Source organism: Prionailurus viverrinus, chromosome B1, assembly GCF_022837055.1.
Source record: "Prionailurus viverrinus isolate Anna chromosome B1, UM_Priviv_1.0, whole genome shotgun sequence".
Taxonomy (NCBI): domain Eukaryota; kingdom Metazoa; phylum Chordata; class Mammalia; order Carnivora; family Felidae; genus Prionailurus; species Prionailurus viverrinus.
In genome coordinates, this window is record NC_062564.1 from 91361145 (window position 1) to 91433233 (window position 72089).

The 72089-nt window shown below is 34.4% G+C and overlaps 1 pseudogene; it reads right to left on the minus strand.

The window, feature by feature from the left end:
• Positions 1-17049: 17049 nt before the first annotated feature.
• On the minus strand, positions 17050-48989 carry LOC125164810 (exportin-4-like; annotated as a pseudogene).
• Positions 48990-72089: the final 23100 nt, after the last annotated feature.

Sequence of the window (72089 nt, forward strand, 5' to 3'; positions counted from 1 at the left end):
GTTATACCAACAAAATGCATATTGAGTCATAGCATGATAGGGCAAGCTGGTTTCATTGATTTCCCTACCTAGCAGGGTTGTTTGTTTGTTTGTTTGTTTCTGATTGGAACTGGGTCAGTAACTTCACTTTCATCTTGAAAGCAACTAGTGTCTTTTAAATTAAGCATTTGTTAAATTTTAACTCATTTAAAAATGAAAAAGAATGTTTTCATTTCCCTTTTGTGCTTCAAAACCGTCTGTGAGATTTGTAGACTACTAAATATACACTTAAATGCCAAATTTTACTGATAGAAGTTTGAAGATAAAAAAAATTATGTTAAGAAGAATTGAAGAAAGGATTTTTCTTCATTAAAATTGTAATTTGGATTCTCAGGAGGACAGAAAAAAATTCAGTAGTTTCCTCTACTTGCTCAGTGCAGTGATATTATGAAAATGATAAAAGAGCACATTTTCCGACTTCCATCTATTTAAAGTAAAATATAATCAACAACTCACAACTTTTGCTACCTACTAGGATGACATGAAATCTGATATGCTAATTTTATGCAAATACCGGTAATTTGAATAACATCAATACAATTAATTATTATATTCTATTCCTAATACACATATTAAAAGGAAGTCCAATATATTATTAGGAAACAAGTACAGATCAATTTTGCGTTAAGAATAAATTATCTTCAAGATAATTTCCATAAAAATACAATATCTTTAGATGTATTAAATTATTACTTTGCAATACATTTTACCATCTACATTAATCATAGGAATCAACATAAATTAAAAAAAATAAGAAACAAGGACAATTTTATCACTATGTAGAAATCAAGTTCCAATTAAGTTTGAATGGATACATTTGTAGGAGTGATAGTACATAGCAAGGAGATTAAAATTCCTTTCTTTACATTAATTAAGGCGATTTTAGTGTAGATAAATAAGTAGCAAAAATAAAGGGCATACTGACGGCAGCACTCTTGATTCTGGTTTGAATCTAAATCTAGCCCTAAGATGTTTAATTTATGCTGGTGATTGGTATAACCAGATGTCAATAACTGGAGGTAGAACTGCCTATGTAGATCAATAAAATATTTGAAGAGCCACCAATTTCTAATTTTCCTCATTGGAAACAAAAACACAAATTTTTTGAGAAATGTGTATCAGTTTTTCTTTAAATTATTCTATATAGAATATATTTAGTGACAGAGTTCCTACTCTGGTATTGTTTTATTGTTTGTAATGTGGCCCAAGTCCCTTGTGGTAAACATGATTGTGACTAGCTACACAATGTATGTTACTTTCCATTTATTAGACTGGAATCTCTTGGTCCCAGAATCTTTGGATAAAACCATTTCTTAATATTGTACAATTTCAATGTTTAGTATATGGAATAAACCACTGTTCTACTGGCATTTCCCAAGGGAAATAATATAACATAACATAATATAATATAATATAATATAATATAATATAATTCCCACCTATGTAATTTAAAATTTTCTAGTAGCCATATTAAAAACAATACAAAGAACAAGTTAAATTAATAATATATTTGATTTCACCCAACATATCCAAAGTATTTTTATTACTATTTACAATCAATATGCTAATTTCTCAAAATCAGGTATGTATATTATACTCACAGTGCATCTTACACAAGATGTGACATTTGCAACAATTCAAGTATTCAGTAGGCACGTGTGTCTAGTGACTACCCTAGTGAGTATCTCAGCTCTATATAATAATGTGGCAATAGAATATGGAAGAAAATGTAAAAACACACACCTGAAGAGATAATATATACCCATACATATTTACAGGTGTTTTTTTTTCTCAGATGAACACGAGTTAAATGTTATTCAATTACTTCATGAAAGCCAATGTATAATCTCTACAGAGTCACACTATGATCTGGATTGCTTTACTCTCAAAGTTTTTGAATTTTTTTTGTTGTATATATTTTAATTAAATTTTGGTGATAGAATGCTACCATTTTGTGTACCTAACTTTATTAATCAAAAGTTAAATCATGGTCTCTTTCTTCTTCATAAGGCTTGACACCTAATTACAAAGAACACTAAGCAATAACTTTATTTAAATTGAGAACTCAGTAATATTTAACAATACAATTGCAGTTTTTCATTGGATTGACCACAAATATGATAATAAATTAACCATTTAAACTGCTTTTCATATGTAAGTAAATGTCAACATCTACTAATATTACACTTAAATAAAAGAAACATTGTAAGGGTTTAGGAGTTAAGAACAGGATCAATGTTGTATACGTGCATAAGACCTAGTAGCAATATTGGGTAACTAAATAGAGTTGCTTTTACAGAAAAATGTGTATTTTTAATTACCTTGCCGAGGATACATTCTGTGATTTTAGTTGTTATCAGTTGCTGTGAGTGATGACATGAAGTCCCATTGACTCCTCCAGTCACAATAGGCACCAACTGCCACGCTGTAATTCTACCATAAATTACATTCTCATAGTCTCCTGAAACTGCTCCATTTTCTCTGTGAGCTACATTCTTTCAGGGAGTGTAGTTCAGATACTACATCTGGCTCCTTGCCCTGGATGCTGACCAGTTTGCCTCTGTGACATTAACCTGGTGCCTGAGAGTCTGAGTGTCAAGAAGGTTGACTCATTTACAGTTTTCCATTATGTAGCTCTAACATTTTATGTTGTTTCCTAAATAATAGATGCAGTAGAGCTGGCCTAGCCCTGGTAAAAATGCAGCTATTCTCAGTGGCTTTGTAACAATGTTCTTCACTGTGACAATCAGGTATATGAATATGTTTTCTTTATTTCCTTATTTTTTGTTTAACTGTAGCCTTAAAAGAAGACTGAAACGTGAACAATTAGAAAGGGTTCCCCTTTTTCCCCCAATCTATCACGCTTTGAGCAAGTGAACAGGAAGTTATTCTACTTTGATATATTATCATATATGGTATTTTATATAAATTAAGTCTAGTATACAAGTTTATTGCATACCAAACAGAAAGCTATAAAAAGATCAAGGATTCTACAAACATACTGATAGTTTTTTCTATAGCGTATTAGTAAAAAAATGGTTATGAAATATGACAAAGGTTTTAGCTAAACATATATCAGAAATTTGGATCTATAAACTTATATATTTATGTATGTTTTTCTCTATATTAAATAAGTTTTAATTAGTCAAAAGGAAAAACAAAATCAATACAACAAAATAATAGCAAAACAGAAATACAGTGTAAAAAAGCAAATAGTGCTTTTGTTTGTTTTCATTTTAACCATGAAAATAACGATGTTTGGATAACTGAGCTAAGCATGTCTCTGTGTATATTCTCTAACTTGAACTGTGTTTTTTGAATTAATTCTGAAAACAGGCATGTAAATATTAAGAAAATCCTGATATGACAACAGAATGTATAGAATTGTTGCCATGTTAGAAAAAAAATATTAAGAATTCATGGAATATCATTTTTGAAGACTAACTTTTAAAAATATCAATACAGGGGCACCTGGGTGGCACAGTCGGTTAAGCGTCCGACTTCAGCCAGGTCACGATCTCGCGGTCCGTGAGTTCGAGCCCCGCGTCAGGCTCTGGGCTGATGGCTCGGAGCCTGGAGCCTGTTTCCGATTCTGTGTCTCCCTCTCTCTCTGCCCCTCCCCCGTTCATGCTCTGTCTCTCTCTGTCCCCCCAAAAAATAAATAAACGTTAAAAATATCAATACATATTCTGTTGTCCAATCAGGATGAGTATATATGAGAAATATGACACTTTCTTTGGCAGAAATATAATAGTGCTGTGTTAATGATGATTTTTAAAATTTTGGTAAATAATGTGGCATAGGTGGACAGAATGTTAAAGTATTTCAGTAATTCAACTAGAAGTTGACATATCTCTATGTGTGCTCCCCTTTAGTCATTACTTCCTGTCACTATTGGAAAATGTGCTTGAATACAAGAAGCTATTTTTCAATAAGACATCCAGCTATCAACACTTACTCTATTGTAATTCAAAGTTCCTTTGTCTTTTAAGGAAATTGCTCTTAAATTATAGTCCTAGAACATCTCTAATAGCACAGTTACTAAAACTGATTTTTCATGCATATTCATAACTAAAACCATAAAGACCATTGCAGATTTCAAAATGATGCATCAATCAATGTCATAGATATCTGCTTAGCAACTCAAAAAAGAGAAAGCATAGCCTAATATTTTCTTTGTAAAACACTTACTGTGCACTTTTATGCAAAACATCAAAAACCAATTTGTCTTATGCATATATATATATATATATATATATATATAAAACTCAATATCACAAATATATACAAGGGTGATAAATAAAATGCTAAAAGAAAAAAAAACGCTTCATGAAACTCTCTGCCCTTCAAAGTTAACACTCTTTGAGGCAAGTAATAGAGTTCTGAAGAGAAAACTAATATGGCCCTGAGCTAGGGACTGTCGAACTTGATTTGTCCCAAAGTAGTAAGTGGTATTCTCTATCTTCTCATGATCCCTCAGTAACACATTTTTCTCACCTAAGAACCCCCAAACCGGAACCTAATGTAGGATGTTTTAGATTAAAGAGTCTTCTATTGAGGCCTTATGGAAGAAATTGCTTAATATAAAATTGTTTACTTTTCTTTTCCAAGTAGAAAAAAAATAAAATGAAAATCCAGCATAATAGCACAAATAAGCAGTATGAAAGGAAAAGAGATACAGGTGTTTGACAAATAAACTTTAATCTTATCAATAACACTATTAAAATATCAAGTGAAGTAACCTGATCATCTTATTAAATGACACTTTGAAAGTTCTTATTTTTGATTTTTATATCTATCATATTATATATTCAAGCATTGAAAAACTCAAAAGCTACTTTAATAATGTAAAAAAAAATATTAATACAAAAATCACTTCAAACCTTTATGAGCTATTTTCAGTAACTTTCTTCTTCTATCATAAACTGTACATAAGTTTTCATTATGGTAGACATAAATAATAATTAAGAATTCAAGAAATACATCATTTTAGAGCTAGCTGAATAATTTCAAAAGTTTAATAATTCGTACTCATTGTGTCAAGGCATATGGGAATGCATGTAATGTGCCTTGCTGGACATCTAAATTCCTTCAACTTTGCTCTATCCAAATATTTTCATTTTATTTACCTTACTTTTCCCTAACGGTTATAGATTTCCTTCCTTGCTCAACTAAGTTTCCAAGGCTAACTTTTCCAGCTTGTGTTTTCTTGTGTGTGTGTGTGTGTGTGTGTGTGTGTGTGTGTGTTTTAGTTCATTTATTTATTTTGAGAGAGAGAGAGAGAGGAGAAAGAGAGCACAGGTAGGTCTAGGGAGAGAGAGAGATCCCAAGCAGGCTCCACACTATCAGTGCAGAGCCTGACGCGGGACGTAAATCCATGAACTGCGAGATCGTGACCTGAGCAGAAATCAAGAGTTGGCTGCTTAACTGACTGAGCCACCCAGGTGCCCCACTAGCTTGTGTTTTTTTTTTTTTTAACATATTCTTCTTTTTCAGCTGATTTGCTAACCTTCAAACCCCCCATAGTTTAAAACCAAAAATCAATGAATACTATCACCACCACCACCATCTTTGTCATCAATAATAAATCTACACTCCCATTTTCCTTGTCATCTAAGGACGGTGATCTTGAAACCAGTTCCTTATTTAGGATATATTTCTACCTGGAATGTCTTCCATCCTTTCATTCTTCAACCCTCATCCTAAGTATAACTTTCTCTCTTATGTGGTCATATATTCTTTCATAAAGGATGCTCACACTAATAGTGACCTACAAATGCATGTCTAGCTTTTTTTTTTATATTGCTAATGTCTCAAACATATTCGCAAGGTCTTCTACACAAATCAATAAACATAGGAGGTGGTAAGAGTTTTAGAAATTAGCTGACATTCATTTTACAGAAAAGAAAATCCAGAGTCTGAAAAATGAAGTAAATTTCCTCAAATCATGCAACTAATCAGGTTGAGTGAAAATTCGAACTCATATTTTCTGACATGTGCAGGATTTTTTTTTCATAATACCACTTTATTTTTTTTCCATGTGTTAAATGACGTATCTTAGATCACAGCACAAATTACACCGTAATATGCATTTGTTATAATATCTTATAGACTTAAATGGTAGTCAAAAAAATATATAAAAGAGGATTTTCCATGGAGGTAGAGATATCCTTTCCATGACTTTGCAGACCCTTTACCTTAACCTCAATTTGGAAACTCTATCAATGAGACACACAGTCAATTTGTCAATTTATCAATTTTAAGTTTCTCAATTTCAATCACAAATGAGATTTTCTCCTATCAGAATGTACCACAGCTTAGTATTCAATACCTCTAAAAATGTAAAATAGTGTGATCAGTAAAAGCTATACCATCATTTTGCCTATAATATTTTCACTTGTTCATTCAAAATTGTTCTGAAAATTGTTAATATGATTTTCCATATTAAAGTGGCATTTGACTCACTGTTGGAAAAAAATTATTATGGTAGAACTATGATACAAAGTTTTTCTTTCATATTATAGTTATTAATTTTCCAAAGACATCTGGACAATTAGAATAAGAACCCAGACACTAGTACATATGAACTTTGCTCATAATGTTAGGCAATGTATGATGATTAAAAAGAGAACTATAGTATTTCTGATGTAAAATCCTATGTATTCAGCAGTGTCAATGTTTACAGATCAAATCCATTTTAAATGCAACCACCTATTTGCTATGACATATAACTAAATTGTGTATATCTGTACAAAGATGTGCATATATATAGTTCACATATACATAAACATCAAATGCTGAGAATTCCCATTAGATGTGCCCCCACCCCCACACACTTGGGGCATCTCAACTCAACAGATTCTGAGACAAATACATTTCATCCATCTGTCCTTTCCTCATGCAAGACATATAGGAAGTTTAGGTGAAATGACTGCAGAAAATAAAAATATCCAAAAGAATGAAACTCCCTCCTGAAGGAATGCCTGTGGAGTTGGGTAAAGGCTGATATTTGAAAGGAATGGTTCATTTTAACTAAGAGGCCATAGTGCCTAAATACAGAACATACTTATAATCATGTTCAGATTTGTGCCAGGTTTTTAAAATCTAATATTGCAGTTCTAATGTGCAATGGCTAACGATTGTAAAATGTTTATATTAACTTATAAGTGAATACAATGTCATTTTGCTTTTTGAATTTATTTTATAAGTCATCATACTTCACAAAACATTCTAGTTCTATTGTGTTCCGTTTGCTTATTTCCACATTTGTAACTTGTCCAAACTGCTTATTCAGTTCAAAAATTTCCATTATTATGTCCATTCTCAACATTTCAAAGTTTTTGAGCTGAGAGTTTAAAATCAATCTCTCTCTTGTCTTTCTTTACTCCCTCTCTGTCTTTGTCTGTCTGTCTGTCTCCCTCTAAGGAAAGACACATAATGCTATCTGTTTCCTGTTGTGAGTACTAAAATAGTTTTAGTACTAGGGATAGTAAGGTCCTGTTACGTAATACTGCAAGAGCCTAGTACTGTTTCATGTCTCCACACCTCTTTAAAATAACTTGGGCAGCAGTGAAAAAAGAATGGTCCTTACAAATTACAAATACATGAATTACTTCTCTATTAGCTCAACTGCAGAAACCAAACACAAAGAGGATATCCTAATTTCTACTGTCAAAAACTGCTCGGGGTCTGAGCTTCTATCCCACTTACAAGCTAATAAGCTAGTTTGTTACTGTTCATGGACACTGGGAGAAGATGTGTGACTGCTGAGTGAGAGACAAAAGTTTTAGGTCCCAGCAAGGGCAGGAGCTAGAGCTTCATAATAGTTTATGCCAGTGCCACCTGTCCCCCAAGAGGTCCCCTCCGTAGAGGTGATACAAAAGGCCCATTATGCATGCTTGGAGATGTCATAGGCTATTTTAAGGAGCTTGCGCTTGTTTTTGTGGTAGGTAAATGCAAGACTGGTTTTTGAGTTGGAATTAGGAGGGGGGGGGGCTTACCTCATTTATTGAGTTTACTCGCTGTAAACACAACCATAAGAAATGTTCTAGGAAAAGGTGGTCAGGTACTTACAAACTTGCTATGTCTATCTGCTATGCCTATCAAGGTGCCTGGAAGCTGCCTCTCTGAACCTTTCTTTGTTAATTTCTATTATATTTTAATTAAGATTCAAATCTATAAATTCTTACGATCATGAAATTCAAGATAAATTTGGGTCTTTGAACTGGCATGAAAGAGGTTGAGAAACTTTAAGGAATAAGAAACTCAAACTATTCCCCTGATAATTCACCATTATTGGGGTACTGAAAATTAGGCATAATTTTTATCCTAAGTTAGAAGAGAAAAATACTAAGGAACGCTTGACAGGTTATTATCAGGAAAGAGTTTTGTTGGTACCATTCTGAATTCAAAGAAAAGAAATGTTTCCAATATCCCTAGTGCATATTAACTCATAATGCTGTAGGCCATGGTCAGAAGATGACTAAAGCTATGGCTTATTAAATAGTTTTTTAAATGGTTATAAAAATTGAGGTATAAATAAGTATTTTTATGTGCTTGTCCTTTAGAAAGGTGAGGGAGTAGACATTTGTCTTTTTAATAGTCTATTATTGCAGTCTAATTCATTAGAAATATGTGTGTGTGCATATGTATTTTTTTCCTAAAGTAATACTATTTTTATTCTCTTACTGAAGAATTTAAACAGCTTAACATTACCTTAAGGCAGCACTATTTTCTTATGCCATTTTCTACCATGACACTAAAGCAGAGTAAATTAACTTTATTCAACCCTTGTGTCTTTAAAAGGATAATGATTTCATCTAGTTAAAGCTGTCCTGGGCAACTTTGTTTATTTCAGGGAAGAAATTGCCTGCTCACTCATGATAAGACAATTTGTCACCTTGGAAATTAAATTACCCACCCCTTTTTACCTTGAGGAGTTGTGCTATATAATACCTACTTGTCTGCTACTAACTTTATATCAGAATGTGCCCAATTCTACAAGAACATGTGTTGTATAATCAAAGACAATTTACGGGAAGCCTAAATAGAATATAAATCCTGCTTCTTAATCTAAATTGAACATGATAGATATATAGAGAATGCTTATTGAATCTCAAAAGAATTATCCAATTGATAGGATCTTGTACAATTAATATTTGTTTCTCTAAGAGAAAAAACTGTCTTTGTGACATTAAATAAGAAAGAGAGACATAGGAGTTGTTTTCTTGAATGGACATGTTAGAGATCAAGCTGTCAATACTTCCAAGTTAAAAAAAAATAGTCTTCTTATTACTTTGTGAATATTAGAGCCTTAAATATCCCCGATTTCCTTAAAATTTAGAGATTTAGATAGGGAAATACTTATGATTGCCCGTATTTTTTTCTTTTCTTTTGTTTTTTAAAATAAAAACATAAACATCTTTGATTGATCATACTGCTCTCAAAATTTGTTGCAAAAATAGATTTACAGAGAACAACCTTTTAGCTATAAAGTGTTTTTTAATGGTCTAAACAAGCAAATAGGTAAGGAGTTAAGTGAGTTCTTTTATCATTTTTCTGTGAGTGGTACTGTTTTAAAGAGTATGGAGAGAAAATCTCTGCGACTGACAGATGACGAGAGTCAGGAAGTAACTAAAAGATTAAGAGTGAACTTTAAGTCCATTTTTTATATGATGGTGTTCTGGGATGAACTGTGCCCTTCCAAAATTCATATGTTAAAATCCTAACTTCCAGTGCCTAAGTGTGTAAACTTATTTGGAAATAGTGTCATTGCAGATATAATTATTTAAGTTAAGATGAAGTCATAATGGAGTAGGGTGGGTAGCTGATCCAATACAACCGATGTCCTTCTATAAAGAAGAAATTTGGGCATAGACATGCACACAGGAAGAATGCTATGTGATCTGCTTAACAAGCTAAGAAATGCCAAAGATTGCCAACAAATCACAAGAAACTAGGAGAGAGGGCTGGACCAGATTCTCCATCAGAGCCCTCACAAAACAAAAACAAAAACAAAAATATCCTACCAATACTTTGATCTTGCACTTTGAGCCTCCAGGACACGGAGACAATACATTTCTTGTGTTAAAGAAGAAGTACCAGTTTGTGGTACCCAGTTTGTGGTACTTTGTTACAGCAGCCCTATCTAACTAGTAAAAGTAGCAATTGTTTTCTCCTTGGGGAAAAATTAATTATTAATGTCATATTTGTATTTCATTTTTCAGGTGAGATAGTTCTTCACATGCATTGCTACACCTGATTCTCGGAATAATTTTTTGAGGTTTTCAAGTTGGGTATCCTTATCCTTATTCCACACAGAACTAAATTGTTAGTCTGACAATTTAAGAGGACTGCCAAAGCAACAGGATTAATCAAAACTGCAGGAAGGACTGTAAAGTAGGTTGCAACCTCACACTCTATGTTATTTCTTAATCCAAACAGGTAACATATATTTTTTTATTATAAGTGTCTTTTATGTTTCTTTGGTCCTTTTCCTAGATCAGAGAGAAACTCCCATTGTATACCTAGTGTCCACTTCTAAGGAGATACTGGTAGGGCAAAATAAGGTGACATGAATGTTTAAGCATCATGGCAATGATTTTTTCCTCTTTAGATTAAAATCTGGCATTCTAACTAAAATTGCAAAGTGGCAAAAAGAAAGGAAAATCAAGAAAGATTCTTAACTGTGGACAACAAACTGATGGTTCCCAGAGGGGAGGTAGATGTGGGGATGGACAAAATAGTTGATGGGAATTAAGGAGTGCACTTGTGATGAGCACAGGGTGATGTATGGAAGTGTTAAATTACTGTACTGCAATCTGAACCTAATATTACATTGTACAGTAACTAATTGGAATTCAAATAAAAATTTTTAAAAAGTAACATAAAAAATGAAAAAAATAAAATTCCCAATATATCTCACATTCTGGGAAATGTAAAAGCAAATAATCAGAGGGTCTGAGTGACCTTTCCCCCTCAGCTGTTATATTTCACTTCCTACTCAGTGTAGTAGAAAAACATTTAAATAGGAAACACAAGTTTTATGCTAAGAGGAAATTGCTCTCTGCAGTCTGGAAAATCAGGTTTCGGAGATGCAAGGATGAGACAATGTTTGTGTTTGTGGCAAATTCAAAAAGGAAGATTCTCTGTGAAGATCAGTCTTGGTAGATGGTTCAACTTTCCTTGTGACCACTCTTTATTACATTTTTTCCCCAAAATGACCACAGAGTATCCTGCATAAATATTTCTATACATGATTTTTAAATATTCTATATTCAGAAATTTCAGGAATTCATCTTGGCAGCTTTTATGCTTATGTAAAGAAAAGAGAAAGGACAGGAATCCTTTAAGAAAGGACAGGAGATGTTAAATAAGGTAACTTATTACCTGGTAACTGGAAGATGCACATTGGATTTAACAACATAGTGATCACTGATAAACAAGAACAGTGTCCATGCATGGTCAGGATGAGAGAAGGAAGAGAAAAATAAATCCCCTTTTTAAAGTCGACTGTAACGGAAAAAAAAAAAAAAGTCATATACCTGTGGTTGGGAAGGACTTTTTATTACTTTTACTAACATATTGCTTGAGGGTCAAATAATTTCTTTATAAACTGAATAAATATATTCCTACCCTGTTTGAAAGTATATATTAAATGAAAGAGATTTATGTTTTGCATCCGGGTGAAAAAAATAAGGGAGAACTGTGATATGGAAGACAATTTGGTCGACCTTTTCCCTACCGTAATCTTGACTTCCACCATTAAATTTATAAGAAAGGAAAAACTAACCTCCAAAAAGTTAAATGTTGGCTTCAAGGACACACAATTAACTCGGATCATTATATATTATAGAATGCTTCATGTTGCACGATTAAAACTGCCAAACTTTTCTAAATGTTTTCATGTTTTTGCTGAGTTAAAATTTAATGATGTGATACATTTTCATTTGCCACCATCTCTAAGACACTTTATCAACAATGATTCTCAGGTCTTTTGACAAAGTTAGGTGATCTATTCCTGGATGGTGTTATTTTGAGGGAAAAAAACATATATACATATATATGTACATACATATATATCTGTAAGTGTAAGTTATTTTTTAAAAATTCAAAACTTTTTTTGTAATTTTTTAAATGTTTATTCATTTTTGAGAGACAGACACAGCAAGTGGGGGAGGGGCAGACAGAGAGGGAGTCACAGAATCTGAAGCTGGCTCCAGGCTCTGAGCTGTCAGCACAGAGTCCGATGTGGGGTTCGAACCCACGAACTGAGAGATCATGACCTGAGCTGAAGTCGGACACTCAGCCAAGTGAGCCACCCAGATGCCCCTCAAAACTGTCTTAAAGACCACATTTATTTTCATTTCTCTTAATTTTCAGAGACTTTGAGCCTGTTTCCAGTTCACGGTTTTTGTTTGGTTGGTTGTTTTGTCCTGTTTCACCTTTTATTCTATTCAGAAGAATCATTTATTCTTCTTCCTCCAGACAAATAATCTTGTTGTTTGACTTTTACTTTTTAACTTTGAAATTTCCTGTTCTCCAAAATATTATTTGTCAACATCCATATGTCTTTTTTTTTTTTACATTGTATTTTTATTTTTGAGACAGAGCATGAACAGGGGAGGGTGAGAGAGAGAGAGAGGGAGCCACAGAATCTGAAACAGGTTCCAGGCTCTCAGCTGTCAGCACAGAGCCCGATGCGGGGCTCGAACTCACGAAGTGAGAGATCATGACCTGAGCCGAAGTCAGACGCTTAACTGACTGAGCCACCCAGGCGCCCCAACATCCATATGTCTTAAAAAAAAAAAATTAGGGATGCCTGGGTGGCTCAGTCGGTTAAGCGTCTGGCTTGGGCTCAGGTCATGATCTTGCGGTTCGTGAGTTCAAGCCCTGCGTCGGGCTCTGTGTTTGCATATCGGAGCTTGGAGCCTGCTTCGGATTGTGTGTCTCCTTCTCTCTCTGTTCCCCCTCTGCTCACGCTCTGTTTCTCTCTCTCTCTCAAAAATAAACAAAGATTTTTAAAAAATTAAAAAAAATATTTAAGTGCTCATTTATTTTTTAGAGCGTGAGCAAAAGTGAGCAGGGTAGGGGCAGAGAATCCACAGGGCCCAATGCGGGAATCAAACTCACAAACTGTGAGACTGTGGCCTGAGCCAAAGTAGGACGCTTAACCAACTGAGCCACCCAGATGCCCCAACATCCATGTGTCTTTTTAAAAACAAGTGTAGTAACCATCTTAAATGAAATTTAGCAGCTATGTCTTCCTTCATATTCTCTGTTCTCCCCCAGAAACTTTGAGAAACTTGTAGAATATATACTGAAAATTGTACTATTCTTTCTACAATGTCCTTATGAAAAAATTTATAACAAAGGTAGTCTCTTTTGCATTCAGAAAATAATTATAATATTTTTTCCTAAGTTGGAATGGAAAACTTGACTCCTTCTATTTATATGGCTTTTTTTCTAACCCGATTCATTAATTTGAATTATACTTTACCAAACTTCTTCAACAATATCATTATGTTAAAGGCTTGAAACTTGAACATAAACCTAGTATTATCTGTAAAAGTATGATTTTTTCTTATCTCACCAGTTAATAAAGTTTTGTTTAACACTTAATTATTAGCAGTATTATATATTTTGAAGACATTATAGTACTTCTAAATTGCTTCAATTTATGAATATAAATATTAATAAAGGTTTTATAGATTGTTACACCTCTATATGCCTTTGTGTCTGGTTATGTCTATTATCACACTCTATGATCAGGATTTTCAGGAGTTTGAAGAATTCTGGGATGCTTTTTGTCTAAAAATTAATCACTATCATGGAAATCTTTAGCAAACGTGAGTATTCACCTCTAGAGAGTTTTATAGTATGCATTCACTATGCTCTAATTTGTAAGACAATCCTAAAAAAAAAAATCCCCAAAATACTGTAAATTTATGTATTACGTTTTGAAAATAAACAAAAACCTTTTTTTAGCTTGTCGGCTTTAAGATATATTCTAAAACCACACTTGATTTGAGATGATTGATTATGGAAATTTAGTACACACATATGTATGAAATTTAACATCATATTATGTTCCATGTTTTTCATATCTTGACATGATTTATTACTTTGAAGCAGCTGATGTATCTAGCTGTATGTATGTGCTCAAACTAAGGTTCCTTTTGTTAATGGAGTTATAGCAAGTCTTATTAAAGTTTCATGCTAATGTTATTTCAATAGGATTTTAATATTACTTAAATAGAATTTAAAAAAAAAATACTACCAAATCTCCCCAAAGAACAACTTCTATTGGAAAAAAATAAACATCAAAAAGCTACTGCTGTTGAAGTAAAAATGACATAAGGTTACAATTACATTCTATAATCAATACTTACTCCTTTATCTCTATAGGTTAGATGTAAGTACTAAGCACATTAAACAAAAAATAGCAAGAAATCAATTTAGCTTCCCTCCCCCAGTTTAAAAATACTAAACAAACAAACAACAATCCATTATTTTGTAAAATTTAAAGTAAGAAAGAGAGAATAAGTTTTTCACACATTTTCCAAACTTTCCACAATCTTTCTGTTAATTTAAAAAACATCCTTTCTTCTAAATATTAGCAAACTCTCAAATAAACATGATGTAGATGCTGTATGGTTTTGTAGGTTTCACTTATTAGTACCAAATAATTATTTTTAATTGTCAAAAGAGTCTTTTTTAACCTATAACTCACAAAAATTTTTCTAACTTTTAACATTTTAAGTTTCTATATTATGTGTTTCAATACTATTGTTACCACCAAAATTAAAAAAAAATTAAATCCATAAGCCTACACTTCATTCAGTATTTCATTACCAGAAAATAATTAATACATGCTATTTAAATGTATTAATTACAATTTTAGGCAATTCTTTGCGCATATCCTTGTGTAATAATCTTGATCTAGTTTCAGAAAACACTATGTGACTTACACATATCTTATAAAAAACACTATTTTATTATTTTAAAATATGTTACTACAAAAGAACTTTAAGAATAAAACAATAATAAAAAATAATTTGTTACTACCTCAACATGTTTCATTAGAAAGCACATACTTTAAGATTAGTTGATGATATTTGAGTTGATGATAATCTCTAATTATTTTAAGGCAGATACCTTGAGAAACTTTCAAAGCATAGTTTACTTTGAAAACTACCTCTTTACCTATAGGAAAAAGTTACACTTAAATCTTCCATCTATCAATATAATTCCACATTTCTTTACAGGGATTCTATAAATAATCGGATTAAGTAAATTAGCAGAATCAAAACGTAATTAACATTGTAATATATTTAATTTCCCTCAATTATGCCATGTTGTTATTCTAAAACTTTGAAGTATTGAAAATTTATTGATTTCTGTAATTATTTGGGAAACACTTTTTAAAAAAACATGTAGAATTGGAATATATTATTTATAAATTTACCAGAATTTGAGCTTATAATTTTATACATTTTATGATTCTCAAAATTTTTTGCTAATTACACTATTTCTTCAAAGTTAAGAATTTGACAAGTTTCCTATATGGCTAAACTCCTTAGTAGATCATGATTAATCTTTTAATAACTTTTAATGGCCTTATATGATTGTCCAAGAGTATAAAAAATAAGAGAAGAAAATGAGGTAGTTTTTAAGAGCTAATAATTTACATGATATAATAATGTCTAATGTTTATTAATTATGTCCATTTTTAATTTTTTTAATGTTTATCTATGAAAGAGAGAGAGAGCACTTGTGGAGGAGGTGCAGACAGAGAGAGAGAGGGAGACACAGAATCTGAAGCAGGCTCCAGGTTCTGAACTGTCAACACAAAGTCTGATGTGGGGCTCGAACCACAAACTGCAAGATTAGGAACTGAGCCAAAGTTGGACACTAACCAACTGACCCACCCTGGCACCCCTAATTATACCTAATGTTTGATGATTAATAATGTTTAATGCTTATTAAGTGTTTACCATTGCCAAGAACTATCCTGTTGTATATAAACCGTCTCATTTAATCCTCATAATAATGCTATGAGATAGGTACTATTATGGTCATGATTTTACAGATGAAGATTCTGAAGCAACCAGTGATAAAATGAGTTACCAAAATTTATACCATGAAATTAAAGCCAGAATTTGAACCTTTACATAATGATCTCATATTTGAAACTTTTTTTTAAACTTTTTAATGTTCATTTATTTTTTAGAGAGAGAGACAGGGCACAAGCTAAGAGAGAGAGGGAGAGACAGAATCCGAAGCAAACTCAAGGCTCTGAGCGGTCAGCACAGAGCCTGACACGGGGCTCGAACTCACAAATCGTGAGATCATGACCTGAGCCGAAGTCTGACATTTAATCGACTGAGTCACCAGGTGCCCCTTATGGCTGAGTCTTTTAATCACAAACATGAATGTAAATATAAGAAAGGCCTAAAGCTAAGTACACCTATCAAAATGTTTCAGTGGAATAACTAGTGAACAAATGGCAGATTTTTCTTTTTGTAGATTGTTTCGTATAACTGTTCCTGGAGAAAGATTTGACAGGAATGCTAATGCAGGCAGAAATAAGAAGTTAAACAATACACATTAACACATGAAGTGCATATTGCCACTCATTGCTTTTTGTAACTAGAACATACACTCTGAAAATGGTACAAGCAAGAATCAAGACCATTATATGTTTGTAGTCAAATTGTGTTCCACTTAAACGAATACAAAAAGGAATAAAATTAATTATAAATAAAATGAGAAAGCATTGAAGACTTTAAAATTTGTATAAATAAATGGCGTTTGAGCTGTCTTAATTTTGCATTTATTACATTGTATGAGAAAAAATTAAATTAAAAAGGCACAAACTTGATATTAAACAATTAAGCATCAGTGATGGGATCCACTTGGGCCCACAAAAATAGTATGAAGATTATTTTAAGATGAAAACATCTGAAGAAATAGCAGCCATACACACACACATATATACAAATCCTTTTGCTAACTTAAACAAGCCTCTAAAAGAGCTATCATAAATTCTTTCTCCAGGAGGTTTACAGCCAGAAAGGGGACGGGACACTGGTACCTACGTGAGAAATTACGTACACAAAATTTTCCATACCTTCCACTTGGTTCTCCCCCATTGTTACTCATTAGTTTCCTGCTATTTCACTTCCCTTGAAGTCTCAACCCCCCTTCTTATTAAGATGATATATCAACCATTATCTCTAGCTGTCCAGGGAGCCACTTCTGTGTGCACTCACATGGACATGAATAAACTTTGTGTTTTCTCTTGTTAATATGTCCTTTGAATTTTGACAGTTAATTCAAAGTCCCCAATCACTGAACCCAAGTGGGTAGATGAAAAAGTTTTTAATTCCTTCCAAATCAAACTGATGGAAATTAAGTAGTAAACATAAGTTTTTTTTTTCATCCTTTCTTACAAGTAAGATGCATTGATTCTCACTTTACACAGAATAGCATATAGTGTAGAAACACTACAATAATTTTCAATTCCTTGGCAATTAGGTAAATAGATTGACGAATTAATTGATAATTAGCTTTGGAAACTGTGTTTCCCAAACAAAGGATTTTTCCCCCGCTCCATACCTGTAATATTCAGGGATAAATAGAAACCCAAATATCTCACTAATTTTAGGAAATTTTATATTTTGCTTTCTGCATTCTTCCCCACCTCACATCCAACTTTTTGAAAGTTATCTCCACCAGTGAGGTTTCATTCCTTACCTTCGCATCACTCCTCCACCCACCGAGGGGTGCCTTCTGCTCCCAACTAAAGTATTCAAATTGCCATTGTCAAGGTTAACAAAAAATTAGCTCTTGCTTTCAAGTCCAGCTAATCTTTTGAGTCCATTTCTTGACCTTCTCTATTTTTATTATTTATTTTTTTTAATTTTTTAATGTTTATTTATTTGAGAGAGAGAGAGACAGAGAGCACAGCAGGGGTAGGGCAGAGAGAGAGAGAGCGAGACAGAGAATCCAAAGTGGGGTCTGTACTATCAGTGCAAAGCCCCACATGGGGCTCAAATTCATGAACCGAGTGAACATGACCTGAGCCAAAGTCAGAAGCACGACCTACTGAGCTACCCAGGCTCCCTGACCTACTCTATTTTTAATTTTAAAAGGTGTAAATATATCATCTAAGCGTTTTTAATAAAAATAAAGTGAACAATTTACACCCACTACTCTTGCCACGTTTTTACAACTATTTTAACCTTAAAAGTTTAAATATCTCCCAAGAGTTTTACTACTTCCCTTTGACTTGATAGATGGATGTTTTCACATTATTCTCATCGCAATCTATTTGCACATCCATGTGTTCAGTTTTTCCTTGAACAACTCTCTTCTTTTTGCTTCTGAGAAAACACACTTTCTTCTTTTATTTTTTTCAAGCTTCGCTTGATTCTATTCAGTCCCTTTTCCAATTAAATTTCTTCTGCTTTTCTATTTTATTTATATTATGTTATTTCATGTTACTTCTTTTCATTTGATTTTTAGTATTTGATACGGATGCTTCCTTTTTCTTACCTCTTCACAGACTAATTTTGCATAAGCTTCTTTTCCTTCAAGGCTCAACTTCAATATAATGCTGAAGATTCATAAGTGCTAGTCCCAATCCAGAAATGTCTTCATAATTTCAGACATACATCTGAATGCCAGTAACATCTACAGGTATACCTCATTTTATTTTGCTTTCCTTTGTTGTGCTTTGCAAATAATGCATTTTTACACTGAAGGCTTGAGATAATTCTGCTTCGAGCATGTCTGTTGGTGCTGTTTTTCCCACAGCATTTGATCACTTGATGTCTCTGTGTCCCATTTGGTAATTCTTGCAATAATTCAAGGTTTTTCATTATTATTACATTTGAATCTCTGCAATAGCATGGTAAAACTGTAATAGATGAGTATTTGCTTCTTATGGGTGAGCAAAGAAAGTGGTTTCTTGAAAGGGAATCTATTCCTGGTGAAGATACGGTGAAGATTGTTGAAATAACAACAAAGGGCTTAGAAATTAGATAAACTTAGTAGATAAAGCAGCAGCAAGGGTTTGAGAGGATTGACTCCAATTTTGAAAGGAGTTCCACTGTGGATAAAATGCTATCAAATAGCATCACATGCTCCAGAGAAATTGTTCATGAAAGGAAGGATCAATCAATGCGGCAAATTTCATTGTTGTCTTATTTTTAAAAATTGCCACAGACGTTCCAATCTTCAGCAACCACCACCCTGGTCAGTCAACATTGAGACAAGACCCTTCACCAGAAAAGCTGAAAGCTCAGAAAATGGTTAGTATTTTTTAGAAATAAATGCATTTTAAAAAGTATGTATTTTTTGACATACTGCTATTATGCACTTAATAGACTACAGTATTGTATGAGCATACTTTTTATAGGAACTCGGAAACAACAAAAAAAAGTTGATTTGACTTGCTTTACTGTGATATTCACCTTATTGTGGTGGTCTGTAACTAATCCACAATATCTCTTACATATGTCTGTATAAGAAATTGCCAGTCTTGATATGTCAGTATTTGTATATTCAACCAGTTTTCAACATAGCCACAAACACTACTATAATACAAAAGCTAACTAATTACTCCAACATATTCTCCACAAAATGTTAACTAGAATAACGTATTACTATTTTGCAAATTGAATAATGCCACCCTATATATATATATATATATGCACACTATATATATCTATATATATACACATACTATATATCTATATATATATACACACTATATATATATCTATATATATACACACTATATATATATATATATATATATATATATATATATATATAGTGTTTTCCCTGAACATAATAAAATCTAACTCCACACTGGCACAGAGTGCCTGGGAGAGATGACCATTCTCCTTTAGAGCTGCATGTCTCAGAACCAATACTTCACAGTGGCTCGAAGGCCATTCTCTGTGAACAAACTGACTGTGATGAATGACTACTTCACTTGTTTCCTAGTCTGCATGGCGAAAATAACAACAGCACCTAGTTTACAGACTTGTGAAAAGAATGCCAAATTCAGAGAAAGCATCCAATAAATAGTAGATGCTATTATCTGGTAGCTATTTAAGTGGTTTTTTTATCCTCTTTCTTATATGATCTTTCTGTTTTTCATCAAAAATAACTTTTTGAGATATACCACATGCCAAGCCCTGGGATAAGAAACATGATATCACAATATGCAATTGATAACTCGGTCCCCAGGGAACATACAATCTAGCCTGGAAAAGAAGAAATTTTTAATAATATGTAGTTACACAAAGGTTTGCCTAATTACAAAAAGCTTATTTAATTACAGCTGTGGTAAGGTTACTAAAGAAACAAATATTCAACAGAACCAGTTGCAAGGGAATCTAATCTGGAAATGAGAGTTTAACCTGAGATTTAAAGCATGAGCAGGAAATAGATGAGTAAGCTTTAGGGATAGAGAATTGGTATGAGGGGAAGATATTTAGATTTCCCTTTTTGACCCCAAACTCTCCTTTATTCTTTATTGCTCGACTCCTAGGTTATTGTTGTTTTATGATTACCCCATTATTGTCAATTGTATTCACATTTCTTTGCCATCCAGATTTGACCTCATCCCTCTTTTATTATATTATGTTTTCTCATCAAGAATACTGTTATCTTTTCCTTGATCATCAGGAAGAAAAAAATGATTTAAATTATCTGAATTCCAACTACCCTGACTTCCCAGATAGTCTCTCCCTCCCAATTATTGATGACTTACTCTCATTCTTGAGTAAGTTGATATCACACTCATGTTGTTGATGCCTTCCTGTTGATGACTTCCTGGACACTGTTCTGTCTTTCTTTTTCTAGGTATTTCATTGTTGATTATTCAGCCAATTATGGAAGTGCAAACTGAATAAAGACGTTTAAATTATACTCTACCACTTACTGGCTGTGTTTTCAAGGGCATTTTTTTTTTTTTACCTTTTTGTGCCTCAATTTCATCAGGTGCAAAAATGGACTGACAACCATACCTCTTCGTGCTTTTTATTTGCTTGAGGTCAAAATGAGATTATATATTTGTTGACATATAGTAAGTGCTTACTAACATTATTGTTTTCATTAGCTCATCTTCTTTTGATATAAAATAACAGATTCCAACCTGCATTAATTCTAAAGCCTATCTTATCCTTTAGTTTATATTCATATAGTATAACAAGATTGAATTCTCTGTCAACTTTTGCAGTTCTTATCTCTGGTAGGAAGGCTTTTCCTTAAGCCTAATAAAATCCTGTGAGAAGCACACTCATTTTTTACATGTGTAACAAGTTTTTACTTTGTAGAAATTCCTCTCAGGAAAATCCAACACTTCCCTCACACAGAGCACTTTAAGAATGCATCATTGCTTCTTTGGGGAGAGCTAAGTCGAGGGTCTCCAAAGTAATGATCAAATAACTTCCATTACATCACTTAAGTGATTATTACAGCCAAGTAACTTAAGAAGTGCACGTATTTTAGAGATAAGAAAGCTCAAGCTAAGAATGATCAAGAAATGTATTGAAATTTATACAGGTGAGTGAGGAGGTCTCTGATTATTAAGTCCAAGAGTATATAATATGGGAGCATATTAGAGAGGGAAAACTATGAGTGATAATATTTACTTGTTTATCTAAATAATGTCTATTAGAATAATCTTGTTAACAGATAACTGCCATGAGTATTACGTTCAAAGTTATTAGTATTTTTAAAGGATTGATTATTTAGGATTTATGTGTCTTTTGATTTAATTAATAATACTCTTTTGAAATAACTGTCAAAAATAGAATACCAAAATTCATCAACTTAAAAATAATTAACCCAGATTTTTAAAAAAATAGTGTGGTGTGTTATACATGGAGAGTATCATCCAAAATCATCAATGTTGTGATTGCTTGTAAGCTGTAAAAAAATAAAGAATGCTAATAATGGAATTGCATTGGGGAAATTATTTAAAATGTCACAGTTAAATGCAGCAGTAAATTATATATTGTTATTAAGTTACAACATTTTCTAGTAAACAATTACAAATATGCTTATAAGATTTTGATATTTTTTCATGATCTTTGTGCTGTTTTGAAAAGACTATATTTTCTTGCACCAACAGATAGATGCCATTAATTTCAAGTATAATTCAAGTATAATTAACATACAATCTTAACATACAATTCAGGTGCACAATATAATAGTTCAATAGTTCTATACATTTCTCAGTGCTCAGCAAGATAAGTGTATTCTTGAGGCTTCTGGGTGACTCAGTCAGTTAGGTGTCTGACTTCGGCTCAGGTCATGAACTCACAGTCCCTGAATTCAAGCCCCATGTGGGGCTCTGTGCTCTCAGTTCAGAACCTGGAGTTTGCTTCGGATTCTGTGTCTCCCTTTCTCTCTGCTCCTCCACCACTCACACTCTGTCTCTCTTGGTCTTTCAAAAAAATGAATAAACATTAAAAACAAAATTAAAGAAAAAAGATAAGCATACTCTTAATCTCCTTTGTCTATTGCACCTATCCTCTGACTTATCTGCTCTCTGGCAACCATCAGTTTGTTCTTAATAGTCTGTATTTAACATTTTGTATTCAACAGTCTCTTTTTGTTTATTTCATTTTTTATTTGTTCATTTGTTTTGTTTCTTAAATTCCACATATGAGTGAAATCATGTGGTACTTGCCTTTCTCTGACAGATTTTTTTCACTTACCCTTTAGAGCATCCATGTTGTTGCAAATGGAAAGGTTTCATTCTTTTTTATGGCTGAATAATATTCCATAGTGTATATACCCCACATATTTTTTATCCAGTTACCTATCAGTGGACCCTTGGGTTGCTTCCATATCTTGGCTATTGTAAATAATGTTGCAATAAACCTAGGGGTACCTGTATCTTTTTAAATTAGTGTTTTTAGATTCTTTGTGTAAAAACCTAGTAGTGGGATTACTGGATCATATAGTAATTTTATTTTTAATTTTTTGAGGAACCTCCATACAGTTTTCCACGGTGGCTACTGTACTTTGCATCCCCATAAACAGTGTAAGAGAGTTGGTTCCTTTTTTTTCCACATCCTCACCCACACTTGTTACTGTCTTTTTTTATTGTAGCCATTCTGACAGGTATAAGGTGATATCTCCTTGTGGTTTTAATTTACATTTCCCTAATGATTAGTGATGCTGAGCATCTTTTTGTGTTTGTGTTTCCTATCTGTATGTCTTTGGAAAAATGTCTATTCAGATCCTTCACTTGAATACTTTTTAATTTGATTAATTATTCTTTTTGGTGTTGAGCTGTAGATGTTCTTTATATATTGTAGATGCTACTAATTTTTTAAAGTGTTTTTCTGTTGTATACATTTCCAGAGAGACTCTCTACTTTTGGATATTCAGAATAAAAATCTTTTTCCCTCCATAAGTGCTTATTTTTCTATTCAGACACTTTTTGCCAAAAAAGTGTTTTTCTCTGTCCACTTGGATGCTGGCTATATTTCCATAGTTCTATGCTCTGTCCACTTGGATGCTGGCTATATTTCTACATCAGGTTTATTGTCGGAGAACCATTTGATCTGCAAAAAAGACATTTAATCCTCAGTATTTAACAAGAATTCATATTACTTGTGAGATTTTGGGCAAGTTATGTAAACTCTACATACTTTCCCTTCTGTAAACCAGTGATAGCAATAGCATTTGACTCATAAATTTATCGTGACAAGTAAATATATTAATTTAATCCAAGAGTTGGGCACTCCCTGGTATCTGATAAGCATTTTGGGGAGGGGTGGATGTAAGCTATTAGAGTGTCTCTGCCTTACATAAGTGGATTTTTTTATTCTCTCATAATTGAAACTGTTAAAAAATGAACACCCCAAAAACATAATCAGACCTATCAACACAGAACAAACCGATGGTTGCCAGAGGGAAGACGGGTGGGTTGATGGGCAAAATGGGTGAAGAGAAGTGGGAAAAACAGGCTTCCAGTGATAAAAGGGATAAGTCATGGGAATAAAAGGTACAGCATATAATATAGTCAATTGTATTATGATCGCATCGTATGGTGACAGATGGTAGCTACATTTGTGGTAAGCATAGCATCATAGAGATTTGTTGAATCACTGGTTTACACTCAAAACTAATGTAATGTTGCCCGTCAACTACGCTCAAAAATACAAGTAAGTAAAAATTAAAAATTAAAAATGATCACTCCAAACCTGCTGCTAACCACCTTTACCATTTTACTTTGAGACCTTATTCCCATGAATGCAAGAAGCCATTATGGGTTACTCCTTCTTCTTCCCCTTTACTGTTCAGAATTTTAAAATACAGGAAGAGCGGAGGTGCATTCCTTTAAGTGAAAAACCTAATTTTTAGTTAGCATTAGTCCTTGATACACTAATCTGTGGCTATAAATTCACAAGGGAAAGATGTACTTTTTACTTCTCCTCTTATTAAATGGTTGGTTTGCTGTTGTTTTAGTGAATGGTCAACTCCTTCCTTCCAGAGAATGAAAATTCTGTACAAATTCTGGGTCATATCTGTATCTTAATTTCTGTGTACTGAGTTAAAAGTTAAAAAAAATAAACAAAAACCAAAACACAGAAGGGGTTTCAAGCCAAATGCCAGTTTCAACTAGTAGTCTAACTGACTTTGTTATTTGATGGTAAAATAGTACTACTTATGGTTTTAAACTTCTGATGATATAATGAGTAGCAGCAATGTCATTTCAACCTTATCATGTAGTTTTTGACAGGGACATATTTAAAATACTTAACTTTCAGTAGTTTTCAACTACATTTTGTTTTTCATGTTTTAACATCATTAGAAATTAAACATCTATAAAGAGTGTTCTCATGCAACAGCCTTCTATTTCTGGAAAGTAGGTTATTTCATTTCTTAGGATCCCAAGATGAGATTTCACTCTCATACCATCTGGCAAGATAATAAGATAACATCTAAAATCAATACTTTAATATGATCCTGGCTAAAAACTAGCCTCAATGAGAATTAATGGCATATGGCTAAAGCTTAAGAAAAAAGAAAGGGCTAATGTTACTTTTTTTAAAAAAGCACATTCAAAGAAAATAACTTACTTTTTTTAGAAGGAGAAAAACAAAGTATAAAGATACTTTATGTGATTTTTTATCAATTCAGAAAGATTACTGATTGCATGATTAAAATATTTTTACAAAAATCTCTTTTCAATTATATTATGCTTTATTTACAAACCTATAATCTTTTAAATCAAAGAATAAAACTATTTTAATTAATAAGAATTAAGTTAAAGACAAAATGAGACAAGAAGCACATGTAAAATATCTATACTTGAGGTAACCTAAAAAAAAAAAAAACTTAAAAAAATGAAATTATAAAAACAAAGAAAAAGAACAAAGACCATAAAAACCCAAATCCTGTATTTGTATTTCTGTTCCGTTTATGCAGTATTTTAAGTTGAAAGGAGAAAAGGGGGAATGTATTTAGATTAATTCCTCAAGTGTGGATCTTAATCTCCAAGCATTGTTATGTGTTCCTTAGGGATGGGATATGAGTAGAACTGATATTTTGCTTAATTATATTGAAGTTGAGAATAAAATCTATGATTTCAGCCCTTTGGGATCTGTTGAGTTTGTGTTATGATCCTATATGTTGTCAATATTCTAAAATGTTCTCTTTGTAAATAAGAGTGTCTTCTGAAGCTATTCATTCTGTATTTTATGCTGGTACCCTAGATTGGGCTTGTTATTTATGTTATTCAGACTGTATACATCCTTAGTGATTTTTTAATATACTTTTTTTAAAAGAGTCATTTATGTTCACAGCAAAAGGTACAGAGATTTCCCATATACCGCCTGCTCCCACACAGGCCTAGATCACCTCCCTCAATATCAATATCCCCCACCACAGTGGTACATTTGTTACAATTGCTAACCTACTTTGGGACCCGTCATAGTTTATATTAGAGTTCCTTCTTGGTGTTTTGAAGTCTCTGTATTTGGAAAAATTTTAAATGGCATGTGTCCACCTTTATAATATCATACAGAGTAGTTCCACTGCCTTAAATCTTCTGTATTCTGCCTATTAATCCCTCCTTCCCTTCAACCTCTGACCACCACACATGTTTTTATTGTCTTTATTTTTCCCTTTTCCAGAGTCATATGGTTGGAATCATACAGTATTATTTAGTTTTTTCAGATTGGTTTCTTTCACTTAGTAGTATGTATTTAAATTTCCTCTATGCCTTTTCATGACTTCATAGCTCATTTCTTTTTAAGCTGAATAATATTCCATTTTGTGAACATATCACACTTTATGCACTCACCTACTAAAGGGCATCTCGGTTGTTTCCAAGTTTGGGCACCTATGAATAAAGCTGCTATAAACATCCAGGTACATGGTTTTTGTTTTGTTTTGTTTTGTTTTGTTTTGTTTTGTTTTGTTTTTGTGGACACTGGCTTTCAATTGTTTTTTTGGCAAATGCCAAGCAGCATGATTGTTGGATCATATGGTAAGCCTATGCTTATTTTTCTAGAAACCACCAAACTCTCTTCCAAAGTGACAGTACCATTTTTTCATTCACACCAGCAATGAATGAAAGTTCCTGTTGCTCCATATCCTCTCCAACATTTGACGTTGTCAGTGTTCCAGATATTGGTCACACTAATAGATATACAGTGGTATCTCATTTTTGTTTTCATTTGCATCTCCCTGATGACATATGTTGAGCATTTTTTCATATGATTATTTGTCAAATCCATATGTTTTGTGAAGTGTCTGTTAAGATTTGTGAGACCCATTTTCTAATCAGGTTGCTTGTTTCTTGATTGTTGACTTTTGATACTACTTAACAAACTTTGAATGACAATCCTTTTTCAGATGTATCTTTTGCAAATACTTTCTCCCAGTCTATGGCTAGTCTTTTTGCTCCTTGGTGTATAATTCTTTTTATACATTGTTAGATTTGATTTGTTAGTATTTTGATGAGGAGTTTTACATGTATGGTCATGAGAGGTATTCCTAGTTTTGGTATTAAGATAATGCTCACTTCATAGAATAGGTTAGGAAGTATTCCCTATCCTTCTATCTTTTGAAAAAGATTATAAAGAATTGGTATAATTTCTTCCTTAAATGGAAGATTGGAAAAATTCACTAGTGAACCCACATAGGACTGGTATTTTCTGTTTTGGAAGGTCATTAATTATTGACTTACTTTTTTAACAGATACAAGCTTATTCAACTTGTCTATTTCTTCTTGTGTGATTTTTGATAAACTGTGCCTTTCAAGGAATTGGTCCATTTTATCTAAGTTAACAAATTTGTGGGCATAAAGTTGTTCATATTTAATGACTTCTTTTTTATCTGCTTAAACAATAACTTAAGGAATGTATCTATTTCTTTAATAAGAACTAAGACTTTGTCTAAATCTTGTATTTCTAATATCTTTTGGTGTTTATATTTTAATCTATATTATTAGTCCATACAAGTTTAGAACTGTCTTAATTTTATGTTGCATTGTTTTTTATTACGTGATAATTCTTGATAGTAATTCTGTTATCTTATAGTTTATTTTGTCTCATGGTAATGCTATGATTCATAGTTTCTTGGTGTATTTTTTGTATGATTTTACTTTCACACTTTACGTATCTTCCAGTTTAATAAATGTTTCTTAATAGTATGTAACTTCTTTGCTTTTATTTTCTCTTTTGAAAAATTTCCACATATATTTATGATAGTGACATAAATTTGGACTTAAGCATACAATGCTATTCTGTCTTTCCTATTTGCCCCATTGATCTTTTATGTTATCTTATTTTTTTATCATCTTATATATTTATTTGAACACAAATATTTCAGAGTATTTCAATGCAAACCAAGATCTTTTTGAAATTATATGCTACTGGTTTCAAATATTTAAATTCCAACTTATTCTACTACACCCATGAAACATTATTTTTTATTGTTTTATAAAATCAGTGCTTAAGACACTTAGCTATACACTTGTAACTTTCTTGGGTCTTTTTATGAAGTGAATATTTGCTCCCCTCCCCTAATTCATATGTTGAAATCCTAATCCTCAATATGATGGTATTAGGAGTTGGGGGTCTTTGGGAGATAATTCGGTGATTAGCAAATAAATTATAAGAGAGGAAGGTTTCCTAAAGGTAAACAAACAGCATTCTGTACCTGATCATTGGGAGTCAAAATTATGAGTCATATATTGGTGAGCATGTTTGCTCAGAGCATAAATGCACATCAGGAGTGCTGATGTTGATTACCCAAAGACAATGGGGGTCTAGGCTGTGGAGGTAGTTTAAGAATGAAAAATTCAGGTTCAATGGAAGATAATGACTACTGGAAGCTTTTGCAGGATATCTAGTAAACTGCTTGAATTCTAGGCATAACTGTTGAGTATTATGGACTAAATTTTTGTGTCCCCCCCACCAAGTCATGCTAAAATCCTAACCCCTAGTGTGATGGTATGAGGGGGTGGGGCCTTTGAGAAGTGATTAAGTTGTGAGGGTGGAACCCTTAAGAATGGGATTAAAGCCTTTATAAAAGAGACCTTCTTATCTCTTCCTCCATATGAGGGCCCAGGAAGAAGATAGGTCTATAAACCAGGAAGCACATTCTCACCAGATCCTGAATCTACTAGCACCGTGATCTTGGACTTCTAAGCTTCCAAAACTGTAAGAAATACATCTTTGTTGCTTAAGCCACCAAACCTATGATCGTTTCTTATAGTAGACAGAACAGTTCAAGAAAGGTCTTTATTTCTTTCTGCATTTCATATTTCTCAGCCAGTACATATTCTGCTCATGAGATTCTCCAATGGCAAACACAAATACAAACTGCATTTTCCTTGCTATAAATTTCTAGGTTAACATCTTGATCTCTAGCCCATTAAAAGACACCACTCTACTGTCTTCTGGCTTCAATTGTTGTTGAGGAGATAACTATTGGTCTGGTAGTTGCTCCTTTAAAAGCAATTAACTTGTTCTAATTATTGCTCATTGACTATTTTCTGGTTTTGTTTTCTCTGATGGTTCACATTTTTTCAGTATTTGTCTAGGTCCAGATTTTTTTTTTTCCCTGATCCTACCTGGAATTTTCAGAAAACTCTGGAATTTGTGGATTAGTGTCTTTCTTCAGCTTTGGGGTATATTCAGTCAATATATCTTCATATATTGTCACTTCTAACATTCGCTTTCATTTTCCTTCTGAATCTCAAATTAAATATATGTTGGATGGTTTACTGGAATTTTCTAGAACAACTTACCTGTTCAAATTATTTGAGACCTGAGACAAAGGTTTACTTTTCCAAAGGAAATTTGCCTTTGCTTTTCAAAAGGAAATTTGTGTGGAGAACCATTATTGTTGAACATATCATTGTAAAACCTTTACTAGATAATGACAATGTAAATTTAAGTTATTAACTCTGGTGAGATATTCAAGAGTAACACTTTAGAAGGGGCTTTCCTTTCTTTTCCCTAAAGTATTCCCATATGTCTTCTGCTTCATCATTGGAGGTTCCCCATTACACTTAAGCATATACTGAACTTGGTTTTGTTTTGCCCTGAGCTCATAAGGCCATATAATATGATATTTAAATCCATTTGAGAACCAAGGATAAAATACTCTTATTTCAAAATATTTTAAAGTATGAATATTTGGCTATAATGAAAATACATCTGTATTATAATTTTAAATTTAAATCAAGTATAATACAGAAACTGTTTTACCAAATATGCTTTTTTTTCAGTTGACTTAAAGAAAAAGTATAATTTGTCTCTTTAGTTTGCACACTTATTTTTGTTTCCATGCATTATTGCATCAGTGACAAGGAAGTGTAACCTGGTGGGAAGATTATGCTTAGAGCCCTCAGGTTAGTGATATGACTAGATTGTCATGGTGGGAAATCATGTTGTCTATAGTGTGACATTTGTTAAAATGATACAGTAATAAAGACAGTAGTTAAATACCTCTGGGTGAATAGTTATGGTAAACAAGACTTAAGAGCGTGACAGAATCTCTTGAGTTTTGGCCAACCCTATAGCTGGGCTCCACTCTAAGAATTTTGCTATAGTAGGTCTGAGATGGGAACCTCGAAGTTTCATTTTTAAGAAGTTCCCAAGCACTGCTAGTCACTGTGGTAGAATATAGTAATGTGTAGGAAATTAATTTTAACCTAACCTAACTGGGGAATGCTGAAGAATGTGACTAATCATGTGTACAGTCAAGTAAATGTACTGTGAGGGACAACCATAGGAGGTACTGATAAAAATTTATATAAAACAAGTTATCAAAGTAGGCTTAATGTATGTACTGATGCAAATTGAGTAACTTCTTACTGGTTTCTAAAGCTTAACAGTAGCATTATTTTTTTTTAATATACTTTTAAAGTTATTCATTTACTTTTTGAGAGAGAGACAGAGAGTGATCAGGGAAGGGCAGAGAGAGAGAGGGAGAGAGAGAGAATCCCAAGCAGGCTCCACACCATCAGCACAGAGCCTGACATGGGGCTTGATCTCATGAATCCATGAGATCATGACCTGAGCCAAAATCAAGAGTCAAATGCTTAACTGACTGAGCCACTCAGGTGTCCCAACAGTAGCTTTACTTACAGAAAAATAGTACTGAAAATCCTTTATGAATTTTTACTCACGTAGGGACCACCTACACACATGCACCATGATTTCTTTTATCAAAAATAAACTTAACTAATACTATAATTATGAATTGGGATATTCCCTTGGGTAGTTATTTCTTGTTTCCCTAGAATACTCCATAAAATGTTACATCAGGGAGGAGATTTTTCACCTGCTCTCTTGCCATGTTCTCCCCTTCTTGTCATTTTCTGTTTCTTTTCTCTGCTTCTCCTGTTCTTTTTTGCCTCAACACTACCGAACACTCTTCTATTGGTTTTAGTTACTTCTTAGAGATATAGGAACAGTGACCCAATGTGCTAGCTTCATGAGATGAGGCAAGAAAAACCATAATGCCCTTCAGTAACTTTTCTCCGGGGAAGATATAAATCTCTCTTAGTTCTCCAAAGTACAAGTTACATAGTTATTATGGCATTGACCACTTGGCATTAAAATGAAGGAAGAACACTGCAAAGAAAAACCCAGCATTGAACCTGTAAGATAAATATATAAACCCTCAGAGCTCTGGGGCATAATCTCCTGCAGAAATTTCTTACTTCTAGTTCCCAGTCAAGTTGTAAGCTAAGGCACTACCTCAGATTTTGTCTTCTCTGTCTACTCTTCCCACAAAACAGTCTCCAGTCTTCTGCTCAAAGGGGCATTGGTCTTCTAACTTTCCATTTTGATCTGTGAGGATCTTGTTTGACAGACTAACCATAATTGTATGGGAGTAGGGGAAAGAAAGTCAAAAGTTCATATAACTATGGTATATCAGAGATGTAATTATTGTGAAAGTAATGAAGTTTATGCCTTAGGGTCCTTTCTTTCATGGGCATGTTCCAAGGTTTGGGGAAGAGTCCTAGCAATGTGTCTGTAAGTTTGTGTAATATTTGCAAAAAATAAGATATTTTAACAATAACATGTTAGCTAAGTCTACTATCACTTTCCACTCTTATTTTTTCTCTGTCAGATTTCCTCTTAGTGAATGGTGGTATTGGAATGATAAAAGCCTTTTTTTTTTCTCTTAGAGATCAAGCTTCAAGGAAAATGAGTAAGAGATATATTTAGTTTGGTTATAGCCTAATCCTACTTACACATATATTTATCACTGGCTGTCCTCATGTAGAAAAGACTTCTAGGAATGCTCTACTTTCCACTGTGCTAAGTCACCTAGCATCGTGCACAGGAGGTATACCTTTGTAAAGAAAAACAAACAAACAAACAAACAAAGGGTTGTGATGAACAGAGTCAGAAGATAGTGAGTGGAAAAGCCTTACAATCAACAGAAAAATATGAAGATATATATGAAGAAGTCGAAGTGGAATTTTTACCTGACAGAAAAAGAACTTGCTATTGCAATGAATGAATTGAAAATTTAATAAATCTTTATTAGAATCATGAAATTGAACTTTTTTTTTTAAGAATTCCTGTGTTTTTAGGGAACTCAAAGCAGTATTGTAAAAATAAACCCAGACCCCTTAAAGGAGAACAGCATGGGCTGTTTATTCAAAGATTGCTATAGCAAGGGAGTCAACCACTGTGGAAAGCAAGATGAAGTCACTCATGTCAAGCAGTAATTTATGTCAAGCAGAGACGCAAGCATCCAAGAAGCTAAGACCAGATATCTCTGAAGCCAGCCCTGCCTGATGACACTCACAACTGATAACCAGCAGAAACAGAGGAGGTCGGTGAAGCCTCAAGACTGATTAAATCCCTTTATAATGGGAGGAATTTTGGAGCAAACTGTCAGACTTTCTTGACACTGACTCCTTCACCTCTGACCACATCAAAAAGGCAGCTGCCACTGAAGGCTCTGAATCTGCCCAGTTGATCTGTGAACAGAACAGAGATCCTCCACTGCTTAAACATAATAAACAGTAAGTGCCGAAAGCCGATCTAGACCAGACCAAAGCCTTATCTCAACTAATGCTCATAGACTGACATTGCATTAACCTCCTACCCCCTCCCCCTACCCCCTGTTCTATCTTGTTTGTGTTGTGGAACTTGTCTTGTGCTTTGCTTTGTGTGATGTGTGAGAAGCCAAGTTTAAACACGTGGTGAAATGTAATTGAGTTTGGAATCCTGAATCTGCTTTATAATTATGTTAACCTTGCTTCATGACTGAATAAAGCTGACATTGTAGAAAGATACAGATCATGTGTGCGCCTTCATAGTGTGCTCATGACAGCCACCATTCTTGAGTTTGGCAGAGATTCAAAGGCAGGCAGAGGGTGGGAAAGACTTTATAGTAGGATGTAAAGAAGACTTCAGATGTGCACTGACTGACAGCCGTTGGCATGGAGAAGCTTAATAGAAGCAAGGCATCCTATGTGATTAGTAAAATCAGTATTTGGCTTTCCCCAGTGCCTAAGTTGGAAAAGGAAGCAAAACTTAGAGGAGCTTTCAGTTATAAATCAAAACCCAGTTGTGTGAGACCAAATAATATAAGGATTATATGTTAGCCTCTGGGAATGGCTGTTGGCTATAGTAGTCTGACTCCCTATTCTGATTATTATAGATAGTAGGTTGACTTCCTGGGTTCATTGCTGAAGATTATGGGTTAGAGTTACATTTATAGATGATATAGATATAGATATAGATATAGATATAGATATAGATAGACATAGATATAGATGATATAGATACACATAGATATAGATACAAATATAAATGATATATACAAACAGGTAGTCTGACTTTTGTCCTTTTGTATATTTAATCTCTCAGTACTATAGAGAATTTTTATGTTGGAGTCCAACATCACTTGTTTTGGGCATCCAAATTATTTGAATGTATATGCATCTGATGCTTCTTGCCCTGATGACATATGACGTTTTGGAATGGTCTTCATAGTATCCATCAACTTCTTTACATTTGGAATTTGTGGCAATTACCTTCTCACTGCAAACAAATACTATCTTTTATGTCTAACTTTTATATTCATAATTATGTATAGTATTTCCTATGGATCCTAACCACCAGATATAAAAGCTTCAGATCCAAAATTTTGGGTCTCTTTCTGCTCAAAGACTTTTGTGCAGTTGGGCCTTTAGTGCTATTTGTCTTTATGCAAATTACTAAGAAAGAAAGATACTGAGGATATGAATGTACAATTTTCATTTAAACGCATTCATCCCTCAATACTTATAAAACTTACTTAAACAGAGTTTTTAGTTTATGTTTTAAATGTAAGAGTCTAAGGATGCCTCGTTGGCTCAATCGGGTAAGCCTCTGACTTTGGCTCAGGTCATGATCTCACAGTTTGTGGGTTTGAGCCCTGCATCAGGTTCTGTGCTGATAATTCAGAGCCTGAAGCCTGCTTCAGATTCTGTATCTCCCTCTCTCTCTACCCCTCCCCTGCTCATGCTCTCTCAAAAATAAATAAGTGTTAAAAAAATAAATAAATAAATGTAAGAGTCAATGTTTACTAAAACACATGGTTATGAATAGGATCACACTAGGAAATAATGCAAATAGAAGAGAGCTTAGGACAAAGGTTTAAAGTTTGTCAACATTTTTAAGTTTTGTTGAGGAAAAGATTCATTTAAAAAGAGAGAAGAAGTGGGTGAAAAGGCACTGTAACCTCTCTGCATTGCTTGAATTCACCTTTGGAGTAAAGGGATCTCTTGTTTGAATCAAACATTTCAGTAGGCCTTCTCTGTTCAAAGTTAAAATCAAGATCCTATTCAGGAACATTCAATAGGGGTCTATCTGTTCTGCATAATAATATAAAAAGATTTCTTTATTGTGTGCCTGGTAATAGGTAACATCTTTCAAATGTGATTGCCTTTAGGAGCATTTCCCCTTGATATAGATTTGTACTTTGCTGCCTGTGTAAATTGTTATTAGAATCAATTGTATTCTCTCCAGGAGATTAGGAGCAAATCCATAGGAAATGGGGCTTATCTTGAACACATATTATTGGGGCACATAGGAGTTGACCAGACTGATAATGTCAAACCACTCTGGACTTTTCCACTGTTTTCCTTATAAGGGCACTCTAGGTTGAATAACTCAGGCTTTGCAAAATGCATTATTATCAGCATTATCTTTTAGTAATTTCCCCCCTGAAAGGAATGACCATTCCACCTGTCAAGTAAGACACAATTACAATTCAGGGCTTGGTGGGAGAAGTATTTAGTAATGAGGTAGTATAAAAAAGTGACTGCAAACAGATGTGCAGGTCTGAGGAAGGTTTCTCTGAAGAACTGACTTCCAAATTGAGTGTTTCGTTTGAAAAGGAAAACGAGATAGTGAAGAGTGTGGGGGCAACATTCCTAGCATAGATAATAGTATAGACAAAATTCCATAGGCAAATGTGATTGTAGGGTTGTGCCACTGAGGAAAGGAAAGGACAATGAATCTGGAATAAAAGAATTAAAAAATGCATTATCAAAAATTGCTGTTACCAGGCTAAGCAGGGGTAATATCAGAGAACCTCTATGGGGACATGGCATACTAAATTTGAGAATTTAAATTTTTCATAAGAATTCCTTTATATTTGGTGATAATGTTTACGTTACCTTGATATATGACATAACACTTCAGAAACTGTGATAATTTTGCCAAAGGTGTATTTTGTGTCAAAAAGTAAATCAGGATGTAAATGAGAAAAAACTACTTAAAAGGTTTATTGCAGGGTCCAAGGGGGAGGAGAACTTATTCTAATAGGAAGAACACACTGACCACAGGATCAACAAATATCTCAAATGTAAGGCAAAAAGGACTTTTTTAAAGAGGGAGGGGTTGAAAAAGATTAGAAAGAATGGGTATGGGTAAGTGGGATAAATACGTGATACAATCAGATAGTTGATTAGGGAATGTTTTCCCCAGAGATAGGTTTCTGTTCTGGAGGGGCTGTTGAGAAGGGGTTGTATGCCTACTCAGGGTGGGGATCAGGGGTCAAAGTCCAGGCAGCAGGAAGTAGGAAAGAAACTTAGCTGAAGTTTGGTCAAGTCAAAATAGCAGATATTTTATCCAGACTAGTCACTGAGTCCGAACAATTCAATTAATCATTTATGAGGCAAAGAATGGCATTTTGTAGGGCCTGCATCTGGCCTTCTCACAGGTAAACAAATGAAATATTCTTGAGTTTTACTTAAGTCATATGGGGAAGAATGATACCTTGCTGTAATCCATTCCTGGAAAACAAAGGTGTGGGAAAAGGGGTTTACTTAATTGTAATGTTTTCCAGGATCATGGGGCTTGAGCTAAATTTAACTTTGTCATTGTCATGTTGGTGGGGATACAGAGCAGGAGACAGACAAATGTGAACAATGAAAAAAAAAAAAAATAAAGACTTTTACAAGGGCCAAGATTGGAAGCTTTTATTATTTCAGTGATAGACCAGGGCTGGGAATTTCAGAGAAATAATAGACGAATTAACTCAACAGAATTTAAAGGCAATTTTACTGATAGCACAGAATTCTACAATATGAATATTTAGAAATATAATCCTTCCAAAGAGTAAAATTATGTTTAGCAGGAAAACAAAGATAAAGCTTAAGATTTCATAGGTAAAATAAATATAGTTTATAAAAAGGAGCAGTGTAAGGCCAAGAATGACTTTCTGAATGAAGACAATTGTGATTGGATTATCTAATTAGACATTGAGTTTTTCAAGTATGCTGGTCAGAATAGGCATAAGTAGAGGGGGACGGCAACCTCAGTATCTCAGTGATTTAAAATAATAAAATTTTATTCCCTGATTATGTATGACTCTTATGGGTTAGTAGAAGTTCTGTTTGCTACCATAGAAAGATTTTCTAAGATCATCTTTCTTGTAGTAATTTAACAGCTATAGCCAACACATACTAGCATTTGTTTACCAACCTCTTCTAGATTTAAGAGTTCATAAAATACATTTCCTATCATAAGTAAGAATTTCACTGTTTTGCCACTGTATAATAGGTATTGCCATCCTTCTAGCTTAGCCTAAGAGTTGCTCACCACCTGCAGCCAATTTATAAACCAATACTACATTTGTTAATTCTTCTTTTATACATTACATAACAATATCTACATTACTCAGTGGCTGGATAGGACAACTTATGCTGAGTTATCAATACATATAATTCAGTGGCTTAAAACAACAAAGGTTTACATTTCACTCATACTATTAGTCCTTGACAAGTCTGCTTATGTGCTCAATTTTTCATAACCATTTAGGAATCTAGCTGAAGCAGTAACCATTATTTTAATTTTTTTAACTATAAATGCAATTATTGCTTGTTGACATACTAGTAGGAAAGAATACGCTAGAGTATCCCAAATTGGCAATTAAATTATCTGACTAGGAAATGACAGATCACTTCTGCTCACAACTCTTCTGCTAGAACAGGGAAACTTGCATATTATCCTAACGTGCGCAGAAGGAAGAGAGAACAAAATACTTGGTGACTAACGTTAATGACAATCATTAAAATTATGGTGTTAGGAAAGAAAAGGAAAGGAGAAGATAAATGTCGAGGACTCTGATTATTGTGGAAAAATGATTAGGAGGCAAGACATTACTGGAATAGACTAACCGAGATGACCTTCAAAACCATTATTTTTTTTACCTTGTTTTATTTTTTATTTTTAAAAAATTTACATCCAAATTAGTTAGCATATAGTGCAACAATGATTTCCGGAGTAGATTCCTTAGTACCTCTTACCCATTTAGCTCATCCCTCCTGCCACAACCCCTCAAGTAACCCTCAGTTTGTTCTCCATATTTATGAGTCTCTTCTGTTTTGTCCCCCTCCATGTTTTTATATTATTTGTGTTTCCCTTCCGTTATGTTCATCTGTTTTGTCTCTTAAAGTCCTCATATGAGTGAAGTAATTTGTCTTTCTCTGACTAATTTCACTTAGCATAATACCCTCCAGTTCCATCCACATAGCTGCAAATGGCAAGATTTCATTCTTTTTGATTTCCAAGTAATACTCCATTGTATAGATATACCAGTTCTTTATCCGTTCATCCATCGATGGACATTTGGGCTCTTTCCATACTTTGGCTATTGTTGATAGTGCTACTGTAAACATGGGGGTGCATGTGTCCCTTCGAAAATAAATTTCTTTCATTTATCCCGTGGACAAATGCCTAGTAGTGCAATTGCTGGGTGGTAGGATAGTTCTATTTTTAGTTTTTTGAGAAACCTCCATACTGTTTTCCAGAGTGGCTGCACCAGCTTGCATTCCCACCAACAGTGCAAAAGAGATCCTCTTTCTCCACATCCTTGCCAACATCTGTTGTTGCCTGAGTTGTTAATGTTAGCCATTCTGACAGGTGTAAGGTGGTATCTCATTGTGGTTTTGATTTCCTGATGATGAGTGATGTTGAGCATTTTTTCATGTGTCAGTTGGCCATCTGGATGTCTTCTTTGGAGAAGTGTCTATTCATGTTTTTGCCCATTTCTTCACTGGATTATTTGTTTTTTGGGTGTTGAGTTTGATAAGCTCTTTATAGATTTTGGATACTAACCCTTTATCTGATATGTCATTTGAAAATATCTTCTCCCATTCCATTGGTTGCCTTTTAGTATTGCTGATTGTTTCCTTCGCTGTGCAGAAGGTTTTTATTTTGATGAGGTCCCAGTAGTTCATTTTTGCTTTTGTTTCCTTGCCTCCGGAGATGTATTGAGTAAGAAGTTGCTGTGGCCAAGATCAAAGAGGTTTTTGCCTGCTTTTTCCTTGAGGATTTTGATGGCTTCCTGTCTCACATTGAGGTCTTTCATCCATTTTGAGTTTATTTTTGTGTATGGTGTAAGAATGTGGTCCAGGTTCATTATTCAGCATGTCGCTGTCCAATTTTCCCAGCACCACTTGGTGAAGAGACTGTCTTTATTCCATTGGATAGTCTTTCCTGTTTTGTCAAAGATTAGTTGGCCATACGTTTGTGGGTTCATTTCTGGGTTCTCTATTCTGTTCCATTGATCTGAGTGTCTGTTCTTGTGCCAGTACCATACTGATTTGAGGATTACAGCTTTGTAGTACAGCTTGAAATCTGGGATTGTGATGCCTCCTGCTTTGGTTTTCTTTTTCAAGATTGCTTTGGCTATTCCAGGTATTTTCTGGTTCCATACCAATTTTACGATTATTTGTTCTAACTCTGTGAAGAATTCTGGTGTTATTTTGATAGGGATTGCATCAAATATGTACATTGCTTTGGGTAGTGTCGACATTTAAACAATATTTGTTCTTCCTATCCAGGAGCATTAAATCTTTTTCCATTTTTTTGTGTCTTCTTCAATTTCTTTCATAAGCTTTCTATAGTTTTCAGTGTATAGATTTTTCACCTCTTTGGTTAGATTTATTCCTAGGTATTTTATCGTTTTTGGTGCAATCGTTAATGGGATCGATTCCTTGATTTTTCTTTCTGTCACTTAATTGTTGGTGTATTGTAATGTAACCGATTTCTGTTCATTGATTTTGTATCCTGCAACTTTGCTAAATTCATGAATGAATTCTAGCAATTTTTTTGTGGAATCTTTTGGGTTTTTCATATAGAGTATCATGTCATCTGAGAAGAGTGAAAGTTTGAACTCCTCCTGGCCGATTTGGATGCCTTTTATTTCTTTGTGTTGTCTGATGGCAGAGGCTAAGACTTCCAAAACTATGTTGAATAACAGTGGCGAGAGTGGACATCCCTGTCTTGTTCCTGACCTTAGGGGGAAAGCTGTCATTTTTTTCCCCATTGAGGAGGATATTAGCATTGCATCATTCATATATGGCTTTTATGATCTCGAGGAATTTTTCTTCTATCCCTACCTTCTTGAGCGTTTTTATCAAGAAAGGATACTGTATTTTGTCAAACGCTTTCTCTGCATCTATTGAGAGGACCATACGGTTCTTGTCCTTTCTTTTCTTGATGTGATGAATCAGGTTAATTGTTTTGCGGATATTGAACCAGCCCTGCATCCCAGGTATAAATCCCACTTGGTCGTGGTGAATAATTTTTTTAATGTATTGTTGGAGCCGGTTGCCTAATATCTTGTTGAGTATTTTTGCATCCATGTTCATCAGGGAAATTGGTGTGTAGTTCTCCTTTTTAGTGGTGTCTCTGTCTGGTTTTGGAATCAAGGTAATTCTGGCTTCATAGAAAGAGTTTGGAAGTTTTGCATCCATTTCTATTTTTTGAAACACCTTCAAGAGAATAAGTGTTAACTCTTCATTAAATGTTTGATACAGTTCTCCTGGAAAGTCATCCAGCCCTGGACTCTTGTTTTTTGGGAGAGTTTTGATTACTAATTTGATTTTTTTACTGGTTGTGGGTCTGTTCAAATTTTCTATTTGTTCCTGTTTCAGTTTTGGTAGTGTCTATGTTTCTAGGAATTTGTCCATTTTTCCAGATTGTCCATTTTATTGGTATATAATTGCTCATAATATTCTCTTATTATTGTTTTTATTTCTGCTGTGTTGGTTGTGATCTCTCCTCTTTCATTCTTGATTCTATTTATTTGGGCCCTTTCCTTTTTCTTCTTGATCAAACGGGCTAGTGGTTTATCAATTTTGTGAATTCTTTCAAAGAACCAGCTTCTGGTTTCATTGATCTGTTCTACTGGGTTTTTTTCATTTTTTTGTTTGTTTTATTTTGGCTTTTTGTTTGTTTGTTTTTGGTTTTGGTTTCAATAGCATTAATTTCTGCTCTAATCTTTATTATTTCCTGTCTTCTGCTGGTTTGGGGTTTTATTTGCTGTTCTTTTTCCAGCTCCTTAAGGCGTAAGGTTAGGTTGTGTATCTGAGATCTTTCTTTCTTCTTTAGGAAGGCCTGGATTGCTGTACACTTTCCTCTTATGACCGTCTTTGCTGCGTGCCAGAGGTTTTGGGTTGTGGTGTTATCATTTTCATTGACTTCTATATACTTTTTTATTTCCTCTTTAACTTCTTGGTTAGCCATTCATTCTTTAGTAGGATGTTCTTCATTCTCCGAGTATTTGTTACCTGTCCAAATTTTTTCTTGTGGTTGATTTTGAGTTTCATAGAGTTGTGGTCTGAAAATATGCATAGTATAATCTTGATCTTTTTGTACTTACTTAGGGCTGATTTGTGTCCCAGTATATGATCTATTCTGGAGAATGTTCCATGTGCACTGGAGAAGAATGTATATTCTGGAGCTTTAGGATGAAATGTTCTGAATATATCTGTTAAGTCCATATGGTCCAGTGTGTCATTCAAAGCCATTGTTTCTTTGTTGATTTTTTGATTAGATGATCTGTCCATTATTGTGAGTGGGGTGTTGAAGTCTCCTATTATTATGGTATTACTATCGATGAGTTTCTTTATGTTTGTGATTCATTGATTTATATATTTGGGTGCTCCCACATTGTAAATGTTTACAATTGTTAGGTCTTCTTGGTGGATAGACCCCTTGATTATGACATAATGCCCTTCTGTATCTCCTGATACAGTCTTTATTTTAAAGTCTAGATTGTCTGATATAAGTATGGCTACTCCAGCTTTCTTTTGTTGACCATTAGCATGATAGATGGCTATCCATCCCCTTACTTTCAATCTGAAGGTGTCTTTAGGTCTAAAATGGGTCTCTTGTAAACAGTATATAGATGGATCTTGTTTTCTTACTTATTCTGTTACTCTATGTCTTTTGATTGGAGCATTGAGTCCATTGACATTTAAAATGAGTACTGAAAGATAGGAATTTATTTCCATTATGATGCTTGTAGAGTTGGAGTTTCTGGTGGTTTTCTCTGGTCCTTTCAAATCTTTGTTGCTTTTGAGATATATATATATATATATATATATATATATATATATATTTTCATCTTTTCTCCCCTCAGAGGGTCCCCCTTAAAATTTGTTGCAGGGCTGGTTTAGTAGTCACAAACTCCTTTAATTTTTGTTTGTCTGGGAAACTTTTTGTCTCTCCTTCTATTTTGAATGACAGCCTTGCTGGATAAAGAATTCTTGGCTGCATATTTTTCTGATTCATCACACTGAATATATCCCGCCACTCCTTTCTTGCCTGCCAAGTTTCTGTGGCTAGGTCTGCTGCAAACCTAATCTGTCTTTCCTTGTAGGTTAGGGACTTTTTTTTTTTTTTTTTTCTTTTGCTGCTTTCAGGATTCTCTTCTGGCCTGAGTATTTTGTGAATTTGGATATGATATGCCTTGTTGATGGTAGGTTTTTGTTGAATCTAATGAGGGTCCTCTGTGCTTCCTGGATTTTGATGTCTGTGTCTTTCCCCAAGTTAGGAAAGTTTCCTGCTGTGATTTGCTCACATAACCCTTCTACCCCTATTTCTCTCTCTTCCTCTTCTGGCACCCCTATGATCCTGATATTATTCCTTTTTAATGAGTCACTGATTTCTCTCATTCTTAAATTGTGCTCTTTTGCCTTTATCTCCCTCTTTTTTTCTGCTTCATTATTCTCTGTAAGTTTGTCCTCTATGTCGCTGATTCTCTGTTCTGCCTCATCCATCCTTGCTGCCGCTGCATCCATCCATGATTGCAGCTCAGTTATAGCATTTTTCATTTCATTCTGGCTATTTTTTACTTCTTTTATCTCTGCAGAAAGGGATTCTAATCAGTTTTTGACTCCAGCTAGCATTCTTATTATCATGATTCTAAATTCTGGTTCAGACATCTTGCTTGTATCTGTGTTGGTTAAACACCTGGCTGTTGTTTCTCCGTGCTCTTTCTTTTGGGGTGAATTCCTTCATTTTGTCATTTTGAAGTGAGAAAAGAAATTAGTGAGGTAGAAAACTTAAAATTAAAAAAAATAAAAAAAATATTAAAATTAAAAAATTAAAAACACACACAAAATCTAATAAATGATGCTAAATCCTAAGTGTGTTTTGGTCTGGGTGTTGAAAGTGGTTTGACAAATTAGAGAAAAAAAAGGGGTGGGGAGGAAATCATTTGAGATATCGAAAAAATGAATACATTGAAATAGACTGAAATGAGATGATGGGAGTGAAATAGAATTTGAAAAAAAATTACATAAAAGTAAACAATATAGTTGGAATAAAATGAAAGAAAAATATTTTAACGAAAATTAAAAATAAAAATGATATTTTTCTCTTTCTATATTCAATAAAAAGAAAAGAAACAAAAAAGAAAAAAAGAGAAAAAAAGAAATCATTTGAAAATTTGAAAAAGTGAATACACTGAATTTGACAAAAATAAAATGATGGAAGTAAAATAGAATTTGAAAAAAAAGTACGTAAAAGCCAAAAATATAGTGAAAAAATTAAAGAAAAATATCTTTATAGAAATTGAAGATAAAAATGAAGTTTTTCACTTTCTGCATTTAAGAAAAAGGAAAGAAACAAAAAAGAGAAAAAAGAAAAAGAAAAAAGAAAAGAAGGAAATAATTTGAAACTTTGAAAAGGCGAATTCACTGAAGTAGACTAAAATAGAATGATGGAAGTAAGATAGAATTTGAAAAAAAATTACACAAAAGTAAAAAAATATATAGTAAAAAATTAAAAGAAATATTTTTATTTTATTATTATTATTATTATTATTTTTATTTTTGAGACAGAGAGAGACAGAACATAAGCTGGGGAGGGGCAGAGAGAGCGGGAGACACAGAATCTGAAGCAGGCTCCAAGCTCTGAGCTGTCAGCACAGAGTGTGACCGGGGCTCAAACTCACATACTGTGAGATCATGACCTGAGCCGAAGTCAGGCACCCAACTGACTGAGCCACCCAGGCGCCCCTAAAAAAAATATTTTTAATAAAAACTGAAAACAAAAATGAATTTTTTCTCTTTCTGTATTCAAGAAAAAGAATAGTGTAAAAGATAAAAAGAAAAAACTAAGAAAGAAAATTGAATAGCTGGACCTGCTAACAGATTGAAATAGAACTGAAATTGCTTCGTTTTCCCCTGGAAGTCAGACGATGTAGCACTTTGTAGTCCATAAACTAAGTAGGGGGTGAGACTTGTGTTCTTGAAGAGAGAGGTTGGCCCAGTTGGGCAGAGCTCAGTGTAATGGCTCCATTTTCCACTAGATGGCACTGCTAGGCTACTGGGGTGTATTGTTGCAGAGCGGGTAAGTGCGTATGCGCATGCACGGTAGAAGTGAAAATGGTGTCACTCAGTTACTGTCTCTCATATGGGTACTCTGTTCTCTGCAATCAGCAATCGCGCACCCATCCTCTGTCTTCAGCTTTTATCCTCTCCCTGCTCTTTCACTGTCTGTGACCAAGACTCAGGTAGTACCTCTCCCTAGTTTTGTCTCAGATGCGGCTGTTTTCCCTGGCCCCTTACTTCTGAAGGACTGCGGCTTTGGCCCGTTCCGCCCCTCTGTGGGTGGGTCTCACTGAGCAATGGCCAAATGTCGGCTGCACCCAGGAACCCTTGCTGAACCCTGCTGCTGCCGGTGCCCTGAGACTGCGGCCAGGTGACAGCCGCCCCGGTAAAATTTCGCAAGATAGTGTAGCAGCAGCTTTTCAGGGATTATGGAAAATCACAGCACACATCTGGCACCCAGCTTCAGTCGTAATGACCTTGTTCCAGCACCAACGAATGTTGCTGTTCTCTGGGTTCTGCTGTGACCAGGCGCCTTCAACAGTCTCTACCAAATGTCCTTCCAGCAGTGGAACCCCTTTCTCCGTGTGGCCTGAGAACCTCCCGGACCCCACTCTGTTCCTGGGGATTCACCCTTCCCACCAGAGCACCGCCAGGTATTGAGCTGCGGAGTTGCAGCCTTTGCACTCCCCTTGTTTAGTCTTACTGGAATTTAAACCCTCTCCTTTCTCTTTTCTCCCTTTTTAGTTTAGTCCCTGAGTCTATTTCCAATTTTCCACTTTCTCTCCAGCTTCTTTTGGGGAGGGGTGCTTTTCCCGTGTTCTCCCCCTCCCCAGTCTCTGTCCTTTCTCCGCCTGCAAAGGCCCTGCCTGCCGCCGGCTTCTCTCTCCCCAAGTTCACCTCTCTGCGCCACGTACCTGCTGACTTCTGTGGTTCAGGTTGTGCAGATTGTTGTGTTAAGCCTCCAATAAGTTTTCTAGGTGTGTAGGATGGTTTATTGTTGGTCTGGCTGTATTTCATGGACATGAGACACACAAAAAACTTCCATGCTGTTCCGCCATCTTGGCTCCTCCTATTATTATTATTATTTATTTTATTTTTTTACATAAGAGTAGAGAAGTAAAGGTTCAGAAGTGGCACTAACAAAGTAATGCTGACTCCCTCACCTCCACACTTGCCTGACTCGTTTATTCTGATGGTGTAGGTAAATGATGGTGTGTGGCCCTGTAATAAAGAAGGCCTTTAATATGAGGAATATCTTTAGCAAATTTTTAGGTTCAATTAGGAAAAAAAAAATAAGATCTTTTTATTCTACAAGCTTTATTATATTATTTGTAATAGGAAGGAATTTTCAAGGGGTAAAATGGGATGGAGTTTGGGTTAAGGACATAGGCGGAATAATTCAGACTTGAAATTTCATATATAACTGGTCAATATACAAAATGATACAACCATTAGGAAAAATAATGTGGTAGTTTTTTATAAAGCTAAGCATATAATTATGTATGCATTCCAGACATTTCACTTCTGGATATTTATCCAAGGGGAAAAAAAAAATCTGTGTTCACACAGATACTTGTATGATTAACAGTTTTATTCAAATCACTAACAGCTGGAAACAACTCAAATGCCCCCACCTGGGAAATGGATAAACAAATGGGGGCATATCCATAATGAAATGCCACTCAGCAATAGGAAGGAATGAGCTATTGATACACAAAATAAATTATCCATAGTCAGATTGCTGGTGTTTTTCAGAAAACATCAAAGTGACTTTCAAATCTCATCATGGGGTCAAGGATATCTTCTAAAATACTGATTTGTAAAGGGATTTTTGTAACTTCAATGAATATAAAGGGCCATGATACACTGGACTCTGTATAAATCCTTGATGAGGTAGTAATTTTTTAAATCCCTGATTTAAAAAGAATAGAAATAGATATTGACATTTTTAGAATTATCCAGAACAGGGAATGCTGTTTCCTTATATAATGGACTACAGGTCCTTAAAGGGTGATAACTCAACCAGGAAATTCATATTAATTTGGAAACCTAAATAAATCTAAGCTAAGGATATTTCTCAATTCAAGGATTAATTAGCATTCCACTTTTAATCAATTCCTTATTTATTTGGGTAGTGCAAATGGGTGCAAGAATTTAATTCTGTATATAATATTAAACGGGAATGTAAGCACCCCATTCATGTTATATATGAGAAGTGGCTGATACCTGTCATTAGTATCTTCAATTGCCCTCAGAATACAATCAATACTAATTATTATTATTACTAGAAGTAATAATATCCACCCATAAAAGCCCCTGCATTCTTCCCTCTTAGACACAGATGTACTCACTAGTATCCTCAACAACAGAGCAGGAGAAGAACACCTCCAGTGTGTCCTCGCTACCAGGTTCTGTGTAAGAGGGACTGACATCATCTGATGTAATCTACATAACATCTTTATGCAGTAAATTTATTCTCTATTTTTAAAATGTAGAAATTGAGGTTCAGAGGGTTTATCTTATCAAATTCACATACCTAGTAAGTGTTGGAGCTTAAAATCCACATGATAATTGTGTTCATATCTCATTGACCACCCCCCTCCAACTTGAAGACTTTGAAGAATATCTGAAAAATATCTCAGCAAATCAATTTTGTTAATTTCGTGTAACCAGCAGGGAAGGGCAGCAGAGTGGCATGACAGAATCTTCTGAGAAACTAGGTATAAATTTATGATGAGAAAATAAGTTTAGTACTTTTTTTGTTAAATTGTATTGGTAAAATTTAGGCATAGCCTATCTAACCTACAAAAATATACATATACGTGACCATATATTTTTCAAGATAGAATACTTTCAAACACTAATTTCAAGCCAACTATTCTTTAATTCATTGGATGGATTTCAATGAAAAGTTTGAGTAATTATGAGTAATTAACATTAAAACTATCTTATTTTAGAGAGTATTCTATTTTTTAAATCTTGTTTCACCACATATTGCTGACGTCTGTCTCTTTCTCATGGTGAGAGACTGAGCTGACTGCCAAGACAAAGAGAGATTAGTGAAAGGAAGAAAAAAAAAACAAAAAAAAACCTCTTTATAGTCTCATAAACAGCATTTATAAGCCTGAATTTTAACATTACAATGGAGTAACTACCTATTGGGAAGGAAAGAAGTAATAAAATACATCAAGTGATAACTCTAAGCTATTACATCTTCTTTTAAAAGTTTATATGGTCTGGTTTAGCTAGTTCAATTTTTTATGTAACTATTCATATTGGAAGGCTAATCAGCCTCCACTTGCAGACCCAAGAGCATTTATTTAAATTATTATTTATTTATTTATTTTTGAGAGAGAGAAAAAGAGAGCGTGAATGGGGTAGGGACAGAGGGAGAGGGGACACAGAATCTGAAGCAGACTCCAGGCTCTGAGCTGTCAGCATAGAGCCTGATTAGCAGCTGATCTGAAAGCTGGTCTTGATCATTCTTTTGATATATTTACTTATCTCTTCTTCCTCCACACCACTGGCAGTCAAATTTCTTAGGTAGCACCAAATACAGGAATTAAAAACTTGAACTGCATATTGAATTTAAAAAGCCTTTATGGCAATGTTTGTCATCTTGGATTCAAGTTAGCTAGTATTCCTTCCAGCAATTTGTCACAAATTTCCATGTATACCATGTCATCCTTATCAAAACTTCTTCTAATGCAGCATTTCATCCAAAGAATAAGTGAGGTATCTGAGGCAGTTAACAAAGGAGAAAAGTTCATTTGGAATGGCTTTAAGACATTTGGAGTTACCACATTGCTGATTAATGCTGGAGAATCCCACAACTTCCAGATCTTTCATTTCAATTTCGTTGATAGCATTCAGTAATCCTTCCACAATCATCTAGGGATCTTTTATGGTTGAACATGGGTCCATGAAGAGATGTTAACTGTGCAAGGCACTGCAGAGAACCTCGTGCCATATCTGAATCTTTGATTTTTCCACGTACTGTGAGGAAAAGATTCATAACCCTATTGTCCAAAAGAGTCTCCTGCCTGGGCTCTATTGGCTTTAAGAACACATTTTGTGAAGATTCAAACATAGCTAATAGTGTATACCCAAATTTGGAGGAAGAAAGTTCCAGCTAAAGGCCTGGTTGGTGAGTACAAGGTAACTGCTGCTGAAATACGTAAGACATCTGAATACTCAGTCTGCCCCACCTGATGAACTCCTGTAGAATGTCAACAGTTACCATGACGATGTGACAACGTCTTCTTCCTGAAAAACTCTTCTGTAGTCCCATATTCAGTTCAATGTTGCCTGTTACTTGAACTTGAGTGTTCACTCAATAGTGCAATCAGAATAAAACAGGGCCGTAGTTTGCACAGTGGGATTGCCACTAATCAACTAGCTGACTTCATGAAAAATGCTTTTGTAGTTAACAGATTTATCTAATGATCCTCCTTTTACAATTAATGCCACTGCAAATAGAATCTGTTCTTGATCATACTTTTGGAGGTTAGGCCTAGGTTAAGAGAAATATTCATAGTGACTGGATGCTAGCTTTTTCCAAAAGAACCCACTTTCAGACAATTGCTTCCAGTATGGCTGTGGCAGCTTGAAGGAGGACATAGTCCATTTTGCTTTATGCCTTTTATGTGTTTATTTGGAGGGGGGAGAGAGAATCTCTACTCATCATGGACGCCTACGTGGGGCTGGATCTCAGGACCCTGAGATCATGACCTGAACAGAAATCAAGACTCAGACGCTTAACCCACTGAGCCGCCCAGGCACCGTCGTTTTTGTTTTTTAATCCAGTGACCTTGCTCTAGTACCACAAAGAGGTTAGTGTCTCTCAGAAGATACTTTGGGCAGGTGGCAGCTCATCACCTATTACAATCCTCACAAACTTTCCTCTCCTCTCTTCAACTGTTACTTCCAAAGAATGAAGTATGAAAATATGCTTATAAACTGTAAATTGTGACACTGATTTCCTAAGCGACAGAAATGTGCTATGTATGCTAACACTGCTCGTTACTGACCTGGGAAGGTGGTGATAGCAGAAGGTGGTGATAGGAGCACTCTGGCCAGGTTCTTGAGCTGAACTCGTGAGTTTCACAGCTTTGCTGGAGCCATGATGGTCTGTCATTAATGATGCACCATGCACCGCATTATGGGAGCAGGTGCCAGGGCCAGCCCGTCACACGCAGACTAAATCTCTCACACTGGCAGAGGTTGTCCCCGCTGCCATGAGTGCCATCTGCACAGCCATGTTGGCCAGCCTGAGCTCCGGGTTCTGTGGGGCAGAGACGGTCGGCATAAACAGACTGTCTTGGTGGGTGGCGAGAGCCTAGGTGTCTTGCAGTACAGCACCAGGTGTGGCCAGCCAGGGTGGTTGGCGCAGACAATGGCCAGTATGTACTGTTCTAATCCAATTTCTTTCTTTTTTCTTTTTTTTTTAATTTTTAAATTTACATCCAAGTTAGTATATATTGCAATAATGATTTCAGGAGTAGATCCCAGTGATTCATCCCTTATGTATAACACCCAGTGCTCATCCCAACAAATGCCTTCCTTAATGCCCCTTACCCATTTAGCCCATTGCACCACCCAAAACCCCTCCAGCAACCCTCAGTTTGTTCTCTATATTTAAGAGTCTCTTATGTTTTGTCCCCCTCCCTGTTTTTATATTATTTTTGCTTCCATTCCTTTATGTTCACCTGTTTTGTATCTTAAATTCCACATATGAGTGAAGTCATATGATAGTTCTTTCTGTGACTAATTTCACTCAGCATGATACCCTCTAGTTCCATCCACATAGTTGCAAATGGCAAGATTTCATTTCTTTTTGATTGCTGAGTAATACTCCTTTGTGTGTGTGTGTGTGTGTGTGTGTGTGTGTGTGTGTGTGTATACCACATCTTCTTTATCCACTCATTGGCCAATGGACATTTGGGCCCTTTCCATACTTTGGCTATTGTCAATAGTGCTGCTATAAACATTGGGGTGCCTGTGCCCCTTCGAAACAGCACACCTGTACCCCTTCGATAAATAACTAGTAGTGAAATTGTTAGGTCAAAGCATAGTTCTATTTTTAACTTTTTGAGAAACCCCCATACTCTTTTCCAGAGTGGCTGCACCACTTTGCATGCCCACCAGCAGTGCAAAAGAGTTTCTCTTTCTCTGCATCCTCGCCAACAACTGTTGTTGCCTGAGTTGTTAATTTTAGACATTTTGATTGGTGTTAGGTGCTATCTTATTGTGGTTTTGATTTGTATTTCCCTGATGATGAGTGATGATGAGCATTTTTTCATGTGTCTGTTAGCCATATTGTCTTTGGAAAAGTGTCTAATCATGTCTTTTGCCCATTTCTTTGCTGGATTATTTGTTTTTTTGGGTGTTGAGTTTTAGAAGTTCTTTATAGGTTTTGGATACTAACCTTTTATCTGATATGTCATTTGCAAATATCTTCTAAAGAATTTGAAGATTAGATAGATGAAATGACTTGTTTTGGTGACTGCGTGTGAAAACTTAAGTTGAAACGTGAGTTATGCTTGACTTCAGAAATTGGGTTCCTTTATTGGTTTGTTTCTGTAATAACAATCCACCTCACCTAAAGAAATTTGTTAACGTATGATTTTGAATTTTTTTCTCAAATTTTTCTTTTACAATTCCTCTTTTCCAAACATCTAAGTTTCTGATGCCACAGAAACAGGATATTTTAAAGGTTAGCAAAAACTGAACACATCATTGTTAATTGGAGGAATAAATCTCTTACAATCTCATTCTTTTACTGATGAGGCAATATATAACTTTAAAGGAATCAATATTATATTCTATATTCACAAAGTACTTTACAGAAGCTAAATTTAGAACCTAAGCTTCTTGCCTCACCTGACTATATTCTGGTTAATAAACAACAGCGGCAAAGATACTATAAATACAGATAAATATAATAAAGCACGTTACTTAAATTAGCTAAAAAGTAATTATTGCATAAAGTAGTGGGTGACACATTTCTATTTTGACTTAGAAAAGTTCTTCACAGATTATGCCATTAAGATAGACACAGAAAAATAATATTAGTATGGCTCAGTGAGGTTTCTGACCTAGGCTACTTGTGCCTAGAGGAGACTACAACAGGGGTTCCAGGCAGATGAGGCAACTGACTACCCAGACCTTATTGGACCGCCCTGAGATACTGAGACAATCAGCATCTCAGCACACCTAAAACCAGGCTGATAAAGATTCAGCATGCTTTTTGAATAGACACATCGTTTGTTATACTATTAAAATTCTCCTACTCCGATTGGTCAATAGCCTGTTTCCCAAATCCCCTGAGTGTCCCTCCTACCAAAGAGGCTTTCCAGTCCCAAATCTCTATATTTCCCTATCATACAACAGCAAAAGGTAAATCCTAGGCCCGATTTACTCCAGGACTCACTTCCTTGTTCGTCCTCTGCCTGTGACCCAGCATTGGGTCACACACTGGTTAGACCCTCTGACCAGTGGGTCTGACCTGTGACCCTCTGACACACTGGTTAGACAGGGCAGTGTTAGAGGTTTTTTTATTAATTATTTATTTTGAATCCCTATTAGTCATTCTAATATAATTAAATGTTACTTGGAGTAATTAGCTAACCACTGACTATCTCTTAATAGTAGAGTAATACAGTTATAAAATATTATGCATAAGATTTTTAAATCAAATATTACAATAAAATCGCTACATGTGCAATGGGTGGTGGGAAGTACATGTTGTTTCAAATCACAGACTAGAGAACGAGACAGACCTAGTTTTGAATATTGTGTCTATACGTAGCTAACTCTATGGTGGATGAAAGTTAAGATTCCATCGCTTTATTTACGAAATGGAGATAATCTTAAATGGCCCTTTCTTCGTCCTCCACACCCATGTTCCCTAATGGATCCTGAACCAGAGGATTGCTATGTAATACCTAACATTTTAAATCCGAATGGAATCTTAACCATGCATTTCTCTTTATTTTTTTATTTAAATATTGTTTTAAACATTCAAAATTCCTCTCGATGAAAGTAGAATATTATAGATATCTCTCTGGGAAAAATTCAGCTGATAGTATTCCTTATAGAACATTTCAGAAGACACTTTTATGTTCTTAAAAAGCTCATGTTCCTCAGAATATGAGCTTGTTGCATTTAGCAGACAAAGGATGTATTTCATCGTCCTTTATTTTATTTTTTAAAGTTTATTTATTTATTTTGAGAGAGACACAGAGAGCACAAGCTGGGGAGGGCTGAGAAAACGAGAGACAGAATCCCAAGCAGGCTTAATGTCATCAGTGCAGAGCCAGTTGCAGGGCTGAACTCAACGAGCTGTGAGGTCATATTTCATTCTCCTTTAAATCAAATCTTTCCTGCTAAATAAAAAAGGGGAGAAAATTGTGTATGTTAGAATAGATGGGGATAATCTATTGCAGTCTTTTTTGTGGATACTTTTCATGAATGGTTATTCTGAATGAGGTTAGAGTAAAAGTAGTGATATTATATCCAGTGGGGAAAATGATAAATAGATCAAGTTTTACATTTTTATATTATGCCACCTATTTCTATAAATACCAATAAAATGTAATGTCAGTATGCTCTTGATCTTTTCAGTATATTTGGGTAAAAAAGTTGCTGTTCATGAAATGTCTCTTTTTATTTAAAAATTATGTTAACATATGCCATAGAAAAGGACACGGAGTGTTTAGATGTTTCTTTGCAAATACTATATGGTCAAAAATATCTGTGGCTTCTGAATAAACTGTAAATATTTGTAATTTTCAGGGTATGACCTGGTAAAATTATTTACATGCTAGAAAGCATTATTTAAAATTTATGGGGCGCCTGGGTGGCGCAGTCGGTTAAGCGTCCGACTTCAGCCAGGTCACGATCTCGCGGTCCGTGAGTTCGAGCCCCGCACCAGGCTCTGGGCTGATGGCTCAGAGCCTGGAGCCTGTTTCCGATTCTGTGTCTCCCTCTCTCTCTGCCCCTCCCCCGTTCATGCTCTGTCTCTCTCTGTCCCAAAAATAAATAAACGTTGAAAAAAAAAATTTAAAATTTAAAAGTATGCCTTTAATTAAAGAAAAATCATAAGAAGGCAAAAAAGCAGAGATGGTAACATGAACTCTACAGATAAGAAAAGATTAGATTTGTAGAGAAATTATTAAAGGAAAACAAAAATATTAAAAGCTGTAAAGGGGGGTTTTCAAATCATTTTTAAATGATAAATCAAAGTAAATTTTGATGCAGTTTTAAAATCTACACTTGATTTGGGTTAAATGAAACCAAATTCAGGTTGCTGTTATAGGCTAATTGTAGGTTTCCATAGGAGTTTACTGGAAAGGAACTAGTTGTATTAATGGCTAAGTGATTGATATCAAAACTGAATCTGTATCTAGGATGCTTAGAGTTTAGTCAGATTAAAGGAAGCATGGTTTGCAAAAAGAAACCTGGGCCAAGGTCAAGAGGTTAGAACATGGGAAGATGGAAGTCGGGGTGCCTGGAACTCAGATTCGGGAGTTTTAGAATGGGAGAAGGTGTTGAAGGACAGGGAAAGGGAAAATGAAGTTGGATAAGTAATTGAACAGAAACACAAAAGTAAATGAAGTGTCTTAAAAACATATTAATCGGTTGGATTTTAAGTAAGGTAAAAGAGATTGTATTACAATAGCATAAGAGCGGCATGATCTAATTTGCTTTGTGGCAGAATGAGGAGAATGTATCAAAGGGAATAAGACTGGAGGCTGAGGGAAAAATAGAAGGTAATTGTGGAGTTTAGGTAGCTATGATGTTAAACTAAGCTGAAGAGGCAGCTGTGGGCAGTGGAGAGGAGTAGAGATTGGAGAAAGATTTTAGAAAATAGAATGAATTGCACTTAGCTACTGCTTAGAAGAAGAGGCCTAGGGGAGGGAAATGAAAAAAGATGCTTCTTAAATCTCTAAAATACTTTCCAAAAGAATGTTAGTTTCTTATTTCTCTCATTTGGGACTTTTATTTTTTAAAGTGGTTAAGACAGCATCTAATTTTTTGGCTAAATTTGCATTTTCTTGTTCTGGCACTAGTAGAACATCAGAGAACACAGAACATTTTCCAAAATATGTATCAATTGTTTTTTACTATTTTATAACGTGAAATCCTTTGCATGTTTTTCAGTAAATGTCTGGAGAGGCGAAAAGATTATATAATCTTATGTTTTTAAAAAATATCTACTTTTATTAAATTACCTATGACTATTTTCCCAATATTTTTATTTGTCTTTTAAATTTATATTTTCTTTTCTATCTAATTTTCTTTAGATAATTAACCTTTTATCTCAGATTTTTTTTATTATATCCAATGGAAGAATATCCTTCAAGGTTTAATTTCTATTAAGTCATTCACACAATTAGAAAACGTACATCAAGCACCTATTATGTGCCTATAACTGTGTGGACCTTCAGAAAGACTTTGTTTACCTCTAAGTAAGAATTTATGCACAAAGCACCTGATCATTCCTCTATAATGGCAATATTAATAACATTTTCATCTTTACATTAGTTCATTTAATTAATCACTTTATGTTTTTCTAACCACTAATCCAGGCTCATAGAAAGCTTTAGTAAAATAGCTTTAACTCAATAACTATATTTAAACCATATCTGCATATTTCAGTACTTTAAATAGTTTCTGATGTTGGTGACCAAAATTTTTGCAACATAATTACCACTATCAGTGACACCAAATTTTGATTTATCTCTTGGTGAAACAGAAAGTAACTTTCAGTGAGATTTGTGCGTCTCAGAACTCTTTTGCCTTCTTAAATGTTTGGCGAACTAATTGCTGGTAAAAATGATACAAAATGTTAAAGTCACATTGCTGTGGCTGTTACTCTAATTTAGTAGCACCTACACTCTTTGGTTTCCCAGATTAACAATAATCACAGAAAGATTCAGATTCAGCTAACTTAAACAAATGAAAGAGAATTATATGAAGGATAGTGAAATAATTAAAGCTAAATATTCATGTCTGAGCAAAGGTAGCTCAGGGAAACACTGGGAATGACAGCAGAGTTAAGGGCAGTCTCACCAGGGTGGAGCCTTAAAATAATGTAATTTAATAAATCTTCAGCCTCTTTATGATAGATTAATATTCACAGAATTGCATATTATATGAGTGTCAGGGGCAGGAGATATTTTGAGCCAGTCTGCATCACATACTGCCTCTGCCTGCTTTCATAGATATTGGGATCTGTTTCCAGGAGAAAAAGGGGTAACAAGCAGGCAAAAACAATAGAAATTCTCTTCCATACCCCCACCTGTCCACAGTCTTAGGCAGATACTCACTCACTCTTTTTTCTGTGTATATAATGCCTAAAATATTCCTGTTTTACACAGTGTGTCTCAACAGTTGAAAAAAAAATCTTATTCTATTTACCACAGGAAAAAAAACCAAAAGTGATTTTTGGTTGCTACTTCCAAAGATGAAGCCTGTGTTCTCTGGGTTATGTCTATTTCTTGGTTGCTCGATCATTATAGTATCTCAATATTCTGTGATCTATGGATAAATTCAGCCAATACACTCTGTGTTTAATAGTGGACAAAAGCAAGAGAAAGGACATAGAGTAAGCATAAACAATGCTGGAAATGATTAGAGGAAGGAAACTTGTCACTGATTTTTTTTCCTAATTTCTATTTCATATAACTTTATCTTTGGTCAGAATATTCTCAAGTCATATTTCTTTATTTTTTTAACTTGTGAATTGAACTAAGTTATCCATCCTTTGTTATTGGAGCCTCTGTGGACCCTATTACATTGTCTTATCTAATATTTATTAGTAGGCCTGTTATTACATGGAAACACCCCAGAGTATTGCTTGGATTCTACTCCTATTTCTGTAGCAAAATCTCCACTTCTTCTTGATCATCAGATAAGTCATTCTACTTATCTACTATCAGATAAGTCATTCTCCTGGAACTATAGCTGAATCTTCATTAATTTTTTAGTAAAGACAGTTGCTTCAGTCATTGGAGTAGCAGAATAAATGGTTTCAAAGAATTGTTTCTTTAATTTCAAGTAAATTTCATTTATTTATTTATTTATTTATTTATTTATTTATTTATTTATTTAAAATGTTTATTTATTATTGAGAGACAGAGAGAGGCAGAGCGTGAACAGGAGAAGGGCAGAGAGAGAGGAAGACACAGAATCCCAAGCAGGCTCCAGGCTCTGAGCTGTCAGCACAGAGCCCAACACGGGGCTCGAACTCACAGACCATGAGATCATGACCTGAGCGGAAGTCGGAAGCTCAACCGACTGAGCCACCAGCTGCCCCATCAAGTAAATTTCTTAATTGGAGACAATGCTTATGGAATAGGCATAATAATAATTTTTGAAGCATTTAGTTAACTCAAATTTGGAGGTTCCTGAGAAAGCATGTTTATAGTCTGAAAATAAAATCCACGTCTACAATAAATTTCTATCTGATTAAAAAAAAACAAATCTTCACCACACCCCCCCCCCCCAGCCATGGAAAGTTTCTAATGTAAGCATCAGGAAGCCACCACATAGTTGGCGATTCACCTGAAGTATGGAGACATGTTGAGGTATAAGATTTAATTACTTTTGTTGTTAATTGCACATTCATTACTGTCTGTGGCTAGGGTATCTTGAGAAGAGGAAATCTAGTTTTTAAAGTTCCTTTCTACCATCATGCATATTTTAATCATGAGCTTATTATGCAAATTCTGGTCTTCATAGAAGATACTGACATCTAAAAAATCTGTTATCCCATTACCTGATTATTAAGATATTATTCTACAATAAGAATAGATACATTTTCATGTTCTGGGCCCACTCCTAGAGCTCCAACTACAGGTTTCTTCCAAAAAATTTCTTGAGATTAATTACTTATTCACTGAAATTATTTGGCTTTTTATTTGATAATATCATACATTCATAAAACTACAGAAACCATCGGGGCACAGCTCAATGAATTTTCACAAACTGGACACATCTGTACAAGAAGCACTGAGAACATAAAATAAAACATTACATATGCTTCAGGAGGCCCCTAGTACACTTTCTTCCGGTTTCTATATCTATAAGAGTAGTGACCCTCCTGCTTTCTTTTAACATAGATTAGTTTTGTGTGGTTTTGAACTCTCTGTGAATATAATAAAAGTTCTTTTTAATTTAATATTTTTTAAGTTTTTATTTTAATTACAGTTAGTTAACATACAGTTAGTTATATTAATTTTAGGCATACAATATAGTGATTCAACACTTCCATACATCACCCTGTGCTCATTACAGCCAGTACACTCCTTAATTTCCATCACCTATTTTACCTACTTGCCCACCCACCTTCTTTCTAGCAACCACCAGTTTGTTCTCTGTGGTTAAGAGTCTATTTCTTGGTTTACCTTCCCTTTTTTTCCCCCTTTGTTTATTTTGTTTCTTAAATTCCACATATGAGTGAGATCAAATGGTATTTCTCTGACTGACTTAATTTGCTTAGTATAATACTCTCTACCTCTATCCATGTTGTTGGAAATGGAAAGATTTCTTGCCTTTTTATGGTTGATCAATATTCACCATAACCATTGAGTATACACACACACATCTATATGTACATAACATATCACATATACTATACGTATCACATCTTGTTTATCCATTCATCAGTCACTGTACACTTGGGCTATTTCCATAATTTGGCTTTTTTTCCCTTTTCTTTTCTTTCTTTCTTTCTTTCTTTCTTTCTTTCTTTCTTTCTTTCTTTCTGTGCTTGGCTTCTTTAGCTCAACATTGTATTTGTGAGATTCATCCATATTGTGTTTAATGACCAATTATTTAATCTTCTCTCTTCAAGTTACCCAAACAAACCCTTAGCCATTGCTTAGGAATCAACATAGATGCTCATTCCAGGCATCACTCCTTTTAAACCTAGTGAATGTAAGGGCACCTGGGTGGCTCAATTAATTAAATGTCCAACCTCAGCTCAGGCCATGATCTCAAAGTTCATGGGAGTCCTGCATCAGGCTCTATGCTGACAGCTCAGAGCCTGGAGCCTGCTTTGGATTCTGTGTTTCCCTCTCTCTCTCTCTGCCCCTCCCCTGCTTGCTCTCTGTCTCTCGCAAAAATAAATAAAATATTAAAAAAATAGACCCAGTGAATGTAGAATTCAAAATTCTTCCTCTTATAAGGATTTTCCTTTTCCATTCATGGTCAAGTCACTCTTAAGAGAGAAAGTAAAAGTTGTCTATTTCTGAGTAATGCCAATGTAAGTAATAAAACATGTGTATATTATGTTTTATATTTGTAATTGTTAATTTTTGCTCATGCATTTATTAGTTATCTCTTATAGTTTGAAGTTGACGGGAGGGGAGGTCCTTTAAGAGGAGATTGTGTCCTAAGAGTGTGATAAACCTATTCATTCAAATAATTCACTCGTACCTTCAAAGCCTGGTAGGGACTTTCACATATACATTGGCACATAATGGTGGAGTACTTCTGGTCATGCCCAAATGTATAGTTAGGCAGATCAAAAAGCACTGAGAGCATGATGCCCTTACTTGGGTATCCCAAGTCAGCATATTCAGTTTTCCCTGAAAGGCAAGTATTATTTTTACTTTATTGTTTATTTTGTTTTTCAAAATTAGAATATTCATTGATAATTTTTTTTAAAATTCAAATCCATTTTAAATCCATTTTTTTCTAAATCCAAATTTCAGGATTACCTGCTATCACATTCTTATTTGTGTGTTTCACACAATACTGATCTGTCATCAACACTTCCTTCAGCACTAGACCTGTTAGGTCATGAAGAAAGAGTAGTAGAGCTGCTGACTCTTTTGTCTTCACCAGGTCAATTGCTTCCTTGTTCTCTGAGCTTTAGTAAATAGTGAACAATTTTCAAATAACAGAGTACAAGGTAAAGTCCATGGGCAACTTTTTTTGGATGTGGGTTTAAGGAACAATACAACCTTCACCTTAGAGAAAAACTGCAGACATGCTGCGATGTGCAGAATTCCCACAAGTGATGGACATGCCCTGTATGATTGATCCCCCTTAGTGTGGAAGGAACTTGTGACTATAAGATCTCACTATTATTCTCTGGCAAAAGGATGGGCCTACCCTAATCGGAGAGCCATTTAAAACTAGAAAACAGGAGCGCCTGGGTGGCGCAGTCGGTTAAGCGTCCGACTTCAGCCAGGTCACGATCTCGCGGTCCAGGAGTTCGAGCCCCACGTCGGGCTCTGGGCTGATGGCTCAGAGCCTGGAGCCTGTTTCTGATTCTGTGTCTCCCTCTCTCTCTGCCCCTCCCCCGTTCATGCTCTGTCTCTCTCTGTCCCAAAAATAAGTAAACGTTGAAAAAAAAAATTTTAAACTAGAAAACAGTCAAAGGTCAAAGGGTAAACATTAAAAATGAAATTATAAAATAAAGATAGAGCATTTTCCCCAGCTGAATGCAGAGAAGGACGTCTCACAGACGCTCGTGTGCTGGCCTAAAGGAAAACAACAGCCAGGTTGGGGGCTCCTGTGGCCAAGAATTGTAGGTGGCCTCTAGGTTCTAACGATGGTAACTTACTGACACCTAGCAAGAAAACAGGAGCGTCAAACATACAGCTTCAAGAGATGACTTCTGCTGAAAAACATTGAGCTCGGAAGACGACTCCTAGCCTTAGATGAGAATTGCAGTGATTTAACCCTGGTGAGATCCCACGCAGAAGATCCAGAAAAACTGTTCTGAGACTCCTCACCTCTGGAAACTGTCAGATAATAAGTTTGTGTCGTTTTAAGCTTTTGGGTCTGTGTTAATTTATCACACGGTAACAGAAAACTAGGAGTACACTTGCTCAGGACCACTGCGAGTACTGACATTGTCAAGAAACATACTTTCCTTTTTCTCTCATGTGTGTTTTTATTATGGCATAATGGGAATTTGTAAATCCTGCCTTCACTATTAGTTATTCATAGTGAATAAATGCCCAGCTTGACATCAGATGGCCTGGGGCTGAATCCCATTCAACTCCTTAGATGTGACTGGGAGCAAGTTACTGAATAGCCCTGCGACACTTGCTCCTCAATTAAAAAAAATAAGAATATCATGTTAACTCTTTCATTGGGCTTTTACCAAGAATTAACTGAGTATATTAAATATATTAACAATAAATATTTGTTGGTGCTATTATTGTTATTGCAGATTCAGATTCATGTTGATATCAATGTGATGTCAACAATATAGTGGAAATAATGACATCCTATAGGATGGTGAATCAGATAACTGAAAACTGTATTATGGCAGAGAACTAGAGGGCTGAAATATCCCAGAAGCAGAATATCTCAGAGGCCATCCTGCCAGGTGAAAGCAAGCTACTCTGTTTTAATTTGTATTCCACTGAAAATGTAATTGCTAGATCAATAAAATCATACCAGTTGCCAAGTCATATATTTACATGCTCTAATAAGCAGAATACATCTGGATAGCAGGCACAGTTGGACTTATTAAATAAGTCTACAGTAATTTATTATTAAAGATGTATTAGTATTTTACAGTAATTGAAGTAGTTAAGAGAATAAGGATATGCCATGAATCACAAGGCTGGCATCTTTTAAGGTTTTTTTTTTATGTTTATTTATTTATTTTGAGAAAGAGAGAGAGAGAGAGAGAGAGAAAGAGAGAGACAGAGGATGCACACATTTGCCAGTCAGGGAAGGGCAGAGAGAAACAGGGAGAGAGAAAATCCCAAGCAGGCACATTGTGAGCCCAGAGCCTGATGTTCAATCCCAGAAACCATGAGATCATGACCTGAGCCGAAATCAAGAGTCAGACAGGCACCTAACCGACTGAGCCACCCAGGCACCCCTTTCCAGGTTTTGAAGTTTGCAAAAATCTTTAATTCTCTCGGGTAAGGCAAATAGCAACATTTTGTTGTTTTTATTAAGTGTGTCCTCCCTATCACAACTTGGCTAGATTCCAAAAGTTAGTTAGCCGTCACAGGAGTGCTATTATGCACCAAATATCCCATTCTACTTTTAGACTGAGGAATTGCGAAAAAGATCACATTGGATTCAGAAAATCACTGCAATTAATGTGAGACAAATTTTGTTGGAATTTAAATTATCAATTTACTCCTCACAGTACCCATTCTGTACACTGAACTTCATTTAAATTCTGGTTTCCCAGAATTAATATTAGCCTGAAGCTTAACTACAATTGCCTTTAAAGTTTTCCTTTTATAAGTACATGAGATATAAAGTCTCAGTTTGTTGGAGAAGGCTATAAGAAAGACTAAAAGAGGTTGTTACATACATGTTTTCTTAAGGTATTTGTTGTCTAATTCTCATCCTTTATTTATTTATTTGTATTTTTCAAAGCTTTCCAGACTCGTATATATTTGGTACACTTTCAGTTATGAAATGTTAGAGTCTAAAAATATTGTGGCTGTGACTACTATGATACTCAAATTTGGCCTTTTTGATATTTGAGCACAGATATGAAGGAGGTACAGGAGTAAGCCACATGGATAACTGTGCATAGAAATTTCTACACAGAGGATATAGTTTATGCAAAGTCCTGAGGCATGCTCCATGTTCCTGCCACTTTAAATGTTTTTCTATAGTGTTGATATTTCTCAAGTTTCATATTTTTACATACTGATGCAATACTACAAAGGATCACATTTCTTTTTTATTGCCTCTGACAACATTGATTCAATTATTGGCTGATATTTCTCATCACAGCTATATTCTGTGGTGGTGAAATAAAGAGTAAATGTTAGGTTACTTTCACATCCTATAGTGCATGCATCTGTGAAGGAACAACAATAATAATAATATCAATCCTTAACACATGATCCTCAAGGCACATTTTTTTTTTCATTCATACTTGAATAAAAAGACATTTATCTGGTACTAGAGAGCAATCATGGTCTCTAGATTGTCCCAGACCAATTATAATCAATACTGGTGCAGAAGAATTCTAGTAGGTATTCATAAATCATTAGCTTGCCTTCTAGAAAGCCTGCCTACAGAACCAATAGAGGAGATTTCAGCCATTGATAGCTTCCTTAGCTGCCAATGCTTCCAGCATTGCCTTATTTTTAAATCCTCCCAGATTCCTTTTAGGGTCAGTTTTTCTTTCTTTGTTCTCAGGATTGATAGAAATTTACTTTTCTTATTTATTTTCTGGAAAGTATAAAAGTAAGTTTAGAGAATGGGTTTTAAAAACTTGCCCATAGGGGCATGTGGGTGGCCCAGTCCATTAATAACCAAACTTTGGCTCAGGTCATGATCCCATGGTTGTGAATTCAAGCCCCACATCAGGTTCTGCACTGGTTGTGTGGGCCTGCTTGGGATTCTCTCTCTCTTCCTCTCTCTCTCTCTGCTCCTTCCTCACTTGTGTATTCTCTCTCTCTGAAATAAATAAGTTAATTAAAAAAATAAAAACTTGTCCATAAATTGGTATTATTTCTCTTAATGGAGTTTTCCTTTTATACCATCAAAAGAAATTGAGAATTGTAAAATCTGTTCAATCTGTTGGTTGAATAGTGTAGTAGACTATAGTAGACTTATATGGCAAGACCACTGGGTTACCTCTAAGAACAGATAATATCATTCTTTCTCCCCATGTACAAATACAAAAGCAGAAAAATTTACCAAAGTACATATGTTTTAGGCATGAAAAAAGCAGACAAGTAAAGACTTGAGAAACAGGGTCCCAAAGAGTAAGAAAACAGACAGAAATAAGCCCAGCATCACTGTGACAATTTCTCTCAAGGTACTTGTCAGTTAATTGTGGCATAGCATTTAGAGGTTAGATGTTGAACATAAAGTTCAGTTAAATGTGGCGATATATGAGAGGCTAAAAAGTTGAACATAAAGTAGGTAGTACACAGGGTTTCAGAAACTTAGTTGAGCTCTCAACAGCCTCTAAAGACAGAGACAAACAGTGTTCATGACTACTTTCAAGTGCAGGCTGCACTTGATTTTTGAGAGAAAGGAAGTACATTGAGGTGGTTCCAACTTTCTACACTACCTTTTTCCTTAAGACATTATCCAATTCATAAGCATCCAAAAAAGCAAGAATCAATCAGGAAACAACAGATATAATGGCATATGAGGGCTGCCCAGGTGGCTCAGTCAGTTAAGCATCCAACTTTGGCTCAGGTCCTGATCTCATAGTTTGTGGGTTTGAGCCCCTGTCAGGTTCTGTGCTGACAGCTCAGAGACGGAAGCCTCCTTCAGATTCTGTGTCTTCCTTGCTCTCTGCTCCTTCCCTGCTTGTGCTCTCTCTCTCTCTGTCTCTCAAAAATACATAAATGTTAAAATTAATGAAAAATAAATAAAATGGCACATGATCCTGGTTAGATAAAAATTAGAGATTAGCCAAGGTAGAAAAGTCTTACTCAAAATCCCAGTACACAGTTTCCTATAGAAACACAGTAGGATCAGTTACAAATAAGAAATATACCAACTTTCAAAACAATTTTACTTCAGGTTGAAATAGGAGATATATCCCTACTCTAATTGCTCACCATAAGTAAAAAATACTCTTTGGAAGATTACAGTTCAGCTATGCTTCAAATTAACTATACATTTTAATGCACCACGCTCAGCATATAATAAAACAATTTTCAGGAATGGTAGAAGATGGGACCAAATTTATATAATATAAAGGAAAAAATAGATTTGTGGATAATGTCAATATTGAAATTATCAAACACTTATTTTGAAATGTAGTTAGTACATAAAGAAAATGGAGTTGAGGTGCCTGGGTGACTTGGTCAGTAAGTATCTGGCTCTTAGTTTTGGCTCAGGTCATGAGATCATGGTTCATGGAATCGAGCCCTGTGTCAGGCTCTGAGATGACAGCATGGAACCTGCTTTGGATTCTCTCTCACTCCCTCTTTCTCTGCCCCTTCCCAGCTTGTGTGCAAGCTCTTTGGCAAAATAAACATTAAAAAAGAAAAAAAAAAGAAGAAGAAGAAAAGAAAAAAAAGATGAAGTCAATATGTAATATTCATGACTGAACTTAAAGAAAATTCAAGTGATAATACTTTTTTTTTAAGTTTATTTATTTATTTGGAGAGAGGGGGGGAGAGAGGGAGAGAGAGAACTCCAGGCAGGCCCCACACTGTCAATGCAGAACCTGACATGGGACTCAAACTCATGAACTGTGAGATCATAACCTGAGCCTAGATCAAGAGTTGGATGCTGAACTGACTGACCTACCCAGGTGCCCCTCAAGTGATAGTTCTTAAACTGGGAAAAAAGTCCTATAATTAAAAGCTGAAGAAAAGACTTAACAATAGATTAGAAACAGTGGAAAAGATTATAGTATCAGAATATATAATGATGGACAATTTTCCAATGGAGACATGGATGTAAAATACAGAAAAAAATAAGTTGAATATAAGAAACATAGTATTAACATTTGTTTGGAAACCCAGAAGGATAGGAGCAAGTATATGGGTAGTAGCAATATGAGAAAAGGAACTAGACCAAATGTTCTGAAAGTGATGAAAGACATTAAACCACAGATTAAAAAAGCTCAATAAAACCCAAGTGAGATAAATACAAAGAAAACATATCTATACATGTCATAAGAAAAATGAAAAAAACCAAAGACAGGGAAACTAAGCAGCCAGATGAAAACAAACAAAATAAAATACATAGTTTACAGACCATCAATAAGATTGAGAAGTGTCTGTTCAGCAGAAACAATGGAAGAAAGAAAACAAAATAAATATCTTTAAAAAAATAAGAGTTAAATCTTCTAATGAATTTGCATTGTCTGGGAAGTTAAAAAGCTATGCTGATTTATGTTAGACTGCTCTAATTCAACGATTTTTTTTTTATGATTTCTAGGATGACTGCTAAAGGAAGAATAAAATAACCTAAAGTAAAAGAGGAGAGTATAGATTGATAAAATACTTTAATAACACAAAATATAGAAAATAGAAGAAGAGAAAAAGGACATAATAGAAGGAAAAAAAAGAGACATGAACAACCAGTGCAAATAGCAAAACGATAGTAAAGTAGTAAATTCAAATTCTGACATAAATGCATCATTATCTACATTAAATGTAAAACAAGCAAATACTCAGTTGCACTATGGTAGGGATAAAAACTCTATATTTCACAAAACAAAGTTCAACTATATGATGCTTACAAAACACTATTAAAATATGAATACAGAAAGTCTAAAAAGGATAGAAAAAAAGTCCATGCAAGTACAAACCAAAACGAATGTGGTTTAGCTACAGTAATATAAGAACAGCATAACATAAGGCAAAAGCGTTAGTGAAGTTAAACAGAAGAATTTTCTAATGTTAAAGGATCAACCAAACAAGAAGATATAATAAGTCTAAATTTTTAGGTATCTATAATATAGCCTTAAAATTTATGAAGCTAAGTCTGACAAAATTAAAGGAAAAATAGATAAACCAAAAATCATAATAAAAGTTTTAAATTGGTTTTCTAGTACTTTACAGAACAGACAAAAGTAGGTAAGGATATAGATCAGAAATTGACAAACTACAAACAATGTGTCTTTCTTGCCAACATCTATCTTTGTATGACCCACAAGTTAAGAATGAATGGTATTTATATTTTTAAATTTTTGTAATGTTTATTCATTTTCGAGAGAGAGAGACAAAGACAGAGCATGAGTGGGGGAGGGCAGAGAGAGAGGGACACACACACAGAATCAGAAGCAGGCTCCAGGCTCTGAGCTGTAAGCACAGAGCCCGACATGGAGCTCAAACTCACTAACTGCAAGATCGTGACCTGAGCTGAAGTTGGATGCTTAACCAACTGAGCTACCCAGGTGCCCCAAGAATGGTATGTATATTATTAAATGTTGGAAAAAGTCAAAATAATAATGTTTTATGAAAATGAAAAGTATATGAAAATCAAATAGCAGTTTGTGTAAAGCGCTTTCTGTAAAAGTTTATGGAACATAGTTATGCTTATTTATTTGTATACCATCTATGCCTGCATTCACACTACAATGAAAGAATTAAATAGTTATAACAGAAACCATGCATGATACTCATCACTTCAAATATTGGTGTAGAGCATTATCGACTTTAGAGACAGAGTTATAATTAGATTTTCCTCTTGGCTTTCAAAGCCTAATTGACATATATAGAATACTAAACTCAAATGCATATTGTTTCTCCCAAATCTACATAGGAAATTTCAACAATTTTTATGTTGAAATATTTGAGAATATACCCACTGTTCATAAATTTTTAGAAGAAAAGAAGTGCAAGATGATAATTTTTTAGAAGTTTGTGAATGAAGCTACACATTTCTAAATAACTGTTGGATCAAAGAAGATATAACAATAACAATTAGTAAAATTGATAAACTGTGCTTAAGAAATTTATATCCTTAAATACATATAAGAAGAAAGTGTAAAAACCCACTGTTTAAGTGTCTCTCTGAATAAGTTAAAGTACAAAAGATATATGAAACCAAAAAAAAAGAGAAAGAAAAAGAGCATAATAAAGATAAATTCAGAAATGTGTAAAATAGAAGATAAATATATAACAGAGAGAGTAGTTTTTTTTAGAGACTGAACAAATTGATAAACTGACAAGTGTGATTACTACAGATACTATAGTCATGAAAATTGAGTTGATATTTTGAACAACTTAACACTTACAATTTGAAAATTAGATAAAATTGTTCATTCCTAGAGAAACAGGACAATAAAAATACTATGGTTAATCAATACCTATTAAAGAAAGTGAAACTTAAAGCAAAAGCTTCTCATAAAGAATTCATAAATAATTTTACTTATGATTTCAAACAAACATTAAGAAGTAATAATAAGATCAAGTATACATAAAGCCTACCATGGAAGAGAAAAAAAATGAAATATTTTCAACTCATTCAGTCATACTAGCATAATTTGTACAGCAAATGTGACATCAAAAAAAAATCTATATACATAGGTTCACAAATACTTTTAAAGCTATCAAAGAAATCCATCATATATGAAAAGAATAATATGAAAGAGTTCAATTTTGTCCAGAAATATCATTTAATTATACACAACTTCAATGTAGTTCATTGCATTTAATAGATTAAATAGAAAAAAAAAAATCCTTCATGTTCTTTTTAGTGGATATTTTTAAATAAATTGATAAAATCTAAATCTACTTATAATTTAAAATAAAGAGTAAATAATACTTAGAGAAAAAAAATAAAATTTAATAAATGTGAAAATCTAACAAATATCTAAATTGATGGTAAAAATACTGAAATCTATCTACCTGATAGCAAGAAGAAGACAAAGATGACCATTCTTATTTCTATTCAGAATTCTACTAGAGCTATGTCATATTGTTATATAGAGAGAAATATATATTTAGTCTTCCTCACCATTTCTAGTGTAGAGCTCTTAAAATTTTGGCATTTCCGTGGCAAGACATTGAATCAATCACCAATGACCAATGATCTAATCCACCATGCCTGTGTAATAAAATCTCCATAAAAATAAAATAGGATGGAGTTCACGGAACTTGTGAGTTGGTGAGCATGTGGAATTTTGGGAGAATGTATGCTTGGAGAGGGCATGGAAACTTCACACTTTTCCCCAAACTAAATTGCTTGGTCGTGTGGGGAAACCACATGAAATGGGGAAATGCTGATCAGAACCTTTAAAGCTACAACAAGATAATAAAGAGAAAAAGAGACGATGTTCAGAAAGGAAGGAATAACACTTTTAGTATTAACTATCTTGTCTTGATGGTTGTACACCAAGAAAACCAAAAAGAATCTACAGGTGAATTATCAGAATTAATAAGTATTTTTTAAGATAACTAGATATAAAATCAGTATAAAAGTGATTTATATTTTTATATCCTAACAAAATACAAATAAAAGCTGCAAAGATAAATTATGATGTTTACAATATAATGTTTTAAATTTCAAAGATCTGTAAATAGGAATAACAGAAGTGCAAGCCCATGACAAAGAAAACTCTAAAGCATTTCTGGGAGACATTGAAGAAGACTTAAATGAAGGTAAATACCATATACATGGAAAGATTCTTAGTGAAATGTATCAAATTCTCCTATTTGATCTATGAAATCAGTGCAAGGCCAATTGCAATCCCAATTTTTTTGGAGCAAACTGACAGACTGATGTTACAATGCACACTCAAGTAATAGGAAAATGCCAAAGAAATAAAGACATTCAAGAAGAAGGAAGGAAGGGGCAGGAGAAGGGGAAAGGAAGGGAGAAGAAAAGAAAGAAGGAGGAAGAAAGGAAGGAGGAGGCTTGAAAGAAGTTTGGAGGCATACACTACCACATATAAAATATTTTTATAAAATTATTGAAATGAAGACAGTGTCATTGATATAGGTTTGGAAAAAATGGAGAAATAGAAAAAAATTGGGGAGTTCAGAGATAGCCCCCTTCTAATATACAGACATTTGATTTAAGACAAAGTTGAAACTTCAGACAAGTGGAGAAAGGATGATCTTCTTACTAAATGACTACATTCATAAGGGGAAACAAAAATATCAAGCATAGCATAAAATCCAGATATATGTGTGTGTATGTATGTATATATACATATATATGTGTATATATATATATATTATATATATAATGTATGTATATAAATAGTATCATCCCTGAGCTCTATCCATTAGATGTCAATAGCACAAATCCCTGGTAGTGATAGTAAAAAAATGTCTCCAGATACTGCCAAAAGTACCCAGAGGGGTGTGTGTGTATGTATATGTGTGAAATCATTCCTTTTCGAGAACCACTGTTCTAAAAGATAAAATGTGAAATTAATCATGACCTGAGAGTAGGCAAAATTTTCTTATACAGGAAAAAAATTGATAATGGGAAAGAATTTTAAGCTATAGTACATTGAATTAAAAGAATCTGTTCAACAACAACAAAACGCTAGTGAGTGACTAAAGTAGTTACAAAATCAAAGAAAGTATTAACAATACATATAAAAGAAAGAACACATAACAAGGTTACATATAGAATTTCTATAAATCAATCGGGAAAAGAAGATAACACTCCTCCCCACTTACCCCATAGATATATACATAGACACAAAGCCTAGTGCCCAATATTACAAATTATGTGAAAGTGTTTCAACCTCATTAATAATGAAGTAAGTGTAAATTAAAACCAAAATGAGATACTACCTTGTATTCAAAAGAATGCCTACAATTAATAAAACTGACAACACCAAATGTTGACAAGGGTTAGAATCAAGTGGTGTCATAAATGCTGGTGGGAGTGGAAATTAATACAATGACTTTGGAAATCTTTTTGTCAGTACCTACATAAGCTGCTCTTATAACTTAGTGGTTTTACTCCTGGGCTTACACACAGCACAATGCTTATAAATGGGTACCAAAATTCATGTACAAGAGTTTTCCAAGCAGCATTATTCATAATATCTAGAAACTAGGAAAATCTGCAATACCTATCAATGATAAAATGGCTAAATAATTAGGTGTATATTTATATAATGTAATACATGTCAACAATTAAAATGAATTAAATTCTGATGGATATTTATATAGTATGTGATTCTTTACTAGCAAAGAAGGCATATAAGAGTAAATATTTTTCTAATTTCTTTAATGCTAAACAGAATAGCAAACATAGAAGGTATTAATAAAAATGCATTTATGCAAGTGATTATCTGCTATAAAATAGCAAATAATTTGATTTGGTGCAGGCTTATAATTACGTGCTGCATGATAGTCCTCAATTCACCCTAAAAAGCTAAAATTGAGCTATTACATGAAACTCCATGTAATGCTGAATTATTGTCATACATGTTTTGTGGTAGGCCTATATTTCTTGAGTGTATTGTTTTATGGGAGAACACTGGCACACAAATTCTTAAATCCATTGGATTTTTATACTGTATATTTTATAACCTTGAATAAACGTGTTATACTGAGTTATACTGAGAACAGCAGCAAATATGCTTGATATCTTTCCATGTAAAATACTCAATGATTACACCATACCTTAATTTAAAAAGATATGAAGACTGTACTTTTCCAAATGGTCATTATTGCTAACCTCAAATTTGAAATTCAGATTAGGTAATCAAATTTAAGAAGTATTGTCCCATTATAGATATGTATGTGCCTGTTTGTTATATAAATATGCCCATATGTTTGTACAGTGTTCAAAAAAAGTAGTAAAGTTGAAAATCTCTCAAGAACAAAGCACATGTATAAAGATGAAAACTGCTCATTAAAGTAGAAAGAATTCGATTTTCATATCATCAGAAGCTAGAGAGAACCTTTTAAGTAATTAAAAGCTGTATCTCCACATATAATCTGTAAGCATAGGGTGCAGGGCAAGATTATAGTATGTATAGTAAGAGAAATATTTAAACTTAATTCTTTAATTATAGTTGTAACAGCAAATCAGACTTAGTGTTATTTAACTAGCTTTAATGTTTACTACCAAATATTCTCATCAAAACCAATCACAGTTATGAGTCCCTCATGGACCCTGTATTAGTCTTCTATTGCCGTGTAGCAAGTTATTTCAAAATTTAACAGCTTAAAACAAGTATTTATTATCTATACTGTGTGTGGACAAGGAATCTGGATGTAACTTAGCCAGGTACCTTTACCTCAACATCTCTTATGATTTTGCAGTCAAGCTGTTGGCCAATGCTGCAACCCTTGGAAGCCTGACAGTAGCCAAAGAATCGGCTTCCAAAGTCACTCCCTTGGCTATTGGCATGTGTTTGTTCCTTACAGGCTTTTGGATTTAGGACACCACTTCTTTACTATACGTCCTGGGCCTCTCCATAGCTGGAGATCTCCTCACAAAATGATTCCTTATTTCCCCTAGCATGAATGCTCCAAGGGAGATTTAAAGAATTGCCAATATGGAAGCCACAGTCTTTTTTTTAGCCCAATCTTGATAAATGACATAACATTATATCTGTCATATGATTTTCATTAGAAGTGTGTCAGTAAAACCTGCATACACTTAATGGGAAGAGATTGCACGAGGACACGAATACCAGGAAGCAAGGATCATTGGGGACCTTCTTAGGCACTGCCTACTATAGACTTGATTTTCTCTCAGTCTCTAGGATTTTAACATTTTTTTAAAGGTTAGAAAAATTGCTCACTTCTCTTGGTCTTAAATAGCTGAATGTGTAATTTAGTGGCCTTCAAACAATAAGGGAGATTTAGGTATAAAACTCTGGGTGACATCAATTTCCCAGAAAAATCTCAAGAGTAGTCTGTATAATATTTCTCTGTGCTCTGAAATTCTAAAATGTATACTTTTCAGCACTGTGTCAATTCGAATTATTGTTGTCTCAATACAGCTTTGAATTTTGCCAGTCCATCATTTCCTAAAATCTTTAAGGCCCTTTGGTCTCCTTTCACTATATTTTAGCATTTGAAATGACAAGACCTTTTTTTTTTTTATCTTTTTCTAGACTTAAAGTTATATTTTGTTTTATAGAGAAATATGTGTAAATCCTTTAAGTATCATTTTTGGCATGCCAATCTTATATTTAGTGCAAATACTTTCCAGATTCTGACATTAGTACACAGTCAGGATAGTTTGTACTGATGTGTTTTGACACTTTTTTTCTTTTGTTTATAGATAATTAAATAGTATTTTGGAGTGCTCATTTCAGACAATGTTTTTAATAATAGCTTCATTTATTCTTATGTAAAAATTATTTTCCCCACCAGAAAAAGAAAGGAAAATGTGTGTTTTGTGCTTGTGTACCATAGAAATGAAGAAATTCTGAATCCATTTGTGGGGGCCAAGGGCAGGCAGCCCCAAGAAGGGCCACACTGGCATGCAGACTATGCTTAGCTGAAAATAATCAAGGCCTAAAAGACTCAGAAACTTTGACATCTCCCCCAAAACTACCTAAAAAAAACTAAGAAACAAACAGATGAGCAAAAAGGGGGGGGGAGAGAAAGAGAGGCAAAATAAAAAATAGGCTCTTAACTATAGAGAACAAATGGATGCTTACCAGAAGGGATGTGGGTCGGGGGATGGGTTAAATAAGTGATGGGGATGAAGGGGAGCACTTGTTCTGATGAGCACCAGGCGGTGTATGGAAGTGTTAAATCACTGTATTGTACACCTGAAGCTAATATTACATTGTATGTTAACTAACTGGAATTTAAATAAAAAGTTAAAAATTTAACTGTTGTATACTTGTCTTTTTTTCTTTCTGGATAATATCTTTTGGTACACAAACATTTTTCTGATAGAAATCTGCTTTCTATTTTTTTTTTCTTTTCTTGCTCATGCTTTGGTGTGACATACAGGATAGCGTTAGGAAATATTTGTTCCTGAGGGCACGTTTACAAAACCACAACAGCAACATAAAAATAAAAGACCCACTCCCTGAAGAGAG